Here is a 72,089-nt window from a genome sequence, read left to right on the forward strand (position 1 = left end):
CATTAAGTACAGACTTTAGTTTAATAGATGTGGGAAGGGCCCTAGATTCTTCATGTCTAACAAGCAGCCAGATGTTGCTACAGCTGCTGCTGCTGCTGATCTGCATGCCACACAGTGGGTAGCAAGGCTCTAAACAGGATGTGTACCTTATCAGGACTGTAAAGGCTCTGTGGCTAGCTGCCTGCTCTTTTCTGAGCAGTGGTGATCTCAAACTCAACCAGGATAGTAGAGACATCATGCTCCATATTGACGGGAACCACCTGAAAACTACTCAGAGAAGAGGCTGTCCAATACTGTAGGTTTTTCTGATGAGTTTGGAAAAACTCCCCATCCCAAACCAAGAATTCAAGGGACTGCTGGGACATATACCTGGAGATGCTGATCTTCAAGGTCTTTAGGAAGTACCATCTTAGTACTTGGAACATGTTTAACCAACAAGTAAACCCCCAGGAAGAGAAGAAAGAACCAGGCTATCTCCTCTATGAGAAATTCCAGTTCTGTAGCTCCTCCCTATCCTAAATGTGTTTCATAAGTGAATAACCTGAGTACAAATTATTCCACAACCTAGTAATGATTAGACAAATGATAGGAAAGACATGTTCTTTTTGTGAAAATGTAGCTTAGATTCCATAACATTTAGAAATGAGAGATCTAGCTCTATGAGTGATTATCTCAATTTCTTTCTAAAATATGTTCTAAATGGTCACTTATGATCCTCTGTCTCTACACCCTTTCTTTATTAACCATTTGAAAATTTTATTCTTGGAATATGTTTTTACTGTTTGGATTTTAAATTTATTTGAACCAGCACCCCTCATCTTTTTTCTTAGATTAGATTTTAGGACAAAAATCCTCCAATCATCAAAAATGACTGACATGCAAAGTGGAAGAGAAATGTACATTTTTAAGAAAGAAACATTTTTTTTTTCCAAAATGAAGGGAAAAAATGACTTTGTATTTTAGCCTTTCAGTTACAGGAGTTCTGATATGAATCCAAAACTCTTGACTGCTCTTGCAAAATGATATTTTACCAGTGTAAAGTGTTTTCTATGATACAGTCCCATGTATCATGTATTGGATATGTTCAATAGTAAATGCCCAATAAAAAGTGAGTGCATACAAAATTAATGATTCTAATGAACTTCGTCTTCAAATATGAATTCACTGTAAAGATTGAAGCAGCTTTTGAATAGGAAGTAGAGGTATTAGAAAAGTGAAATAAAATGATATTAAAAAGAACCTCCCCAAAGTGTGTTTTCAGAAAATTGGAGATTGTAAGTCACTTCAAATGATCCATTGATTGAAGAGACTCATCCATTAGAAACACTATTTTGTCTGCAACAACAACAAAAAGATACGTTTTAATGCATGTTTTTTCATCAGAAAAACATTTTACATATGCAATCACAACACATACACCCACAGTATCTCAATTATAAATATCATTCAGTTCATCTTATCCAAAATTGGGTCTGAGATAAATTCAATAATTCAGCATTATCCATCTCATCTCTAGTCATCTGAGAAAGTCTTTTATGAAAATAAAAACACTTCTGGTTTTCTGTTTGTTTCTGTGACTTGGTAAAAGTAAAATGAACATAGAGTCTAACTGGCAGGGTCACACTGCCTGGAACATAGTAGGCTCACAACACATGATTTTATTTTATTTTTTATATTTATATTGATTATTGTAAGATTTGTTTTACTTAGCAAAGTATAACTTGAATGCACTTAAAATTCTTGCTTTATAAAGAAAATTTAAACCATTTATTGAAAAGGCTACACAAAATAAGACAATGTTTCATTATAATGGATCAACTAAATGCCACCTTTAATGGATGTATAATGTATCTTTCAGGATACTGTAGTAGTTTTCTATTACTGCTTTAACAAATTATTACAAAATTAAGAGCATAAAATAATACCCATTTACTAACTCCCACTCCTGTGGTCTGAAGTCTGGGTACAGAGTGGCTCAGCTGAGCCTCTGCACGCTATTTTGCAGTGCAGAAATCAAGGTGTCAGCAGGGCTGTATTGCTTTCTGGAGGCTCTGTGGATGAATCTACTTCCAAGCTCATTCCTCGCTAACTGTCAGGCTGGGTACCTCTCTGTTTTAAGGTGCATAACATCAATTACATTTGCAAGGCCCCTTTTGCCACATGATATAACATATTCACAGAGCCCATGCAGTAAGGCATGGACATCTTTGGGGGGGTAATTCTGCCTATCATAGACAGGCTAATACACAAATTTTGAGAATATTGATCTCCCTTTATGAAAGACCAACAGGATGACTATCATCAAAGAAGCTCAAAGAGGAAGAAAACAGTGATGTTTTAAGATTCCTCCTCAGTTCATGAGACAGATGTTTTGTAAGTTTAAGTGTGTATACACACACACACACACACACACACACACACACATACATACATATATATATATATATATATATATATATATATATATATATATATATATATATATATATATATATATATTACCTTTCTTTTCCAACATATACATTCACTACTAAGATCTTTTAGAAATCATCTCCAATTGGACTAACTGATATTGCTCACCAAATGGTTTGACTGGAAATGGTGTTATGTCATGGTACTTCAAAATAAAGCACAAAAAAGGAATTAATTTGTTTCACTTAAATTATATTAAGTGTTTTATTTCAAAGAATCTTATAAGATAACTGATACTCAGTTATTCTTCACAGAAATCTGATTCAATTGCTAAATACATTTGTAAACAAGACTGGGAAAATAATATGTTCTTACTGCTTTTTGTAGGAAAAATCCTTTGTGGGACTAGACGGAGAATTCGAGCATATGTAGGATAGTTGGCTTTGCTAAATTTGAATGCTTAGATGATTCAATGTAAGTATTTTAAGGATGAGCTAAATACCTATTATTGAAATTCTCCTTGCAGTGAATTTTAACTGCTACTTACATGAAAATCTGTAAATCAAATGGAACTTTTTACTGTTGAAAAAAATGATTGAAAGGATCATAAATGGAAAGCTGTCTCAATATAAAGCAATAGTGTTTTTTAGCACCTGGTTTATGGTTAGCATTGCCCACATTCAACTTTGAAAATGTTTATGATTTTATAATTTAACTACAAAAATGTGAAGAAAATTAATTTCCCAAGTTAATAAGTTTCCCAATTTAATAATAGGTGGGGTGAGGAGGAAAGTTCGTAGATACAGTGTTTCAAAAAAAAATAATTTAAATTTCTTAGAATTTTTAAATTGTTATTGTTATTCTTCTTCTTTTGCCCATTTTTATTCTACCTTTAAAGTACAATATTTTTCCTTATGAATCTTTTAAGAGTTAACTTCTCTGGAGAATATTTTTTATTCATAATGAAATGGAGGATTCAGAATGTATTTGCAGTAATTTTTATATATTAGCATTAAAATGTCCTCATCATATATTTCACCAGATCTCATAACTTTGAAAATATTGTTATATAGTATTATTTGAAAGATTTACATAACAATTCCTAAAGTACATTTTACACTCCATTAAATCAAAATCTCATATTGCCAAGAAAACACCTTAAGAAAGCTTATTAACACAAATCTATGAATTTGAAATGATATAAATTATATTTGCAAAACAAAAATCAGTGTTATCTTTGAAATACAGTGGCAGGGTTACGGCACGGTACGTATGCACATATGTAAAATCAATGAATATCATAATTACATTTTAATTATTCTGAAATGTAAATATATGATCTTTCTGAAGGGGATAGCTGGTTCACAGTGCCCAGTGCATTTATTTCTTTAATTTTTTAAGTGCAAGTTGTACTTGAGAGCTACAGAGAATTCCAGTTTTCAAAATGAGAAAAGAATATATGTTATAAAAGTCTTTAAATTTGCCCATTATATCCACAGAAAGCACTTAGTCCCTATTTTGTTATTCATATTCATTGCAAAGATTATATTCCTCTAATAATTTTGATATTCCTTTTTTGAGTTTCCAGTGTGTGGTACATATCACTAGGCAGCACTTTCATCTGCCATGATGATCTCTGTCTCTCTCTGGTAGATGTAAAAGAAGTGCAGGTGAAGACTGGATGGGAGCAAGAACATATTCATTCCTTATTATGTGTCTTCTACATTAGTGTTTCCCAGACTAAGAATGACCTTTTTTGAGGATGGAAGAAAACTTACCCTTGTGCCTAGAACAATGTCTTGCTTGTAAGAGGAATAGGCTAATAGTAAATATGTTTAGTAAATAAATAGTTGATGATAATAGTTTTTATCTTTGTTGATGCTTCAGGGTTTTGTACCCAAAACTATAAGGAGAAAAACAATAATCCAAAATTCCTTTGAGGTTGTGAAGTTTGTGATTTAGAGTTCCTAACATTTAGTCATTCTGGGTTTGTCTTCATTTACTTTACTATACACAAGACTGGTCATCTTCATTTTTCAAATTAATCATATCTCTTATATCTATATTTGAACTTGCCTTTTCTATATCTAATATGTACATGAATTTTGCATAAGTAAATATTTATTCCCATATTATAAATCAAGTACATTTTTTGTGTTTTTCTGTAGGGCTCATAAAAATTTCCTTGATTACTTTCAGGTATTCTCTCATCTTCTAAAGTTTTATGTTCCCTTATTATTTTCTTACAATTATTATATTTGTCAAATACATATTATATTTTTTATACTTTTCTCTTTATGTTGTATAAATAGCTTCCTTTAAAAAATTATATTCCCAAATGCTTTCAAGGAAGATATATAATTCTTATTAATTCATTGTAATAATTAGTTTTGATTGACCTCATTTTTACATGTGATTTCATCTCAAAGAATTTTTTTTTAACATTTGGTATACTGTCTTTGTACGTTTCACCATTTTGGTTAACTTTCCAATGAAGTTACCTTCATTTAACATGTATGTTTTAAGAGAAATATTTGAAAGAAGAGTAACTCTGCTGTTTTTAAAAAGATTTTGATTACTTTTTACATTCATGATTGCTGCTTTCTTTTCTAGTCACTCAGTTGTCAAATTTTTTATTGATATTCTGTCAGTTTTTTTCAACTGTAAAATGAGGGGCTTGGACTAAATTATCTGTGAAGTTCCACAGTCTGACAAGTGAAATCATATTCCTGGCCCTCATGAGATTTCCAAATGAAAAGGGACATACAAACTTATTGTGGGGGAAAAAAATCAATGGGCCTAAGAAATGGATAATAAAGATAAATATATTAGAGTGTGTTGAGCATATAGACCTTTAACCTAAAACATTATCAATTTTATGGATTTTTTTTTGCTGTGTAATAAAAATGGCTGAATGAGTTTGATGGAAGGATGAATGAAAAAACTGCATAGATGACATCATAGCACACTGTTTAATTCCAATAGCAAGAATAATAGCTAATATTTATGGAACACTTTATTTGTTTGAAATATTTTGCATGAATTAATTTATTTGATTTTCAAAATGACACTATGAGGTAAAATATGTTAATAATTTCCATACAGATGAGCCTTAGGCGGGGCAATTTTTTGGAAGAGAGGACAAATGACTTCTTGAAGCTAGGACCGCACACAATAATGTGTTTACATCTACTAAATGTTTACTTAGCCTGGGTTTGAAATTTCCGCCAGTTGGTACTAGATACTATTAAATTTTTCATTTACAGCAAGATAAACTGGAACATAAAATACATTAACTGACTTCTTTCATCCAAAAGTGATTATAAGCCTGAAGGCCTGTCTGCTTCTGGGCCCTAACTAACCCATTTCACCTGCTCGTATCTCCTGGATCTTGTTCAGAACTGCCTGCAACAGACATATTTTTCCTCATTTTCACACAATACTTGAAATTACAGTTACAATTTACATTGTCCACTTGATATTTTATTGTCTTTTTCTTAAATTTTTATCATGACTCTTCTGCATGTAGAGATTTTTAGGGCAAGTACAAGCAAAATATTGCAAATGCCTTGGATAAAATGTTATTGATGAGGTCAGTCTCATGTTGGAATATCTACCACATGGGCACACAGTAATGTTTATTCAATTGAATAGAATTGACAGTCATAAATATGAAATAAACTGGGTAAACTGGTTTTTTTATAATTCCATCTGTGTCATAAAACCCAACATTTGGAAGGGGGTTATGACTACAGTGCTTTCATTGCTGATTTAATGTTTAATAAATAGTTTTCTATCCTTTTCAAATTTCTAAAATAGGCTTGAAAGCAAATTGTGAAAATGATGAACTTTCTAATCTATCACATGTGGATTAATTTGTACTGATATCACAGCTTTCTTTATCAGCCATAAATTATTTACATATTATATTCCACAATATAATATAGCTCTTTCATATTGCCTGGTTTAAGGCCCCATCTTTTACTTGAATTGTCACTACTCCTTCTAACCAGTCTCCAGTCTTCTTCATCACAAGCTCCACACATGGCCAAAGTGATCTTTTTAAAAACAGACGTTCCCTGGTCAAAACCCTTAAAATTCTCATCACCTTTGGGATAAAATGGTAACCTCCAAGTATGACAGCCTCCAAGCATGAGTCCCTTCACTACTTGCAGCACATGCAATGTCCAAGCTCATTGTTAAGCTTTTTCATTCCCTTCATCCCTTTGGCCAAGAAGAATGGTAACATTTGTGCTTCTTTAGTCATGACATGCTCACTTGTACATGTGTACCTTGCACATTGGCCCCTCTTCCTTAAATACCCTTCTTTCTCCTTCTGGCCACTTTCCCCTAGCTAACTTCTCCTTTTCTATACTCAGGTTAGACATAATCTTCTCTAAGAGGGCCCACGTTAGAAATTGTCTCCTTTAGGAAGCTTTCTCCAAGACTTTACAAGATTGGGTTAGGTTCTGTTCACTTGGCATCCTGGGAATAGGCATTTATCCCACAAAATGTTTTGAAATTGAAGGTTTTCTTATTGACATTCTGCACCATAATCTAAAGTCATCAAGGGACTGTACCTTGTTTCCAGTTAAATCCATGGAAATTAAGAGTACCGAAATAAATACATATGGAATGAAAGACTGAATGATTTCTTTTTTTAATCATTACAAAATTCTTCCTAAGTCTTAAATTCCTTCTTGACATTAGTGGATTAAGTCATTCAATTTTGTTTTATACCCTTGAAGGAGTACAGTCCCAGTTTAGAGTTTTATCAGAGAAAAAAAATACTGCATTTTTAAGTACAATTACATATATTGAGTGACATTAAAAATGATTATAGACTGTATGTGTGTAAGTATATATCATCTGTGGAATACACATGATCTTATCAGAAACAGAAGTAAGCAAAAAAAATATGGTGGGTCTCTTTGCTCAGGAATCACTAATTTTTTAACTGATGTTTTCTTTCTTGAGTCTATTTGTGTAACTGTCAATTCTCTTCCCTTCAGTAAATATTTGTTAACAATTCACACCATAAAGGCACATTGCTAGGCAAAGATTGCACAAGTCAGCAAAATATTATTTACTAGCAATTGACTGCTTTCTTGCAGTGAGGAAATCTACATTAAAGAAAATCCTAAGGTATCCATGTTTCTGGCCTCTGGGAGCTGAGGCTGCCTAACAAGTTGAAGGGCACCATATGTTCAGTGCTGTCTTTTCATTACATTCTTCATTGTCTGCCAAAGGTCAGGACCCCAGAGCCCTCACCTTACCGAGGAGAAATTGGAACCTGAGTCTCACTAAGCTCAGGAGAGGGTTCAATAATTCTTCTTCTTTCTGTTGTCAATTGAGATTTGTTCTAGAAGCACAAATTAGAATCCTCATGAGAGAGATTACGGCAATGGTATTAGATATCATGTCAGCTTCATACCATCCCTCATATTGCTTCAGTGATGTTATTTCACAGGAAAGATCACGCCTAGTGTTTTCCTAAAACATGTGCAAAGCACCTCTAAAAACAAAGGATCTGGATTTTATTTTTAATACACTCATACTATAAAATTGTTTTAAAAGAATCATTTCTTTTTCCTTTTCTTTTAACTACCACTGATAGAAACATAACTACCAAGAAAACAAAAATTTAAAAATAAGGTCAGGGAATCTAATGGGTCAAGTAATGTAAATTGTTTGTTTTTCCCTTGTAGCTGACATTGCTATGTTGGTTTCAAATTCCCCAATCCTAATTAACCATTTTCTCTGTAGTATAAGAATGGATTTGGCAGTGCAAAGATCAGAGCAATCTCTTCTTCATTAAATTGGGGAAAGAGGACTCGCTGGTTCTCAAACTGTTAAATGGATATTAGGGTTTTTAATGAATGGAACGTTTATTTTTGTGCCAGCTCAACTAACAACATTGACATGATTAGCATACATTTTGGCATCCATTCTAGCACAAGGTGTTAGTAAAAAAGGGGCTTTTATCTTTGAGCTTAATTTATTTTCACTTTCCTTGTTATAAATGTTTTTAATGTGAATGAGATGTTTTTGTCAAGGAAATCTTGGCACAAGAAATTATTCAGAAATGCGTCCTTTTATTAATGTTACAGACATTTTTCATGCTGGAGATGAAGTCCATACCCCCAAACACATGAACCTTCTTCAAATTTAGAAATGGTGATTAAAACACTGCATTTGTGGAGGACCATTTTTTTTTTTAATGGTGCTACTTGTTTCACATATAGTTCTTTCCTTTAAAAGAGAGAAATAAGATATAAAAATGACTGGTGGAGGATGGTTTCCTTCATTGCTCTATGTCAATTATAAATGAAAAGTTTTGGGGGCTAAATGATCTTAGTTTCTTAGCTCAGGTGCCTCTCATACAAAAGGAATTTCTGATAAAAATATATTTCATTTTTGTAACAAACACTACTGCTTCATATGCTTTTATTTATTTAAATTGTCAAGTTGATTAAAACAAGAAAAATGACTTAATACATATTCAAAAGGTCTTGGGTTTTTGTATTCAATTCTTTTTTCTCAATGTATTTTTATTTTAAAATTCATTGAAAACACTTGTAACACAGCTAACAGAGGATTTGCTATATGTAATAAAATGAGTGTTTATAATTGAGTCTAAGTTGATAATAAATTAATATGCATGCACAGATGCATGGGTATAAATTTCCATGTGAACTATCAAACACATAGGCATACCTCTTTCTATTATATATATGTCTATAACTACACACATATTTAATAGTTTACCCAATATTTAATTGAGTAATGAATTAGTTTAATATAAACTTTAGCATAACAGAATATTTACAATTTACCCACATTTACCTCTAAAAGCAAACAAATGCCATTAACAGGCACTTCAGTGAAAGAACAAGCCCATGTTCAAATATAAAATGGTAAAGATGAGAAAGAAATTATGAAAATATATACCTTTAATTTGCAGACATATAAACACTTTTGGTACAGTACAGACACATGATGCCAAAAAGTAGAATGATCCAGTTTAAGTTTTACACTTACTCTTTGTTTACAGAAATAATTTTGCTATAGTTCTCATATAAAATAAAACTGCCAGCTCACACAATTAAGTGAAGGTAATCAATCACTGATGAACTAGCTTGCTTCACTGCAAAGGGTTCCATAAAAGCTAAATTATCAAAGAAATCTGCTGCTGGGCTGACGAATAAACTCTTGGCCCTAATCCAAAGCCGAAGAAAGGAAGCCAGAAACGTAGCCAACAAACCTAAACACCAACAAAAAGATAAATATAACTTTCATGTAAAAGGTCCAGCTAAAACAACCAGTAGTGTCCACCAGCTTCTTGAATAATTTTGGTTTACTATTATTTTGTCTTTTCTTATGTAATGGATGAGTTTAAGCATATACAAATCTAATATATAACCCAAGTATAAAGTTCTATTAACAAGTTGTGAAAGCATCAAAATGTCATGAACACCTATGAAGCAACTAAGGATTGAAAAATATCTTTGCTTCTGGCTACTTTTCTTGGACACAATTTCTAATTACATTTTCTGTAAGAAAGACTATATATTTCCCCCCATAATAATAGCAAGTGCAGTGGATAAAGCAAACAGAAAGCAATTGGAGTACAGAGAAAGTGAGATGCTCTTCATCAGGTCAGATCTTTAACACAGGCAAAGATTCTATCCTCGCTAAAGAAGAATTGTGTTTCTTTGTGATGCCTTCTATTTCAAATCATACACGATGTACTTGTTAGGTGATAAACATTCTGTTTACAAATGCATTTCTTTTCTTTTTTTATCATACATTTAAGTGGGGTGAAATTCCATCTACTTTTAATTTCATCTTTGTTAAATGTTAAAAATAATATATTTAAAATATACTCTTTCATTAACTTCATGTACAATTGTCATGTACAATACCTCAAAACAGTTCCCTGCAAAGGAGCAGCTGATGCCCTCTTGTGGTTAAAGGACTTTTCAGACAAAAAAATGCGATGTACCATTTTCTTACCTTACTCCCAGGTTTTAACAGTCATCTGCTTTATGTATGAAAGCTGCAAATCATGTCCAAGCTTTTTTTTTTAATTACAGTTCGATAGCTATTAGTACTTATTTTCATTAAAAAATGCTGTACACATTTTATAACCTCTGATTTTGAATTTAAAAACCTGTAAACAGCTATTTACAGTATAGTACACATTATAAATTTGTCGTCCTTCATTGGAACTGCCACCTGTCTTGCTTGGGTGGTGAAAGTCTCCCCAAAGCCAGTTAAAAGATCTCTGTTTTAACATCCCCAGTGAAATATCAAATATTAGAAATATCCATTGGTTTCCTCTCTCTCACATTCAAGTCAATTTTTCCTTTTAATGGAATTTGTACTTCCAAATTTTCATCCTCCCTATGATGCGTCTTCCCTCTCCTTAAACAGATGTATATGCCCATCCCTGTTACAAGAGTGATAGAACCCAAGCTTATTACAGACAGAGCTACTAATGTGGGCATGCAAGACCCAGGTTCAACTTTCCTATGAGTCGGTTCGATTGAGATCTGCGGTTGTTTCTCCTCTATATTAATTTCTGATTCTTTTCTTAAAAGACTCTCAATGTAGCTCTCATTACTGACTGTGTCATTGACAAACAGGTTCACCATGACTGTGGAATGGAGAGGTTCAGGATAACCATGATCACTCACTTTTACCAGCAAGCGGTGGAGCCCATAGTCTGTTTGCATCAATGCCTCTTCCAAAGTAATGTTGCCCGTTTTAGGGTCAATCCTAAAGGACTCAGGCCTAGGACCTCTTCTCCCTATGATGCTGTAAGCTATGACGGCATTCATGCCTGTGTCTTTGTCAACTGCATAGACCTCTGTAACTGGGGAGCCAGGGAGAGTAGAGGGTAGTACCAAAAGGTAGGACATGTTAGACTGAGGAAATAAAACAAGAGGAGGGTTATCATTGATATCTAGAAGGAGAATTGTGATTTTTGCAGTGGAGGAGAGGGGAGGCTCACCCCCATCAACAGCTTCAACCCACAAAGTATAGGAGCTCTGCTGCTCTCTGTCCAAGGAGACTTTAGCTCTCAGCATGCCCTTTCCTGTGTCTATGACAAAAATATCGCTCTGGTTCACCATGGAGAGGGCGACCCATCCATTCTGCCCAGCATCGGCATCTGTTACACTAATTACTCCAATCTCACCATATCCTGGAAAGTTCTCTGGTACAAAGAAGCTGAAGTCCTTGTTGATGAACCTAGGGCTATTGTCATTTTTATCCAGCACTGTGATAGCCACGGTGGCTACCGATTCTCTGGGCGGCTTCCCAGAGTCAACAGCTCTGACGGTGTACCTGTACTTTTCCTTCTCTTCTCGGTCCAGCTGAGTAGAAACTGTCAGAATTCCTGTGACACTGTCTAAGGAAAAATATGACGGAGCATCAGGTCCCAGAAAATATGAAACTTGGCCTCTCTCTCCACTGTCAGCATCTGTAGCATCTAGCTTGGTCAAAAAGGCATTGGGTGCATTGTTTTCTTCAATGGTTAATTCTACCAAGGGTTGAAGGAAAACAGGAGCATTATCATTATCATCTAAAAGTTGCACTTTAATAATTTTTTTGACATGAAATCCCTCAGAGTTCCAGGCTACCACAGCTATCTCATAGAACTGCTGGAGCTCATAATCCAAAGGCTTTGTGGTTTCTAGCAAATATTCATTATTGTATGGTTTGTAGGGTGATAACCTGAATGGTCCTTCACCCTCCAGGTAGCAGTTCACCTTGTATTTACCTTCCGGATCTCTTATGGTGAAGAATGCAATTGGAGTGTTAACAGGTTCCAGTTCTTTCAGGTAAACGATACCATCGATCTCATTTGCTATATAACGAGGGACAATTTCAGGTGGTCTGAAAATGACTTTGATAATGGTCACCAGGGCAGTGATCACGGCAGGGATGCAACCTGGCCCATTAGCAAGGATGGTGAGCTTGTGTGTTTGCAGAACACTTCCTCCAATTTTACTGAACAGTTTAATGACTCCAGAGGTTTCATCCAGATGGAATAAATCCTTGGATGCCAGTGGAACTTTCTGGCTATAAGAGTAGGTAATCTGAGCATTGTTTCCCAAGTCTCTATCCACAGCCTGGACAGCTGCAATAGGTGTGCCCACTGTAGCATTCCCATACACAGTGACATTAATCTGTGAGTCTGTGAAGAGAGGGCAATTGTCATTAATGTCACTTATACCAATGGTGAGGGTGGCGCTGCCCAACAGTGGTGGAGACCCACCATCCTCAGCTATGATGATGCTCACATACTGGTCCTGGGTCTCCCTGTCCAACAGTCCCATGACAATTAGGTATGGGGTGCGCTCCCCATTCTCATTCTCCTCCACGTCCAGAGTGAACATACGATGATAGTCTAGTAGGCGGTAGGTCTGAACCCCGTTAGTGCCTATATCTGGGTCCATGGCAGGATGTTCTATGGCCAGCCGGGTGTTTACAGGTGCATTTTCTGGGACCCAAACCGATATTTGGGAAACAGGGAACTGCGGGGCATTGTCATTGATGTCCCGGATAGCGATTTTCACCTTCACAAACCTAAAGTATTCCTGAGGCAGGACCAGTACATCCAGAAGCAAAAGACAAGAGTCAGCGGAAGGTGAAGAGGAGATGGAAATGCTGCCACCCCAGGCAGCCCCTCCACCCCCTTCAAGACACAGCTCCTCCCGGTCAATTTCCTGGGCAGAAGTGTGCAGCTCCCCAGAGCGGTTGTCTAGGGTCACATACTGGCCACTCAGTCCCTGGGAGGCCAGGCTGAAGGAGAGAGGGGGGTTCAGCTCAGTCCCGCTGTGTTCTGTAGGCTGCGACTGCGGGTCCCGGCTCCCCGCGCGGGGCAAGAGCCGCAGGTCCTCCGCCAGGCTGCCGATGAGCACCCCGGCGGGCAGTCCTTCGTTCAGGCTGTACAGAAGCTCCGTGGCCCGGCTGTAACTCGCCAGGCAATTGAAGGGTCCCACGAAGAGGAAAAACAGAAGCAGACGCTGAACGGGTGAGGGGGGCGGGGAGGGAGGAGAGAAGGCTTGTTACACACAGGGAAACAGAGAGCTTGGAGTCAGAAACCCCGTGCGCATCCCCATTCCCCAGAGACAAACCTGGTCAGAATGCGGTGAAGAGGAAACTTGCTGCAAAGGAATGATCTATGGAGCAATACTGCCTCCAAAACTTAATTTTTCTGTTCACATTCTACACCCTCTCTACACACACACACACACACACACACACACACACACACACACACAGACGCACACCCTCCGCAGGGCTCCCCATCACCATCTCACTCAGTTACCATTCCAAATCCCAAACCATAAAACAGCCCTGTAAGTTCACACCAGAGTAGAGAGGGCTGCACAACGCGACAGGGAAACCACCAGGGTAGTTCCTGGGCAGAGCGGGAGCTGGTAGTGGAGAGGACTGAGATGTGGGTACCTTATTTCCCACTGAAATGTTTCTACCACTAAGGTCCCCAGAACGCGAAATGTGTTAACATCCTTTGCTATGAGACGGATAACAACAATATCAATAATAATAATAACAACAACAATAATAGCATGGACCCCTACCCCATTAAATAAACACGTGAGGTCAGAATAATTGTTTTACATTTTAGCACTTATCTAAAATCAAATCGAAAGGATCTGAACCTCCACCCCCTACCAAGCTCTCTGTAACACCCCTCCCTTAGGGAAAGAGAAGTAAACGCGAAAAATGATTACGCAAAAACAATTTGTCAATTGCAGGAGACAGTCATAGCCAGATGCCCGCCGCAAGAAACAATCTCCGTATCCCTTTATCTTAAAGCCAGTTGAGCACACCCCCAACCCCCTCCACCTTATCTGCCTACATTTCTGATTCAGAAAGTTCTTCTCACGACCCAAGGACTTGCCTATTCCTAGCTAAAATGAAGACACTATCCCAAACTCCCTTTCCACCCCCTCAACCTACCAGTGAAGTTTGGATTAAGGTAAAAGGTTTGAAACAATGATCAAGGAGTGGAAACTGCCCCACAGTACTGCAACTTGTCCGGACCGTGGGGCTCCTGGACGCCAACCCTTACCGGCAGGTTTCTGTAGCTGAAGCTGCTCCTGGGACGACTTAGACGCCCCATATCCAGGCGCGGGTGCCAGGTCGCCGGGCGCCAGCTCACTGCCAGGGCCGACGAGCTGCGCGCATCCCCTCGGCCGCGCATTCCCGGGGAGGCTGCAGTCGGCGCGCTCCTGACGGGAGGGCGGCAGGAGACACTCCTCTGTGCATGCAAATCACTGGGGAACTTCAGCCAATAGTCACTGGCTCGTCAATTAAGGACAGCGGCTCAAGGGGGGCAGAAAGGCGAGGGGGCACCGGGGTACGGTCATGGCTTCCTGCCCCGGACGCGGGTAAACCCAGACCCCGCCGGAGGAGGCGGAATGGGGGACTTGCATCTGACCACTGCGATGAGGCGCCACCCGGTCGGGCTCCAAGGCGCGCGCCCACCAGTCTCCCTTGTAGCCACACCAGTCACAAACCAAGTCCACAGGCTGCGAGCGTGAGAGGGAGAATTAGAATAAATAAATAAGCCTGCATTTATATCTGAAAAGAGAGGGAGAGGAAGTCGACGCTACAGAGCGATCACGGGCGCGATCCCCAAACGCCTGCTTTGCCACCAGTTTTTCCGAGAGACTTGGATCCAGCAGCGTTTGCACAGAAAAAGAAAATCCACTTTCTCTGCGGAGGGAAGGAATTTCAAACTCTTTGTAAGGCTGCCTGAACCGGAAAAGCAAATATATGAAGTCGGTGAAGGTTTCGACATCCTTTAATTTTGAAGCGTCGCTGTTGGCGGTGGCAGAGCTTCTGCCAGTTTCCTAGTTGCAGGCTCAAGTGTCTCTGGGTGACTGCCTGGTGGTCTTTAAAGGCAGCTACTTGCTAAGGTAAAGAGCTGAGGCAGAGTGGAAATGATTGCGCGGTAAAATGAGTGGTTTTGCCTGCAAGTGATTCTACCGTATTTCTCTAAGGGTTGCTTTTTTTTTTAAGGGCACTCACTGAAGCCTAGGTTTAAAAAAAAATGGTTACTTTTCAAGTTATTACGTTTTTTTTTCCCCCTTGGAATGCTTACTGGGAAAATTATTTCTTTAGAAAGGAATCCTGGAGGAGTGTGGTGCAAAATGCTAGGATATCCCCTCTGGCTCAGACGCTAAATTTGACATTTGACATGTTTCTTCCTTTATAAAAATCAGAGCTGGTGAGAGACTCCAGTGCATTAAGATTGTGAAATACTTTTTGATCTGCAGGGTGCCATGTAAGTAATGGAAAAGACCATTGGCCTTTCCCTGAGTAGACATATCTCTTCATCACTAGGTTTCCATATATCCTGTGCACTGCCCTGAACATAAAATCCTCCCGGCTGAGTAACTAGTGACTGCGCCTGGAACAGAAAAGTCCTCTTCTTGGGTCACAGAAAGATCTGACATCTCTGTGCTTTCCATTGGAACCACTTCAATTTTCTTCTTCTACTGTATGCTAACTAGAATATAAGTTGCTTAGCTGAGCTAATTGGTTTGCTTCTGACCCTTCCTATTTCCCCCCCATCCTCACTAATCCTAGAGACACAGCATGCTACCTATTGACAAAACACTGCATCAAAATAACTGGTGTGTGTAACAGCTTCTTATTGCACAAATGGGGCTATACATGGAGATCACAAGCAAAATACTCTGTATACATCTGGCTTATAAAATTAGCTCATTTAAGCTCCATAGAGTGAAATTGGAATACTAATGCAGTGGTAAACACACAGAGGGACATGTATATGTAGGTGTAAGGCCATTACACAGGAAACAAAACACAGTCAGGGAACTATGATCTGCCTCTCTTTACTGCGTCAGCTGCTTCTACTACTCTACTGCTGAACTTTTACCATAACTGGTAAATAATTACTTTGGGATCTGTAGTTGAAACATATCTGACTCCAAAAATCAGTATCAAGCTGCTTCTGAAATGTGTTTTATTTATGTCTTCCCACAATATCTACAGCGTCTGGAAGTTTGGGGCACAAGGCCAGAATTAGGCAATTCACTGATGGTCAGAATACATACAGGTTAGACCCACAATCTGAATTAATTCTACAGCAATACAGTTAGCAACAGTGGTAGACTATATATCTATCCCCTTACAGCTCTCTCCCTTTCCAACTCACCTTCTGTTTTGGTGAAAATATAGGAATTTCTTTCCTTAGTTTGTCCTTTGTTTACAAGGATACTGCACAGGAACTAGCATTTATGAAGACAATCCATTTGAAGTGACATCACCTCTTTGTAATTACTTTCTGGATTGTCCAAAATTTCCCTGGACTCTTCAGCTCCTTCTTTCTCCACTTTGCAATGGATGCACCATTTTTGGGTATCCCTATATCCCATCCCGGAAGAATCTCAACTTCTGGTCATTTCATCCAGCTGCTTTGTATGAAAAGGATTATTACTCCTCCTCCCCTTCATTAAGTTGGCAAGAAATTAAATCTATGAATTCAGCAATGATTTTTTCTAGAGTGTAAAAGCTATGCCCATATGAACTATATGTAAATTGAGACACAGAAATTAAATATCCTGGAGATAGAATTTGGACCAACAATAATAACCTTTGTTGCTTTAAGTTACTGTGATGATTGCACCCTGCATGGAGTTTTGTCTTCAAGGCCAGCACAATTTGAGGTAATGTCTTACATGTCACATTCCAAACTGTTAACTGAGCCAATCATTATTATCTTTTCTGTTTGAAGGTCTAAGCAGAGATTTCATGCAGGTGTACATTGTAATTGGGTGTTTAAAAAAAAAAAAAAAAGACCAAATACTCCTCTTTCTTCTCCTGCACCTTCTTTCTGGGCACTGTGAAATCACCCCCAAACTCCTATTCCTTATGATGCCAGCCCTGTGACCTACCATCTGGTGTCACATATTTCTTTCTAAAGACGACTTAGAGAGCTTCTAAGCTATTAGTCCCTTGATAATAATACTTATGAACTTCTCAGATATCCTAATTCCTCTGGGCCTGCTTCCCAGGTGTTTTGTAAAAATCAGTCTAGAAGAATAGCTAGATTATAAACCTCCTAAGCTTATTTTTTCTATAGACAAGGGAAACAATGTGATATAATAGACGGTACACTAAACGGCCAGGGGATTCAGATGTCCTTCTCTGGGTTGTTGCTAAGTTACTTTGTGACTTTGGACAAGTCATCAGAACTCTCTGTTTCAATTTCCTATAAAAACACCCACACTCATTACATGCACATAGATGAGGGAAATTGCTTACCTCACATCTGTTGTTAATAGACACTAATTAATGATACACAGGTTAATTTGATCATTATTTACTGCATTATATCACTGATGGTTAATAATGCTTTTTATTTACTGCAAGCCTTCTCTTGTAGTTTTAACTCTTTATGAAGCTGTGAGCACGCAAATGTCTATCAAACTTTGTACAATTAGCAAGCATACCCTAAAATTTTTAAAATTTTGAAGTACTATGCTTTCCATATAGCTTTTGTTTGTGTTTTTCAATTAATTCTGTACCATTTAAAGTATTTTAATAACAGTATGCTACTCACAAAGTTTCATGTGAGTAATATATATATACAGATATTTAAATTTATTTTGAACCATAGTCCTATAAATATTCTGGTTAATTCAAGATTGTAAATAAATACAAACTCAGAATATGACCTTATTTTGATTATTTTATATTTTGCTTGTTAATATATGAAATTAGCAGTCCCGTTAGATGACTTAAAATATGTGTGAGTATATATATAATGTATATATTACATATGTATGTATGTAAATGTAAATAGTACAATATATAGGACACAAAATATCATATGAATATAATATAATAATTATAAATATGTAATTAAATATGTTTATATATATACATTTTAAGAATATATTATTTCAAAAATATATAATTTATACATATAAACATATTATGCATTTGTAAATACGTGTGTGTGTGTGTATATATATATATATATATATATATATATATATATATATATATATATATTTTCTGATCCCATAATCAAGGTTGAGGGATGATCACATTTTTAAAACCACTAATATATTTGAGAAATAATAAAGCACTTACTGAGTGTAGTTATGTTCTGAACATACTACTGGGGCCTTTACATGTTTATTTACTTAATCCTTACAACAGTTTTATAATATAGATATTACTGTATCAATTTTACAGATATAGATTACACATTTATCAGTGTCTATTCCAACTGGAACCCAGTCTGTAGCCTCCAAAGCACATGATCTTTCTGCACTGGTACACCTGTCTCACCTGAATGGGTGGATCTAGGGCCTGTTTATATACATTTAAATGGCCTTCAAGTCATCAAATACTTATCACTCACTTACAATAAGAAAAACATTATCATAGACATGGATGTGCTGTATGAGGCCTTTTTGAAGAAAACCTCTGTTAGTCAGTTTCTGTTTCCTAAACACATACATATACATAGACACAAACTTCTCTGTTTGTCTAGCTTAGATCATCTCACAGCTTATAGACTTAAAATACACTATGAATGTATATGATACCTATGTGTATACTTGAAAGTATTGCAAGGTTCTAAGTTTTTTCATGGGTCACCTAGTTAGCCCTCATTCTATGTATTAGCTGAGAGCAAGAGAGATGACCCATAGCTAATGCAAATCCTCAAAATACTCCTATTTCTTAAAATAGTAGTAGATTTCTGCCTCAGGATTATCTCCAATATTAGAGGATAACTTAGAAAAATAGCATTTTTTAGAACTACCTATTATTTCCCAAAGCCTTTCTATTAAACATTGCCAGAAATGCCAGTTAATAACTTTATTTTATATTATCTTATTAATTCTTCAAGTTTATAAAATTTTTTTAAGAAACAACTGATTTGAGTAAATTATTGTTCAGGTATATCAGACAAACTTCAAAAAAATCCTATTGCATATTCCCTACAAAACTCAGAAATTGTGAGACTAATAGAAAATCAGCACTTTTGTTCTTTTGCTAGACAAGCTGGATAGTTAGCTAAGAAAATAAATATACATTTATATTACTTGTATGAAAAGGGTGCAAATAAGCTGATTTACAAGACTACAAACTTGTATTCTAAAACATTCATCACTGCACTGTGAAACTTACAAATGCAACTTTTCTAAGAGTTATTCTATTCTGACTGGTACTTTTCTTTTTTAGAAAACTTTTTGTAAATAGATTTCACATATCTCCTCTTTCTCCATGTATTCCAAGAGGAATGGATATAAGAGGGTTGAACTGTCCTTTTATTTTCAGAACTCAATTAGCATCACTTAAATGGGGATAAGAATAGCTGGGTGAAGTCATCCAAAAAACTCCAGGCCTAATTTTAGCTCACATTTTCAACTTTCTCTCCTTACCCTCAAAATAAATTTTAAAAGTCATGTTTGACTCATTTAAATTTCACATTCTTCCTTCTCACTTCTGGTAGAGGTGATAATGAGCAGTGAAATCATCAAAAGAAAGGTAGTAGGATTGAGGAAGAGACAAAATAAAGAGCATGGAGAATCCACAAAGCGGATCAGCAGTCGCTGAATAATGAACAGTTAACCAAATGCAGTTTATTGATGGTATCTATATGCCTTGCTCCCTGGAGTCAGTCCCTGGGAGACTTGAAAGAAGGGAGAGGCATGGGCTGTGCAGAGAATAAAGCAATTGTGAAGCCTATATATTAGCATAGAAATTAGGTCAGGGACAAAACAAATCCATCGAAGGAGAGAAATCATTTTAGATTTCATTTTAGGGCACTGATCCTGTGCCCTGTATACTTCAGAAACCTATTCTTCATTCTCAAAGACTGAAGTGTTACACCGGGAAAAGTTTAATGAAAGCTGTGCTCAGGTAATGTTTTTACACGGATTGGCCCTTCTCCTGGCTTTATGAAATTAATTTTTATCTGATTCTTTGAATTTCAGGTGGGATTGTAAAACCACATGACTGTTCTGATCTCAAGATACACTGAATTAGTATTGTAGTGTCAGTGAAAGGCTATGCCAATGATGTAAAAGTCAATGTTTCATAGTGGTATACCCATGTCACTGGCTTCTTTCCGGGTACCTATTTAGGATGAGGGTAGAGGTTGCTGACTTCAGTTCATTTACTGCTAACAACTACCAATTATTGAGCACCTAACTTTTGCCAGATGCATAGTGAATGTTCTCTCTAATCTTCACAAGGACCCTGCAAGTGAATGATGGTTTCATTTTAAAGATGAGGAATCTGAAGCTCTCAAAGAGTGATAGATTGCCTGAGGTCACACAGCTGAGAAGTGGCCAAGGTAGGATTAAATAAGGAAAATTTGAGGTAGTTTATTTTAATTTGGTGAATATTTTCTGTGTATTGGGGATAATCTAATATTCACTGAAGTAAGCACATATGTTGAATATTAAATATGTACACATTATAAATGATGCACAGAGTCTGATAGCAATAAAATCATTCAAAATTACCAAACGTGGAAAATTTGAGTAATTATGAAGTTCAATAAAAAGTCCATGCCATATTTATAAAATAACAACTTTTTTCTTTCTTTACTTAGATTGTCAAGAAAAGTAGATTTTGTAAATTCATTTTCATTAATGGTTTAGAATTACATAGCAATAACACACTGATTTGGTGAATGCAGTGTGCTTCCTGAGAAAGAGATCATAAAAGATCCTAAAGGCTTGCAAATTCTTAATCATAGATAATATTGAAATCTGGTCAAGTCAATATCACCTTTATTTAGAATGCAATAATAATAATTATAACTTTTTGTGGAGTGCTCCTCTTTATGTATAAATTTTTCATTAACTAGACTTACGTGGAACATCACTACTAATTGGCTTTTAGTGACAGTTGTATTATTAACTTTATTTTAGATATTCATATGATCTTTTAAGATTTAAAATAACTCAAACAAGTGTAGATAAGTTAAACATAACTAGACTAATATTTATTATTACCCATAATTTAGACTTTGAGCAATTTAGCACTCACATAGACAAGAGAGGAAAGAAAGCTAGAAAGAAGAGATTGAGAGATTTATGTAGAAAGCAAACTTTTTTATATTTTTTCTCGAAATAAAAAGGATTAAAAATTACTTGTATGTGTCACAAGCATGATACATATTCTCTATAGAAACAATTTTTCTTATCCTAAATGTAGATATACATGGTATGCTTTCTTGGAAAATAAAAAGCATTAAAACACAGTTCCTGCTATTTCCATGGCATCACTGCCAAAGTTTCTCTGAGGTGTCATTCCACATCCTCCTTAATACAATAACCAAAGCAGCAGTGACTTTTTTGGCAAAAAGACAGGTTTTCATTGACCACTTACCATTAATCAAAAAATATTGGAAATCTTGAATCACTTTTATGTTTTTCTCCAATAGATTTTGGCAAGCAAAGAGCATATACCTTAGAAGTCATCAGACACTGAAGAATGGCAGAAACAACATAGAAGGTGCTGGACTCTTATTTTTGTTGTTGCTGTTGCATGATTATGGTCCACTTTCTCTGACTCTGTGAAACTACACTTAAATGTGCTTGTACTTTTTATCTCTGACCTATTTTGTCTTTGCTGAATTTCCTCTTCTCACTTTTTAACCATAGGTTCCTCCAAAGTTCTCTTATTTCCTTCTAATCACCCACTGGGGAGCCCTTTCATTATAATTCTAGTCATTTATTTCTACATTTAGGTGTCCCAATGACACTCCTAAAATCCTCAAATTCTACACATTCAAAAATTATCCTGTCACTAGGAGAAGTCATATGGAGCTGAGAATGCCTTTCCCTCAGGTAATAAAATTCCTCCCCTACCAAAATTTTGCTCTTTCATAAAAATGGTCTGTTTGAAGTCAAGAAATCTAACATATGACAATGCTTCTAGCATAAGGCAGAAATGTCCATACTTATAAACATTAACTACTGAAAGGTAGTTCATAACTATTATGAAGGCAGTAATTATCATTACCTTCTGTTGGAGGAAGGCAGACTGAGGTGCATGGATTTGTTTTCACCGTATTAATACAGAGAGGACTGACTATTCCTGGAGCAGAGCAGATGTAGACGTTTGAAGAAATCATATAGCATTCAGAGTACTGTTACCTGAGCAAAGTCTACTGCCTACAAGAGGCTTCTGAGAGTTGAATTAGAATGTTGAGAAAATAACAGCTACCAATTATTAAGCATTCACTGAACTAAGATATATATATATATGCATTTATATATACATATATAGGCATGCATATACATATGTACATACATGTATCTATGTGTGTTGAATATAAATTCTCATAACAGCCCTATCAGATAGGAATTACTATTTCCAATTTGAAAATGGGGAAATTATAGCTTAAAACATTATGTACATTATCCAAGATCACACAGTCAATTTAAAACCTTTCAAGCATTACCTTAATTCAAGCACTATTTTCCTGAGTGTACTAGGCTATGTAGTCGCACTGGCTGAAAAATCTAATTTGGGGAAGGAGGGGAGACAGAGAGTGTCAGCTGAGGGGGGCTGGAGAGGGATTCGAGGTGAGCTGCCCAACTGGAAAAATGTGCAAGGAGCTGACATGGAGCAAAACAGCACTTTATTCTAGTACAACAAGATGGCACACCCCCGGCATGGCACACCTGTCCTTTTTATATATTCTGCCCGCACATGCATATTGTTAATAATGCTGACTCATGCTAGTAGCACATGCGTACATTTACCTCTTACCAGGTGCAAGCTATTGTGCACTTTGGCCTGGGCCCAACGACCTACTCACTTAAGGCTGCCGACAGAGAGTATTTTAAAAATCTCAAGTTTAACTCATATTAACTTAGCCTGACTTTATGCTTCAGTTTTCCCCAAAACAGTCTACTTTACCCTGTTGTCCCAGGGTATTGATAGTGCCCCCTTTCACTCTTTATAATACTGTGGTTTAGCTAATGAAATGTAAGACCAACTTAAAGTAGCCATATTTACAAGATTGGTGCAGAAAAGTCAATGTGCAATGAAAAGATAACTGTTACAAAGACTTTTACACTTGTGTGATGTGGTCAGTACATTCTTTTCTGAGAACAGGTCTAAGTGGGAAGAAAAAGAACTGGGAGAATCAAATTGTAAAATGAATCAAGTGCTTATTCGCATCAGGCTGAGGCTAGGACTGTCCAGCCAGCGGAAATGGAATATCCACAACCATTTGGCTTCTATGATCTCTCCAGTGCCGGTGCATCCAAGCACACTTCCTCTGGGATGCTCATTTTTTTTGTTTCCAAAGCTAGTTGGTCTCTCTGCTGGTGAACATATGCTTTCTTTATAAACATAGATATCTTTATTGGGGTATGGATAATGCTGATAATTGGGAAAAGCACTTTCTGGCTGCTGCTCTGATGTGTATCAGATCAGGGGAGAAGGCATTTTTCCTAATTGAGGAGGCATTTTATTGTAGCCTGTGGAAAAAGGAGACGCATTATGCCTATGAGACTCAGCTCTGTGGTCAGACACACCTGGCTTCAATTCCTCATTCTGCAAGTTACTAGCAGTGTTACCTTGCGCTTTATGAGAATTTTGAAGACTCAATTTTTCCATTTAATAAAAATAGCTTAAAATTTTCAGCACTGACCATTTGCCAGGTACTGTCATAAGAGCATCGCTCATATTAAGAAATTTAATCTTCGTAGCAATCATATATATGAACTAGGTACTGTTACTATTGTTATTTTGACATGAGGCATAAAGGGGCTTTGTACTTTACCTCAGGTTACAGCCAGCAGTGGAGGAACTGAAATAGAAAAGAGCCAAAGTGCCTCCAGAACTGCACTCTTGACTCCTCTGTTCTGTGCTCTGTAAAAAAGGATTAATAGCATTTACCTACTAGTAGCAAGTATTTAAATAATAGAGTGCATTTAAAACATCTATCACAATCGTGGACACAGAGTAAGGTTCAATGCACGCTAGCTGTAAAACCATAAAAATAGTAATTCCATTCTCCTCTTCCTTTCTTCTTCCCATCATTCATTTTCATTCAAGTTAAACCATAATTCTTTTTATTCCCAGCACACTGCATAATTATTGCTTCTTTGCCTGTAATACATGTTCCTTCAATTAAAAATTCCAATATGGTCTGCTACGTTTTTCAAAATATGCTTATTCTTCACAGTCCAGTGTATGTGAATTTCTTTATTTCACTTTTTTGGTGCTTTCATCTACATCAATTTTGATTCCTATGAGTTTTACTGAAGTAGAGATTTTTTCAAATAATTTCTTTATTTTTGTAATAACTTATGAATATTTTGCATGTCTTTACATTTTCTTCTGTATCATTTTTGGACAGAGTAGAATTCACTCATATAGGTGTGGCAGGTAGTATTTCAATATCTTATATGAATTTTTTTTCAGTGAAGCTTCCTTTACCTACATCTCTGTAAACATTCATGATTATTTAGTGTAAGTTGATAGATATAGAATATGTGTTTGAAATGGGAAGTAAAAACTTAAGGTTTCCTAGTTTGGAATATAATATATCCATATAAATACAAATATAATATCTCAATATATTACTGTATAATAATAGATACATATATTACATTTATAATATATCTCATAATGATGTGATATTAAAATCAATAAATATGTCTCAATATTTTTAGGAATATGCAATAATACTTGCAGTGTGTGAAGATACTAATTTTTTTACATAGATATCTTTACTAGATAATGTATTTTTATTTATTTCTCATATAATAGGCCCAAGTAGCATTTATTATTATTTTTACTGGAAGAGTAAAAATTTGGAAGATGGAAGATATTTTTCATTCTGGGGAGAGAATTGATAATTTTACAATTGCTTATTTTTGTATTTATTTATTTACTTTTGGAGAAGGTACTGTGGATTGAACCCAGGACCTTGTGCACGCTAAGCCTGCACTCTACCACTTGAGCTATACCCTCCCCACTACTTACTGCTTTTTTTTTTTCTAATCACTGTTCTCTTTATTTTTTTTTAACATTTTTTATTGATTTATAAGCATTTTACAATGTTGTGTCAAATTCCAGTGTTCAGCACAATTTTTCATTCATGGACATATACACACTCATTGTCACATTTTTTTCTCTGTGAGTTATCATAACATTTTGTGTATATTTCCCTGTGCTATACAGTGTAATCTTGTTTATCTATTCTACAATTTTGAAATCCCAGTCTATCCCTTCCCACCCTCCACCCCCCTGGCTTACTGCTTTTTAAAGTTTGTTATGCAATAAGGGTAGGAGAGCAAATTTGTCTGTCAAATGTTAGGTAAATTTCTTAATTTTTTGCTCTACGTTGACTTCTGTTTCCCCAACTAAATAACAATCTCTTTGTGGATAATGTTTAGCACAGACTGGGCAGATAGCAAATGTTCAATTAGTAATTTTTAAATGGCTAAGGCACTAATCTCTTAGATTTAATTATTTATTAAGTAGTCTAAAATGCCTTTAAGTTTCACTAGCAGCAAGATGATGAATTTCTAGATACAGGAGATTCTATCTATTTATGCTGTATTTGCCATAATTGTATTAATAAGTTATTTTCTTTTAATGGATATAATGATGTGTATTAACATAAATTTTCTTTGACTATAATAGGTATTATTTAGTTCTCTAATGTGAGAATAAACAATTTAATTAATATTTATTTAAATAGACTTAAATGGCAATGTGTCTAACTTTATTGAAGAAATATATTCTTTTTCTCCAAATTAAATATATTGAGAATGTCATATTCTCATTTTTGTCTCAGCTGGAGGACCTTTTAGCATCTAGAGACTGTTGGTCCAGCAAGATCTGCTAACCCACTTGTTTCCTTCCTTGGTCAGTAAATTCTTCACTAGACTTAAGCAAAATGACAATATAAAAATAGTTTGCTCCTCCAGGGAAAATGTTTCTTGTTTTTTTTTTGCTTTTAGTAACAGGTCTTTTCATTTTTGGCTCTAGTTTAAACCATGAGAGAGAGCAATAAATGAGCAACTGAATGGAAATGAGGCTGTTAGAGTTGCTATCCCCACAGAGAAAATGCCTTTAGTTAAGGAGTGACTCTCTTTTACTCTTCCTGTGGTCCATGGTATATTTTACTTATCTGCAAAGTACAGGAAATAATACCTTTCTCTGATGTCATGTGGATTAAGTAAAAAGTATGTCTGTAAAGAGCTTAAATTTCCGAAGCAAAAAAGAAAATCCTTACTTCAGTCCTAGGGTTGGAGATGAATTCCAAGTGGCCTTCAGTTCCAGAGCTTGATAGATGAAGCTATAATCAGAGCATTACAGAATCCTGAGGATATCTTTTGTACTTTCACTATTGTTTTTCTCTGCCCTCCCCAACTTCTCCTTCTTACATAGCTAATATTTCTTTCTGTATAATATAAAAATTTATTGTTTCTAAAAATCAATGGTATCAGTAATAAGTCAGCAACTGGAATATTTCTGTCACCATGAAAATATTCCACATGACAAAAATATTATATATCCTAGTCGAGTTAGTTTAAATTAAAGCAGAATTTGAGACCTTGTTTTGTAATTTGTGGTGATAGGCATTGCAGAAATGTGAACTCACTGCTGGTTAAACCTGGACTTTATGACCAGATGGAATGTTCTAGAATTTAAAATCTATTAAGTGAGGGGGTACATATAATACTACTGTTAATAGGAATTATAGCTGTATTGATCTCTTGCTTCAGTAAAGTCTTGTTGACAACTATAAAAATAAGTGGTTACTGTCATTATCCCTGTTACAGATGAGGAAACTGAGACACAGTGAGTATATGAGCCATATAAGGCAGGATTATACTGCAGTAATAAATAAATTCCACCCTTCAGCCACTTTGCACAACCAAGGTTTATTTCTTGCTATAATATAATTACATGTGCATTGTTGGTCTCCATGCACGCACTCAAGGAACAGGTTGATGGAGGTTCCATTGTCTGTGACTTCTCCATCCTATCTCTTAGCTTTCAGGGAGGGAGAAAACATGGAAAACTTTTACCAATCTTGGCCCAGATGTACAGACATCTTTTCTGACAATACTTCACTGGCCAAAACTCATCACATCTCTTGTCCATCTGCAAGAGATGGAGAAATTTATTCTTCCCTTTTGCTTGGGAAGGAGAGGGACATCATATTTGAACATGCAGAATAATTTCAAAAGAAAGTTTAAGTAGCTTGTCCAAGGTCCAAAAGCTGGTAAATAGGGGGAAGGATATAGCTGAAGCAATAGCGTGCATGGTCAGCAACCAAGAGGTCAGGGGTTCAATCCCACCTACCTCCTCCAAGTGGAAGTCAATCAAAAAACCTAATTACCTCCCCCTCATGAGAAAACAAATTACCCAAAAGCTGGTAAATAGTAGAACTGGAATTCAAATCTAGACAAACTGGGTCCAGAGCCAGTACTTCTAACAACCTTACATCATCAGTATCAAATAAAAAAATATTTTATGACCTCCATTTCTTCTTCCCAATTACAAACTTATTAATTAATTTTGGGATTATTTATTCCAAATACCTATTGCACTCAAAACCAATAAAGAAATGACTTAAAAAATCACAGCTTTACTCTCATCTAATACACATTCATGAGTATAGCTATAGAGCGTGTTCTCAGTAAATAGTATATATATTGTATATATATAAATATTATATATAATTAACATATAAATATATATATATATAATATGTACAACTAAGAGCAATAGCTGACTGTTCCAGTATCTGGTTTACCTGATTTTTTTTTTAAAGAAATGCATCCTAATTGTTCATTCTCTTCAGATTCTTAAATGTCACACTATATCAGTTATTTTACAAGGTTACCAGTCATAAAAGAGGACAAAGCATTCAGAACATTCTACCCATTCCCTGGAGCTATAGAATTCTTTTTTTCTTCAGTCTACATATACACACACACAAAAATTAGTGTTTTAGTCACTCTAAACATGAATCAATTCTTTGTCTAGTGTCCTAAGAAAATAGCAAATGGATTTCAGATTCTCTATATTATCATTTACTTACACTCTGCAAAAGCTAAAGATGTGTGAGTTTTATTTTCCTATCCATAACTTTAGTCAGGGAAAACAATAAACTAAAATACACATTAGATTTCAGAAGATCTTCTTGTTATTGCCTGCTCAATAACAAATAATATGAGGATCATAAAATCTTGAAGAAGATGCTGAATTTCTTGAGGGAATGGATAGAAATGCTCTCTGGTGTATTAAACTCATTCAGAAGAGTGCTTACTGGGGAAAGACAGACATTTTATTGCCAAAGAAATTTTGGATGTACATAAGGTTACAAATTTGTATAAATCTTTTAGAACAGTAAAATAAATAAACTAGGATATTGAAGGCCCTGTTTTTTTGTGTGTGTGCTTACAGATTGGTGTATTTCTTTTAAATTGAATTAAATTTTAACTCATTTTAATCAATCATTTTATTATACTGTCAGAAAAAATTGTTGAAACCATTGACAACAATGTAATGCCATATATTAAGAGTTTAATAAAACATTTTAAGAATAAAAAATACAATTAATTTGGGTAAATTCATAATTGACTGGCTTGTACAGTTTGTAAAGTTAGAATTATCTATTAGATTTATACACATTTAGCATAGTAAGATGCCTTAGGGTCCAACTTATATTATAAACCACTCATCCCAAATATGGGGAAATGAGGCTTAGAGAAATTATGGTCATATTGCTAAGTATCTAACTAATGGCTGACTAATGAACAAGTTGTCTATTTACTGTTATAATGCTACATATTTATCTTTTATTTTTCATTAAATAACAGCTCTGATAAATTTTCAAGTTTGGATATTATGATGTTTATAATTAAACATTAAGATGCCTACCACAAGTGCCTTAAATTTGACAGAATAAACAACAAAAGCTTTGAAGCAATGCAGAAGTAAACTTACAGAGGCATATAATAAATTAGGCACTGATTAATTTGACATTATGATGAATTTTGCTGTGAATTTAGAAGGCTGAGCTGGCTTTTCATCTTCTTATTCCACACATTACAAAGAAAAAGTATGTCCTTCTTGTTGGGTCTGAGATATTGACACAAACAACTGCATAACATAGTTTTTTACTGCAAAACTATATTGTAATATAAGCTTGTACTTTTTTGTAACAAAGCAATCTTTAACAGCAGATCTAGGGCTCTGTTCTGTTGGTTTTTTTTTTTAACATTTATTATAGTAACTGCCAGTTCTACATTCCTTCAGATAAATTATTATTATTGTTCCAAAGCAATGTTTTACAGTAGGAAGACTTTCTACTTTTATCTGTCAACAATGAACATATAACAATAGCTAAAATAGATTTAAAATATTGATATCATATTGAACTGTATCTTCTCACAGATTTTCTATGCTTCATTCTCTGAGTCTGTTATAAACTATTCACAGTTTAGGCTGGGACAGAATCCTTTAGGATGGCATGGGGTCTGAATAGGAACAAGATAGACTTTAATTGTGATTCTCTCTAACCATGTCTATGACCTTGATCAAATTATTTGACTTTCTTGTGTGCTGCAATTTTATAACTTATTTTAAAATGTGTTGGATTTAGTAAGCTCTAACTTTCATTACTTATCTTAAAAATTCTGAATCTGAGAGTCTATATAACACCTTTTATGATTTAAATGGACAAAAGTGAAAAATAGAATAACTGTGTTTTATAAATCTGCTCCTTTTCCTTATATTCCACTGTTAAAGCACAATTGATTCTTAAACTCCCATAGCTTCTGGAATTATTTGACCAAACTAATCTCATCATATTTTACCAAAATCCTAGTCTGTTTTTGGAAACTCACATTGGGTGGTAAGAAGCAACAGCCAGAACATATTGGTTTCTTGGTTTAATCAAAGGGAGAAAAAAATAGTAGAATACATTTTATTAGTAATCAGAAAAATTGAAATTAAAACTTTATTGAGCCATGTTTATACTTTACAAATTGCTGAAAATTAGTAAGTCTAACAAAATCAAGTGTGTGTGAACATGTGAGTCAGTAGGAATTCTCATATACTTCTGGTCTGCTGGCAGTAGTTCAGTTGATCCCCCTGATTTGGAAAATAATTTAGCATGGTTTATAGATACTTACATATGTAAAAGAGCCGTGTGTTTTAGAGAAAAAAGGTAATTACTAACATACAATTCAGACTAGCAGTTATATTTGAAAGGAAGGCAGGGGATAACATAAAGAAGGAATAAAGAGATTCAAAAATAGTGATTTTGTCTAGTTCTAGAGTGTGATTTATTTTGTTATTTTCATTCAGAATTTATTTACATGTGACATATTCTTTTCTAAAATTTTTTATTGAGTTATAGTCATTTTACAATGCTGTGTCAAATTCCAGTGTATGGCACAATTTTTCAGTTATACATGAACATATATATATAAATGTATATTTATATATATAAATTGTCATACTTTTTTTCACCGTGAGCTACCACAAGATCTTGTATATATTTCCCTGTGCTATATAGTATAATCTTGTTTATCTATTCAACTTATGACTCTCACTATCTACAAATTTTGGACTCTCAGTCTGTCCCTTCCTACCCCCCACCCACTTGGCACCACAAGTTTGTATTCTATGCCTATGAGTCTGTTTCTGTTTTGTATTTATTTCTTTATTTAAATTCGACATATGAGTGATCTCATATGTTATTTTTCTTTCTCCTTCTGGCTTACTTCACTTAGAATGACATTCTCCAGAGACATCCATGTTGCTGCAAATGGCATTATGTTGTCGTTTTTATGGCTGAATAGTATTCCATTGTATAAATATACCACTTTTTCATCCAGTCATCTGGTGATGGACATTTAGGCTGTTTACATGTCTTGCCTATTGTAAATAGTGTTGCTATGAACATTGGGGTGCAGGTGTCTTTTTGAAATAGGGTTACTTCTGGATATATGCCCAGGAGAGGGATACCTGGGTCATATGGCAAGTCTATTCCTAGTCTTTTGAGGAATCTCCATACTATTTTCCACAGTGGCTGCACCAAACTGCATTCCCACCAGCAGTGTAGGAGGGTTCCCTTTTCTCCACAGCCTCTCCAGCATTTGTCATTTGTGGACTTTCGAATGACAGCCATTCTGACTGGTGTAAGGTGATACCTCATTGTAGTTTTGACTGACATTTCTCTGATAATTAGTGATATTGAGCAGTTTTCCATGAATCTATTGATCATTTGTATTTCTTCCTTGGAAAATTGCTTTTTTAGGTCATCTGACCATTTTTGGATTGGTTTGTTTGTTTTTTTCTCAGTAAGTCATATGAGCTGCTTATATATTCTGGAGATCAAGCCTTTGTGGGTTCATCATTTGCAAATATTTTCTCCCATTTCTAGGGTGGCGTTTTGTTTTACATATAGTTTCCTTTGCTGTGCAGAAGCTTGTAAGTTTCATTAGATCCCATTTGTTTATTCTTGCTTTTATTTCTTCTAGGAGAAAATTTTTGAGATGTATATCAGATAATGTTTTGTCTATATTTTCCTCTAGGAGGTTTATTGTATCTTGTCTTATGTTTAAGTCTTTGATCCATTTTGAGTTTATTTTTGTGTATGGTGTAAGGGAGTGTTCTAGCTTCATTGTTTTGCATGCTGCTGTCCATTTTTCCCAACACCATTTGCTGAAGAGACTGTCTTTATTCCATTGCATATTCTTGCCTCCTTTGTCAAAGATTAGTTGACCAAAAGTTTGTGGGTTCATTTCTGGGCTCTCTATTCTGTTCCATTGGTCTATATGTCTGTTTTTGTACCAGTACCATGCTGTCTTGCTGACTGTAGCTCTATAGTATTGTCTGAAGCCTGGGAGAGTTATTCCTCCAGCCTCTTTCTTTCTTTTCAGTAATGCTTTGGCAATTCTAGGTCTTTGATGGCTCTATATAAATTTTATTATGATTTGTTCTAGTTCTGTGAAATATGTCCTGGGTAATTTGATAGGGATTGCATTAAATCTGTAGATTGCCTTGGGCAGTGTGACCATTTTAACAATATTGATTCCTCCAATTCAACAGCATGGGATATCTTTCCATTTTTTGAAGTCTTCTTTAGTTTCCTTCATCAATGGTTTATAGTTTTCTGTGTATAATTCTTTCATCTCCTTGATTAGGTTTATTCTTAGGTATTTTATTACTTTGGGTGCTATTTTAAAGGGGATTGTTTCTTTACTTTCTTTTTCTGTTGATTCATTGTTAGTCTAAAGAAATGCCACTGATTTTTGAACGTTAATCTTGTAACCTGCTACCTTGCTGAATTCTTCGATCAACTCTAGTAGTTTTGTGTGGAATTTTTAGGGTTTTCTATATATAGTAACATGTCGTTGGCATATAGTGACAGTTTCACTTCTTCTTTTCCAATTTGGATCCATTTTATTTCTCTCTCTTGCCTGATTGCTGTGGCTAGGACTTCCAAGGCTATGTTGACTAGGAGTGTTGATAGTGGGCATCCTTGTCTTGTCCCAGATTTTAGTGAGAACCTTTTGAGTTTTTCACCACTGAGTACTATGTTGGTTGTAGGTTTGTCATATATAGCTTTTATTATGTTGAGATATGTTCCCTCTGTACCCACTTTGGTGACAGTTTTTATCATAAATGGGTGTTGAATTTTATCAAATGCTTTTTCTGCATCGATTGAGGTGATCATGTGGTTTTTGTCCTTTCTGTTGCTGATGTTATGTATTACATTGATTGATTTGCATATGTTGAACCACCCTTGTGTCCCTGGGATGAACCTCACTTGGTCATGATGTATAATATTTTTTATGTGTAGTTGGATTCTATTTGCTAAAATTTTGGTGAGGATTTTGGCATCTATGTTCATCAGTGATATTGGCCTATAATTCTCTTTTATGGTAGTGTCTTTGCCTGGTTTTGGTATCAGGGTGATGGTGGCTTCATAGAATGAGTTTGGGAGTATTCTCTTGTTTTCAGTCTTCTGGAAGAGTTTGAGACTGACTGGTATGAGTTCTTCTTTTTATGTTTGGTAGAATTCCCCGGTAAAGCCGTCCAGTCCTGGACTTTTATTTTTAGGGAGGTTTTTTATTGCTAATTGGATTTCATTTCTAGAGATCAGTTTGTTCAAGTGGTCAGTTTCTTCTTGATTCAGTCTTGGTGGACAGTATGTTTCCAGAAACTTGTGCATCTCCTCTAGGTTATCCAGCTTGGTTCCATATAGTTTTTCATAATATTCTCGTATTGTATTCTGTATTTCTATGTTATTTGTTGTAATTTCTGCATTATCCTTTCTTATTTTGCTAATTTGTGCTCTCTCTTTTTTCTTCTTTGTGAGTTTGGCCAGAGGTTTTGTCGACTTTATTTACTCTTTCAAAAAAACAGCTTTTGGTTTGATTGATTTTTTCCTATTGTTTTTCAAATCTCTGTTTTATTTATTTCCTCCCATATCTTTATGATTTCATTCCTCCTGCTGAATTTTTGGGGGGGGCAGTTTGTTCTTCTTTTTCTAGTTCTTTTAGCTGGTGGGTTCGATTGTTTATTTGAGATTGTTCTTGTTTTTTGAGGACAGTCTATATCTCTATAAACTTCCCTTTTATCACTGCCTTTGCTGCATCCCATAAATTTTGTGTGGTTGTTTATTCATTTTCAGTTGTCTCAAGGTATTTTTAAATTTCAACTTTGAATTTGTCATTGACCCATTTTTTTTTTAATATCACGTTGTTAAATTTCCATGTTTTCCTTTGTTCTCCTTTGTTTCCCTGTAGTTGATTTCTAGTTTCATGGCATTGTGGTCAGTAAAGATGCTTGAGATAATTTCTATTTCCTCAAAATTGTTGAGACTTCTTTTGTGCCCAGGTACATGATCAATCCTAGAAAATGTTCCATGTTCACTTGAAAAGAATGCATATGCTATCTTGGGGGGCTGTAATGTTCTGAAAATATCCACCAAATCTAATTTTTCTATTGTATCATTTGATTTCTCTGTTGCTTTACTTGTTTTCTGTCTGGAAGATATCTCTACTAATGTTAATGCATTGTTAAAAATCTCTGACAATCATTGTATTCCCTTCATTTCCCCCTTTATCTCTGTTAGTAATTGTTTTACGTACTTAGGTACTCCTATATTGGGTGCATATATATTAACGCATGTAATAGGTTCATCTTGTATTACTTCTTTAATCATTATAAAATGTCCTTCTTTATCTTTCTTTATGACCTTTGTTTTAAAGTCTATTATGTCTGAAATCATATGTCATGAAGTCACTGCAACACCTGTTTTTTTTTGGCTTTTCCATTTGCATGGAATATCCTTTTCCTTCCTTTCACTCTCAATCTATATATGTCCTTCTCCCTAAAGTAGGTCTCTTGTGTGCAGCATATTGAAGGTTCTTGCTTTAAAATCCAGTATGGCACTCTATGTCTTTGATTGGAGCATTTAGTCCATTAACATTAACAGTAATTAATGATAGATGTGTGCTTATTGCCATTTTGAACTTATTTTTGCAGTTGATTTGGTATTTCCTCTTTGTTCCTTTTGTCTTCCTTTTGTGGTTTTGCAATTTTCCTTCGTATTATCTTGGATTTTATTTAGTTTTTGTGACTCCCTTGTAAGTTTTAGGCTTGTGTTTACCCTTTTTTATAAGTCTTTTAACCCATTACTATAACAGCTTGTATTTAACAGATAGTGATATAAGCTCAAATCCATCCTACTGAGAACAAAATTTAAAAAAAAAAAAAAAAACTCTGTATTTTCTTGCTTCCCTCTTCCACTTTTAATGATTTAGATGTCTTCTTTTACAATTTTGTGTTTATTCTATTTGTAATTCATCGTAGTTATCACCTTTCCAGTTATGATTTTCTCATTTCTGTAGCATCCTGCTTCTTTTCTATTTAGAGTAGAACTTTCAACATTTCTTTCAGCATGGGTTTAGTGTTGCTAAACTCTTTTTGCTTGTCTGTGAAATTCTTTATCTCTTCTTCTATTCTAATGGATAACCTTGCTGGATAAAGTATCCTAAGCTGCATCTTCTTTTCTTTCAGGAATTTGAATATATCATGCCTCTCTCTTCTGGCCTGTAGTGTTTGTGAAGAGAAGTCAGTTGAGAGCCTTATGGGGGTTCCCTTGTAACTCACTCTTTGTTTTTCTCTTGCTGCCTTTAGGGTCACTTCTTTATCCTTGACTCTGGCCATCTTGATTATGATCCATCTTGGTGTGGTTCTGTTTGGGACCCTCTGAGCTTCTTGTACTTGGACATCTGATTCCTTTAGGTTTGGGATGTTTTCAGTCATAATTTCTTCAAATACCGTTTCAATCCCCTTTGTTCTTTCTTCCCCTTCTGGGACCCCTGTTATGCATAGATTGGCATGCTTTATATTATCCCATAGGTCTCTTATATTGTTTTCATTGGTTTTTATTTGTTTTTCTCTCAGCTGTTCTGATTGGGTGGATTCTGTTGTCCTATCTTCTAGGTCACTTATTCGTTCCTCTACATTGTCTAGCCTGCTTTGTACAGACTTTAGATCAGCTGTCATCTCAGCAAATGAGTTTACCAATTCTACTTGCTCTTCTTTATCCCTTCAATTTCATTTTTGACATAGTTTATATCTCTAAACACTGTTTCTTTTAGTTCCTTCTGTACTTTGATCACTCCTTTTTAGAAATCTTGATCTAGTAGGACATCAATGCCTATTTCATTGATCATTCTTTCGGGGGATTTCTGTTGCTCTTTTAATTGGTAGTGGTTCCTGTGTTTCTTCATATTGCTCATATCTCTCTGGCACTGTGGCTTATGGAGTATCAGTTATCTATTGTGGTCCTTAAGGAGTTTATTTATTTATCTATCTAAAACCTATGCAGGAATAAAACTTAAGGAACCAAAGGGAGAGAGAATTTTAAAAGAAGAGAGGGAAAAAAGGTTTGAAAACATTGTATAATCAATAATAGAAGAGCAAGTTGAAGCAGAATAACAATTGAGTTGAGACATCTTTAAAAAAAAAGGAGAAAAGAACAAAAAACAATATTTGAAACCTGTGTATGATGAATATCAGGAGATCAAAATAAGATATAAAAATGACATGAGGTGGATTTTTAAAAATAATAATAATAAAAGTATTTTAAAAGAAAAATTTAAAAAGGGCTAAAGCTGGAGACATATACAATTATTTAAAAAGTAAAAATTGTAAAGGTAATAGAAAATAGAACAGATAAAAAAAGATTTTAAAAAGGGGGGTGAGGGATGTTCTCCTGGAGACTGTGCATTCTTAATGATTTTATTGATAGGTCTTTCTGTCTTTGCCCTGTTTTGTGAATTCAGCTTGTTACTTCCAGAGGCCCTCCATTGGCAACCATCATCTGTGCTGCTCCCAATGCTAGCCAGTAAGCAGATCACACCCAATCCCAACACTGTGGTCAGGTGCTGCATTCTCACAAAGTGGGGGCCTTGTCACTCCCCCTCCTGATGCTACTGTCAGACGCTGCGCTCCAGCGAGGTAGGCTGGCAGATTGTGCCCCCATCCAGCACCTTGGTCAGGTGCTGCGCTCCTGCCAGGAAGGAGGGTGGCCACCCACCACCTCCCAGTGCGGGTTGCTCCCCTGCTCTGTTCAGCTGCCGGCTCCACCCTGGGTCTGTGTCCATAGACAGGCTCAGGGAAGACAGCAGAATAGCCCCAACCCTGCTCCATGCCAAAACTCAGCTCCATGTTTGTCTTGGTGAGGCGAATTCTCTGAGGTACCAGGGCAGAAAGATCCTATTTGCCTCAGGCTGTAAATAAGTCTCCTTCTGGCCTTTGAGACTGCTAAGCCCTTAGGTATAGATTCAGGTTTCAACCCCACCCTCACCTGGGTGCTAAGTGCTGGAGGATATGGCGGCTGTGGCTGATCCCTGCCTCTCTTCTCCTGAAAACTTAGGCGGGTTTTCAGAGATGGAGGTATGGCACTCTTCCCCACAGGGCACATAAATAGTGTTTTTTCCCCCATATTTTATGGGAGGCCTAGGTTGTTTTGCCGTGTGTACCCACTCATCCATGGCACGCAGCACCCTGCAGTCCACCAGGGTTGCCTCAGTGCAGGCTGCCCCAATCCACTGCCTGTCTTGGGCAGCCTGTCTCAGGCAGCCTGTCTCATCCCCCACCTGCTGCTTTGCCTCTAGGGCTGGGGGTTGCAGAGACCCTCTGTGCCCATTTAACTTAATTCTTTCAATCAAGGGGTGCTCCATACAGATCTCAGCCTTGGAGGTTCCCCCTCCGTCCTGCTGACCTCTCCGTTGGAGAAGGGGAGACCCAGAAAATGAGCACTATTCCTCCTTTGCCACTCCCTCCCCGTGGGACTGGTTCCACACTGCTTTGCTTTTTCTTCTTTCTTTTTCCCTTTTCTCCTATGAGATTCATGATGTCTTTGTCTTTTTTTTTTTTTTTTTTTGGTCAAATTATATTTATTTATTTAAACATTTTTTATTGAGTTATAGTCATTTTACAAGTCTTTGTCTTTTGAAGACGGCAATGTTCTGTCAGAGTTCAGCAGGTGCTCTGGCTGGCTGGGTGGGTCTGTGGATGTAAGTTTTGGTGAATTTGTGGGAGAGGGTGAGGTACAAGCATCCTTTTACTCTGCCATCTTGGCCGTCTCCTGACATATTATTTTTTGTATCAAGCATTATATATTACAGGCATTAAAAATAATTATAGCAAATATATACTTTCATAGAGTGACTCTCAACCTTTTGCCAATTTTTTTTTTTCCTGGAAACTATGTTGTAAGAAATTTTGTATAAGTGAATTATTTTCTTACCAAATGAAAAGAAATACTATAACTTGAGTATAAATTAATATTCACTTACTTAGTATTAGAGACCTTTGAGATCTAGTTGTATACAAAAGTAAATATATATATATATATATTCAGACATCTTTTCTGAAAGCATAGGGACATCAAAATGATTACAATAACTTGTCATGTGAGAAGCACTCACAAAGTGTTAATGGAAGCACATTAAAGAAATCCATTAACTCCTGACAATTTATGGAGAAAAATAAGAGAGGGCATTTAAATGTTAAGAATATTACAAAGGAATTCACTAGACAGAAAAAGAAGTAGAGAAAACAGAATAGTTAAAGACATCCAGGAATAGTAAAGCAAAACATCTGAGGAAGGACAATTTGTGCAGTGAGGGGGATATTTTGAGGCCATAAAGTAGAGAGGTACAGATGGGTTAATAGCAGAAAAGAAAACAAAGATGTGACAAGTGTGTCTTCCATATTAACACATATGGATGGTAATTGGTAAGGAATTGTGAAAATTTACAGATGATCATGATTTCTATTTTTGATAACTGTGAGCACATTTTTATGGAGAAAAGGTGACAAGTTTCTATTGAACTTGTTGTATTTCATATTCCTTATTTGAGAAAGAATTACAAGTTTATTTAGACAGACAGGCTAATTTCTGGACAGAGATGAGAATTAAAGATGTAATTACATTTTTAAATATCAGCTTAGACGTGGCAGGTGAAACCATGGACTTGCTAATATCATTTAGGGATAATGGTTAGAGGGATGAGAAGAATCAAAGGCAGAAATCTGGACTATAATAGTCAAGAAAGAGCCATATGAGACTGAGAAAGAGAAATCAGAGAGGTTAGGCTTTAAAGCCAAAGAGAAAAGATAAGAGAAGTAAACATTTCTATAGGGAATGAAGGATATCTTTAAAAGAGTGTTTAGGTGTTAGGCATTCTACAGTCTCTTTACATATAAAATATCTCATGTCCTCTCCACAGTCTTATGTAGCATGTTATGTTCCTAATTTTACAAATGAAGTGAATGAAGCAGAAAATAATTAAATTTACTTAATACTACATATACCCAGTAAGTGTTGGAGATAAGGTTCAAACTCTGGTCTCTCTGAATGCAGCTCACTTTTAAATGCCCCTCAGTATCTGAATAGGTGGAGAATTTCAAATGCCCAAAGCCAGAAAGTAATCAAGTGACCATTAGAATTAGCATTTAGTAAGAGAAAGTTTGGTATATTGGAATGAGAAATCAATTATCTCTTAGGAAATTTATGGAAAAAAATTAATGGAACTTGAAAGTAAAAAGGTCACAAAAGAATTGTTATGGCAACGGTGATAGACAGTAACAATCTGTATAGTTAGACAATGTTGAACAATAATGGACAAGTTACTTCACATTTCAAATTCAGGTTTTCTGCTCTCTGAAATGTAAATAATTCTTAGGTTATTTTAGATGGACAAATTAAGTAATATGCATGAAATCTCCTGTCACTAGTGTGATATATATCTTCAAATCTCCTCATGTGTGATTTTGCTCTGAAACTTTGGAAGAGTGTGAAGAACGAAACCAGACTCCAATATGTTGAGGCGTAGATGAGAAATATGGTAGTGGAGACAATTAATGGAGAATAATCTCCCAAACATTTGGCAGTGAAAAGAATTGCACTGGGGATGCAGTTGAATGAGATGATGGGAATTAAAGGAGGAAACATGTTTATGAGATGTATAGAGAGATAAATTGAAGACAGAAATGTTGCAATGCCTTAAAGAACTGGTAGAATAAAGTTGAATCGTGTCCCTGAGGAAGATTGGATTTGAGTGATTCTCCTGATAATTTGTTTCTTTCTCTTTTCAACTCCTTTGAATAACAGGTTTTGGGTGATCTTGTGGTAGAAATGATATCAGACCAATTTGTACAGTATCCAAACCAAGGTCTTCTCCTGTCACCAACTAGCAGTGTGACTTTGAGGAAGTCACTCAATGTTTGATATGAACTGAATATTTGTGTCTCCCCAAAATTCATGTATTGAAACTCAGCCCCTAGTGTGATGGTATTTGGAGGTGGGCCCCCAGAAGGCAAGTATGAATACATTAGGTCTTGAGAGTGGGGCCCTCATGATGGGGTTAGTGCCCTTATAAAAATAGGAGAAGACCTAGGATCTCTCTCTGCATGCACACACCAAGGAAAGACCATGTGGGAACATAAACTGGCAAAGAGCCCTCACCAAAAACCTGACCACGCTGACACCTTGATCTAAGACTGCCAGTCTCCAGAACCATGAGACACAAATTTTTGTTGTTTAGCCAGCTAGTTGATTGTATTTCATTAGAGCACCTTGAACTGACCTAAACAATGTCTCAGGACTTAATTGTTGATTTGTATAATGAGGCAGCTGGACTAGAGAATCCTTGGAATCTTTTCCTGTTATTCTGACTTTAATTTTGATGATGTGCTGAACATCAATATGCAAAATACCTTGAATTTGGTACTTGTTTTTTATTTCTTTGTTCTTAACCCAACTCTAATTCCCAAACTTTGGTAAGTTAAAAAAAGAAAAGAAAAAAGAATAAAAGGAAAGAAAAGAAGAAAAAAAATCACCGAAGGCATGCTGAATGTGTATGAAAGCAGTTAGGAAGGGGAACTTTCAATAGTGTGCTTAGGTAAACCCAGAAGTTTATGGGCTAACTATGATATCAGGATCAGAGCTTTCATCATCTTTTTCTTCGCTTCTTCTTTCTCCCTTCCTTTTTCCTCTCTTCCTTTTTTTTCCCTTCTTTTTCTTTTTTTCTTCCTGATTTTCTGAATTCCTATCCTTCTTCCAAACAACCAAGAAAAGCTATTTCCTTCTCATTGCTCTTGTTCTTTCATTATTCACTGTTTAATTGGGAACTCGATTCAGATACCAATAAGATAAACTTTTTCAAGTAGTAAATAACAAAGTTCTGCATTGTATACAATATTGAATTAAATATATTTAATAAATGTGTATTTCAGCATATCATCTTCTTTCATGTTTTGATGATTTGCGAACCTAAGATTTCTTTTTTTTGAAGAAGAGAAGAAAGTATCTATATTATCTTAATACTCACCTTTTAAAATAAAATATTTCATCTTTTAAAATCAACTATGAACCCAAAATTATTTAATTTAGAAATCTACTAAACATATTTATGACCTATATATATATAACATGCCTAGGAATATTGGTCAAAGATTAAACTGGATTTAGGCTTCAGTTCTAGGAGACTATACCAGTCAGGCTAGTTTTCAATCATTAATTAATTCATAAAACATGTCCTGTATCTACTACAAGCAAAGTTCTAAGATTGGTACTGAAGGTAAAAGCATAAAAATAATTCCAAAATGTGCTTTCAATTTAGCTAGGATATAGACAAAGATAATGGAGAACACTAACTCCTGTAATCATGACTAAGATAGTCATTAAGTAAGTAAATGACACTTTAGTTTTAAATATGAAAGATATGTCTAAAATTTCAACTCTTTCTCCAAGTTCTGAGTAAACATAGTTTATTTTCTTCCCAGATTAAGTAAGTGCATAGAAAAAGTAACTCCTCTTATTCTATATGTTGAAATAAGATGGCTAAACCATTTTATAGAAAAACATTTTAGATAATGTTACTTATGGTTATTAAATGTTGATTTACTAATTTTTTATTTTAAAATTTGTCCATGTTTTCTAAAGAACAGAACAGGAATTCTACAATACATATATTGACATGAATATTTCTTCACAAGTCATTTGGAAAATTTGAAGGTCAATATTTTACATGACTTTATAGACCCTTTCTAGTCCTAATTCTGTGGTTGCTACCCGTTACACTTACATCCCACACAGCATTTCACACATATGCAGTTAGACACATAAAAAAGCCAAACACCAAATTACACACACCCCTATTTCTGCCAAAAGATAATAAGACTAAGGAGTAATATCAACTTTCTAACAAAACTATTGTATTATGTCCAGAATATACTATAAACCAAATGTTTTCAGATATTTTGACTTGGGAAAGGGTTTTAAAGATACACATTTAAAAAACAGTTAAGAGTTGAAATCACAGTGCATTTTAGACATCCTATCCCATTAGCTCTTTTTCCAATTATTTCTTAGGAAGAAAGTCTTAACATAATAATGATTTCTGTATTGTGCTGGGGAAAAGTAAGGTCTATGATACAGTGTTAATATGATACAGTTGAAAAGCTTAATACCATAAGTCTTTCATACCATTTCTTATCACATTAACACAGGGGCAGCATTCCTTTCCTGGCCAGCTTAGTTTCCTTATTGCCTGAACTACTGAGATTCATGAATATTTAAACATTGTAAAAATAAGCTCTTGTTGATTCTGTGCTGTAGCTCAAGAACTGGGGTAGGTTTCTTTTTTTTTTTTTTTTTTCTTCCAGAAGTTGGATTTTGTCAAGAAAATTTCTGTCACCTGCAGAGGAGCACAACACCTGAGGGGTAGGACTTGCCAGGACAAGAGTGAGGATTTTCTAGTATTTTTCAGGGTCAGTCAGTCACCACACAGGGCCAATGGGCAGCAGGCAGCAACTCTACCATGTTGGCAGCAAAAGGAGAGGTATGTATGTTCAGAGAGTTTTCTGTTTCTTCATTGCCAAGCTTCTTGCTAACCTTCTTGCAGTTATGGATGTAGCAATTTAACAGTTTACTGTTGATTTTAATAAAGCTGATGGTTTTGCCTAAGGACTTTGCATAGGCAGTAGGCCATTTTGTGTATTTGCCTATGTGATTCTGTATTATACCCGATTCCTCTTCTCTGAAAAAAAAGAAAAAGGCAGTGAATGAATCTAGATTCTACTGTGACTTCTAATTTGTAAGTTTTTCTTTTTTGCAAAATGGACAGCTAAAACATTCATTCAATGCATAGAAAATTGTGCTGATACTCATCTAAAAGCAAAAAGATAATTTCTTACAAAAATGCATTTTCTTTTTGAACAATTATTCCGGTTTTAATATGATTTAGACAAAATTATTATGTATTAGGTATTAAGTGTAGGTGAATTCAGGATAGCAATGGTCATTCAATCAATTCACACTTATTCAGTGATCACAGGCTGAATCTTTTTTATCAAGAGAACCTAAATTTAACTCAAGTAATCTCTCCATTGCCAACTCTAGGATGAATCCAAACCAACAATAAAATCTCTATTCCGAGTATGTGTCACATTATAACTGACCAAGATAACATTAATGTTTTTCTCAGTGTGACTAAATTCTAGCCACAGTATCATCAGGGCTCTAGTTTCATTCCTCTTTGATTTCCTTGTCTGCAATTGATTTTTTACACCAAAGTCTTTTTCCCCAGGCTAACATACCTCATAATTACATCAAAGCAAAATTTGCACTAGCTGTTGTTAAACAGGCAAGAAACATTTTATTTCATGCTATTGCAATAGAGGAGAGAGAGGCCAGAAGTGAGTCTGAAATCAACTAAGGTGAAATAAAGGAGGATTTTTAAGAGGTAGGATGAGGGGTATCATAGACCTTCCATGTTTGCTAGTTGGCTAATGGTTTTTACCTAAATGAAACTAAGGTTTTTTATACCTCCATGGCAGGAAGTGGTTTTACACTTGGAGTCAAGTGCCTAGAGAAATTAGGCTCCCACTTTCTACGGAAATTGAGAAAGAGTTCTATCCTTTATAATAATTACATTTCAAATAGATGGTTCATAAATTCTTGAAAAAACAGTCCTGGTTTATAAAACTGGCAAGATTCTTTTAAAAAGATTTACATTTCAAAAAGACAGAGAAAGGATTTACTATCACAAGATTTCTAAAGTAAATGTTCTAAGAAAAAGGAGATCAGGAGCCAAGTATCAGACAGAAGCCTGTCTAAAGTTTAGTCACACTGAGAAAAACATTAATGCTACCTTAGCCAGTTACAATGTGACACTCATTGGGAACAGGGATTTTATTGCTGGTTTAGATTCATCTTGGAGTTGGCAACGAGAGACTACTTGAATTAAATTTGGGTTCTGTTGAAATCAAAGAAGGGAGAAGAGAACCCTGGGCAGGTAAGAACCAATGTCACTGTATCTTATTCAAAAGATTTTCTTCATTTATATATGTATTTTACTTGGGAGAGAGCTATACATAGTTGTTGTTTATAATGGATTATAGAGTTTCAGTTTTGCAAAATGAAAAAGTACTGGAAATTGGCTATGCAACAGTGTGGATGTACTTAACACTACTTAACTACACTTACAAGTGGCCAAGATGGCAAATTTTATGTCATTTATTTTTAATATTATAAAAAAATTTAGAAGCTATTCATAAAAAATATTGAAGTATTTAGAATAACTTAAACTAGTAAGCTATTTTTTTTTCATTCTAATCATTCTGTTTGTGAAATTATGTTTTTAATTCAGGTATAGATTTTGCTTTCAAGAATATTTTAATTCTTATTTTTGTCTCATAATAATATGAATTATTGCAAATATTTGGAAATATTTATTCCATTAACCTGTTAAAAGTATTGGAATTAATTACTTTGTCTTCATTACAAAAGGTAAAAGTAGAGGTGGAGTATAGGGCACTAGGTGACATACTTTAAACCCATAAATCATTTAGAGACTGTAAACTTACTCCCTTTACATATTTAAAACTACTTTTTTTTGCATCCTCCCCTATAAAATACAAACGACTCAGAACTGGACTCTTAAGAAAGTTACTGGCTTATACTTCTGAAAACTGTGGCATGGAAAAAGCTTCTATTGTGTTAAAAATGTGATAAAAATGAGAATGGATAAAAATAAAGGTACAGTTTTGTGACATGAAAATATCTTATTGATATATAACACCTCAAGACAAGTTCCAGAGGTTAACTTCCTGTATGAAAGTTCTTTTATGACAAAGTAAAGCTTGCAACTTTCCTAATCATGAAAAATCCTTTAAAATAAATGTGAAAAATTTCTCTATTAAGATAAGCATAATTTTACCAATAACAAATTAATCCTTGACAATTTAATTGGATGGTTGATTTCAAAACATACTCGACTTTTGCCTAACCAGTATCAAAACGTTAAAAAGTGAAAGTTGAGTTATATATTATGAATTTCCCTTAGCTACCAGCCTCAGTGAATAACCATGTACTTTTAAATATCTGAAACTCAGGGGATTGCTAAGGCAGGGGGTGAAAGGGATGGGGAGAGGAGACACATAACTCAAGGCCACCTGAGTATACTTTTTTAACTCTATTTGGTAAAATAGTGAAGTTATCTTGTTTTATAGTTCTTCATATTACATTTTTTCCCCAGGGAAAACAATTATTTATTATAAGGAAAGAGTTATATACCTGTGGGTATTAACAAATTTTTACCAATATAAATTTACAATATAAAAACATTTAAGTACAATTTTCTGTTTAGTCTCAGAGTTATTAGCAGTCACATTGTGAATTTGTTTTTTTATATCGAGAACTGTATTAATAGTGACTATTTATTCAGGATCAGTTGGCTTTTCTACGTGTAAAATGATTTTTAATTGTCACCATTTCTTGTCATTAGCGTATGCTTATAATTTACTTTAGATAATACAGCAGCAATACAATTTCATCAGACACAAACTGCCAAGAGAAATGATGGAAAGAAACAAAAGTTACCTGACATCTATATTTTCCATTTCTCTTTATGTAAAAATTCTATAAGCTATATAGTCATTATTGAAAAAAAAACTTCAGAGAAACAATAGAAATGTTAATAAATACCATTATTATTTCATCTAAATTCTAGGAAAAGGCAAAGACCCAGATTTTTAAACCCAGCACTATAAGCTCCCTTTATCCTGTGAGCATGAATGAAAACCAGTAAAAAGAACAGATAAAAGATACAACAATACAAAAACATGAGATAAAATTATTATATATAAGCTATGAAATAATAAAGAGTTTTAAAGAGATGAGGAAAGTCTTGAAAATATTTACAGAGAGCAAGAAATTATAAAAAGTGAAACACCAATTTGGAAAACAACCAGATAGAAATTCTAAAAATGGAAAATACAAAAACTGAAATTAAAAACTATAAATTAGACACAACTAAGTGAGATTTATTGAGCCAAATTATTCAAGAATACAGAGAGAAATATGGAAATATAGAATGGAAAGTAAGAGACATGAAAGATAGTATGAAATGTTGTATTATATATCTATTACTATCTTCTTTAATATATTTTTACAAAAGACAATAGAATAAAAACTGATTTAAATGTGTGCGTATGTGTGTGTGTGTATATATATACATTATATATATGAACTGAAATACTATGCCTACTGAAATACATATTTAAAAATAATTTTCAAAACATTTTCAAGCAAGCATAGAGTTCATCTCTGAAACACCTACAGTAAAGGAAACTATAAAGGGTATATATCACTGTTAAGAAAAGTGATCCTAAATGGAATATTTGAGGAGTAAGAAGGAATGAAGAGGCAAAACAATGGGATAAATATATGAAAGGAAAAAGCCTACAAAGAAACATTAATCATATAAAACTACCAAACAACTAAGCAAACAAACATTTTTGATTATAGAGAATTGAAATAAATACAGAAACAGTACATAAATTGATAGGGAATAAACTATCTCAGTATTTTAAAGTACTTATTTTATCAAGTAGGAGAGCAAAGATTTTTATTCAAGCTAGATATGATAAGTAGTGAATACATGTTGAAATCCAGATGAGCTGTTACAAAAATATCCAATTTTTAAATCAAACTCACATCTCTTATCAAGCTTTTTAATTAATTTCAAGAATAGAGGTGATCAAGAGGCTCTACCAAAGCAAAGAAAGGTCTAGGCAGCTCCCTAAGTCTTCTCTTCTCTTATGGGACACCCAGTATCTGGCTCAGATTGGAAGGCTTCCCTAAGTGAGGTACATAAGTTACTACTTCACACAACTGGAAGTGTTTATTTTATGAAGTGTATCTACTTCATGCTCCCTGATTACATGATGTACTCTTAGAGAACAACACTTCATAAGTCCATGGATTCTAAAAGATTTATTACTATAAGTAATCCTTTAGCCTGAGATTTCTGTTTAAAATATTTCAAAGATAAAGACTTACCTCCTGGAAAATATCATTAGTTTATTTACCTAGAGCTGCAGTTATCATGTTGATCAGGAAATTAGACAAGGACACCTGCTTTGTTATCTTTTCTCCAGAAGCACCCTTTCAGCAATTTGTGAAGGAATGAATTAGAGGTTAGCTGTGTAACGTTTTCCTCTCCACTCTGATAACCAATAAAAAATAGGAGCAAAATGAAATGTTCATATTAGTAGAAAACACAAAATAGAATGGTAACAAAATAATTATTCAATCCTACCAAAGGCTAAAATGGACGAAAACAGAAGATAAATAGAAATTGCAAAATAAAAAGATACAATTAATGTAAACATTATAGTAATTATATTAAATATTAATGTATAGCATGTTCTTATTTTAAAAAATTGATTAAAATATAATTGTCACGTTTATGAGAAATCTGAAATAGAGAAATATAAAAAAGTTTAATGTAACATTTGCAATCAGATAAACATACAAATACTAACCAAAAGAAAGCAGTTTTGAGGGGGAAGGGGTTGAGAAAGATAAATTGAGAGTTGAAGATATGCAGATACAAACTACTATATATAAGATAAACAACAAATTTATACTGTATAGCACAAGGAACTATATTCAATATCTTATAGTAACTTATGGTTAAAAAGAATATGAAAACAAATATACATATGTTCCTATATGACTGAATTATTGTACTGTACACCAGAAATTGAAACAACATTTTAAACTGACTATACTTCAGTAAAAAAATATATAAATTAAAAAAAGAAAATAGAAAAAAGAGAATTGTTTTTTAAATCAAAGAAATTTTGCAGATAAGGCTGATGGAAAACTGAAAGAACTTCCAGAAATTGATGGGCATTCATTTAAAATTTAACATTTAGAAAAATAAAATAAAATAATAAAATAAAATAAAATTAAAAAGCAGTTTTAAGAACATTGATGACATTCAAAATGCATTTTATTGCAAAAAATTACTGAAAATTAAAATTACTTCAAAATGATAGAAAAATTCCATTAGTAAAACAAGCCCCCAAATTAATAACTGTATAGAAGTTCTAAGAAACATTTTAACAAGTTTTATCCAATGGCATGTATACACTATTTCACTCAACAACTATAAAATATTTATTATTTTAAGCACACGGAACACAATTATAAATATTAACCATGTGCTAGACCATAAATCAAGTCTCAAATGTCTTTAGTTGATTCAAATCATATGGAGTATATTATTTGACAACATTACCTTAGTCTAGACAACAATAAAAATGATAACTAAAAGTCCTCATGTATGTGTTAATTAAAGACATGTAAATCTAAATGACCCACCTAAAAGCTAAATGATAAACTTGAAAAGCATCTGTGTCTGGGTTGATAGGGTTAGATGTGGAAGGTTGAAAAAATAAAGAAAAAAGAAAATTCAGTTACATATAATGGGGAAAAAATTAGAACCAAAAGAATACAAGAACACAGATTGATTTTCAACTCAAATTTCTTTCCAGCAAAACTATGAAGTAAGTATAAAGGCCGAGTAAGACATTTACAAGCATGAAAAAATTCATAAAATATATCTCATGCATGCTTTATTATTAAGATACTGAAGAATGTACTTAACAAAAGTTGGTAAACCAGTTAAGGTACAATGCTGACATGTAAGAAACAAAGTAGCTAACGTAGAGATTAGCAACAAGAAATTCCAGGATGGGCTGTAAATCTACAGATGAGAGCAGATTGGAGGCCGAAGATGCCAGGAGTCCAGAAAAACAAATAAATGGAGTAAGTTAATAAACACATAAAATGTAATTTAGAAAATAAACTTCCTCTACCAGATTAACGGTTATCAGCCATGATTGTCTATCACATTAGCATAGTCTGGGGAGCTTGAAAATGATATCTGTGCTTGGGCACTAAAGACTTTTTGATTTAATGAGTCTGAGTGTGGTAAGTGGTGGATGGATGTGGTAGGTTTTGTCAGAGAGAGTGTACTTCAAGGGCAGAGGGCTGAATTCATCATACTCCAGGGCAAAGAGCTGAGTTTATCGTAATTCCTCATTTCATGGCCATTATTGTCACCTGTCCTTGCAAGATCCTACTCCCAATTTTTAAATTTCCTTTTATCCTTATGACTCATTTCTTCTCCCACCATAGGAAACCATTTTGATTTATTTGTTATATATTATTGTATCTGTATGTATAACTGTTTATGTATGTGTGTATCTGTATAACTGCAAAATGGATATTTCTTTGAATAGATCCATTTAATTAGTGGAAATGCCAGAGTGATATATCTCATTTTGTGTCTTCTTTTTTTCCACTGAGTACTTTGTTACAAGTTCATTTTACTTTGTTCTGTGTATCTCTACTCTATTTCTATGGGATGAGCAATTTATATGAAGCAACAATGGATTATTATTTCTTATAAGTCTAGGGCAGTTCTGCTGATTGGACATGGTCTTAATCATGTCTTTGCATTTGGAAGTAAAGTCTTTTAAGGACCAGGGCAGCTGGGATGACTTGGCTCCAGTCTCTTGTAGTCTTTCATCTGGGTCTTTTTTGCATCATATTTTCTCATGGTTCCTTGAGAGCAAAAGCAGAAACTTCAATGACTCTTTTAAGACTCACCTAGGACGTAGAACAATATCATTTCTTTCATACTCTGTTGGTCAATACAAGTCAAAGTCCAGCCTAGATTCAAGAGGCAAGGTAACAGACTCTACTTTTTAATGGAAGAAGTAGCTAAGTCACATTGCAAAGGGCATGGAAAAGAGAGGCATGCTTCATTGGGACTATCATTATATCCATAAGCCATATAAGTAAAACAAAGAATTATAAGTGAATAAAAAATGAGAAAATATCAAAAAAGAGTAACCATAGACCACTACTTGTCACTGAACAATACTTACATAGTCATCATAATACTATAAATACTACTTATCAATCTGAGTAAAGAAAGGCTGACTCCCTCTTTGAGTAGCTCTGGGAAGGCTAAATGCTCTGCTAGCATCATAATCAACAGATAATTTATAAAATCAATAAATTAAAGAAAAGTAATATAGTATATATATATATATATAAATTGGAGTGAATACTCAAAGAAATAGCTTGAAAAATTAAAAGTTATTGCTTGTGGTTGTGGTTTGTGGACTGGAAAGGTTAGGAATTTCTGGTTTTTGTTATGGAGCTTTTGTCAATTTCATAGTGTGCACAGAGTTATTATGCTTAAGCAGCTAAGGGAAATCAAAACCAAATTATAACAAATACATAAGCAATGATTAATCTGATGATCTTTTGCTTAAAATACCATTGGGTCAGCCACCTTAGAACAAATTCTTGTAACATCTAACTAGAATATCTGAGAAGACACAGAATAAGGCAAAACCTCTCTACACATCATAAACTATGATGTGAAACCAGCCTATTGCCAGATTCCTGGAGGAAGTTTTCCTAATCCCAAGGCTGAAGAGATTGCTCTTTTATAAGGGCACGTACTGGCCTTTCCACCCCAAATAAATCCCATTTATGAATCTCTGCTCTCTGGCTCAAAAATTCAAGTGCATTCAGAAATTCAACCTGAAAGTTGGGTAGATCTTCTGACACGTTGGCTATATACCATACCAGAACAACCAGAATAAGAGACCTTGAAATGACAATCCTCCTGAATCCATTCCTTAGACTGAAACAACACTTTGGAAGGAAATCTTTGTGGTTATGGGTGAAGTGCACGCTGGGGGGAATGATAATCAGTGGTACATCGCTTCTTTCAAAAGACTTCCAGTAGTCAATGAAAGTGCTTTAGATACAGCTGCTCCAAGAAAGAAGCCCTAGTGACAGTCAAATTGGTTTTGCATTTTTATATTGCATTTTGCATTTAGTTTGCGTAGAACTGTAATTTTGTTTTTTTATGAACCTCTTCTCTTTTGAATGTCAGAGAACCTATCACTCAGGAAAAGGATATCCTATTTCAGTTCAGGAAAACAGCAGTCAAAGAAAGCTTGTTTGTTACAAGAATTTGAGATGGAAGTTGTGCATATGAATATGCCTGCAAACTGTTAAATGAAAGGGTAATTTGAAAAGAAACTATTTTTGCATAGAATAAAGTTAAAATTCTTAATTGAGCATACTATTTTTATTGTATTTATGGCAAATACACATAGCAAAAAAGAGTATAAGAATATGCTGCATCACATTAAAGATGACTATTTTTTTTTATTTTCCATAGTGATTATAAACTACTTTTATGATAGAAAATATCTACATTAATTTAAAAGAAGACTTAGTAGGACAGTGAATATTCTTGTGGAAAAATATTAAATTAAGAACTGAAAAAAATTCCTAGACAATCAACTTAGCAGAAAGACTGTGTTTGATAGCAAAATGTAATGTAAAAGGTCACTAGTGGCACACAAAGAGCAACTATCAATTGGTTCTTTTTTCAGTTCCCTCTTCTTTTCGTGCTCCTGGCATTCTCAATTACCATGATTTTAATTCCACCCACATCTTTTCCTCAATTCTGTCTCTGACTTCTATAGTTGGATCTCTTCTTTTTCTAAGAAGTTTCGTGAATTTGTAATATTTTTATATGCCCTTTACATCCTGATAGCACTCTGACAGTCTAAAAGAAAACTTAAATGTTGTATGACTTGATCTCAGTAGTTAGTATGAAATTATTTTTAAGAGAGCTACCCCAATAGGTACCAACATTTAAATGTAGTATAACTCATGATAAAAATGAGTATCTAGATTGTAATATAATGTATTTGCTAAGTAATCTTCCACACTTTTCCTCCTATTAATGGTGCAGTGTATTTCCCTGCTTGTTGACTTTGGTGCTAGTCATTTGATGTATTTTGGACTATAAAATATCAGCAGATATAAAGAAAGCAGAAGCTTTAACTGTGCTTATATAGTGGGGCTTGTCCCTGTTTCAGCCATTGCTATAAAAATAATTTACCAAGGCTACCTCACTGGTCCAAGGAGGATGAGAGACATGGGAAACAGCTGCCTCAAGATGAGCCCAGCTTTGATCTGTCAACCATGCCAGGCATGCGAGAAATAATATATTGTTAATTTAAGTCACTAGGTTTGGAAATGCATTGTTATACTGAATACAGGAATTAGTACTGATAAGTGGGGTGCTGCAATTACACATATATAATATATGTGTAATTTTATACTTAATATATATACATAAATACATATATATTATTTGTTTAAGATTGAAAAGTGTTAGGGTGGTAGATGAGAAACCTGTCATAAGATATAAGGAGTTAAATGCTTAAAATTTTGCAAACCATGTTACATGTTATGTAGTAGCAGGGTGACCATCTATCCCAGTTTGCCTGGAATTGAGAGGTTTCTTAGAATGTAGGACTTTCATTACTAAAACTGGGAAAGTTCTAGGCAAATCAGAATGAAGTGATCACCCTATGAAATGTTGAAACATTTGTTGCCTGCAATATAGTAAATGCACCTTAAGAGGTTGTTCACTGAGTAAGATGATAGCCAGGTGGATACCAAAATCGTGAGCTTGGTGCCTTTAGTTGCATATAATGCTGTTCTGCAATAGAAAGAGGTCAGGGAATAACTGTCCAGTTTGTAAACAGAATAGTTGGTTCTGAAACTGAAACATTTTCTCCCCTCTAACTTCTCCTTCCAACAAATTTTAAAAACAGGATGCAGACAGTAAAATATAGCCTCATGGTGAAAATTAAGTCAAGGATTTGGCCTTAACGTCCCTTTGTTAAATTCTCTAGACTACCTCATCACTTCCTTTTCTAATTACAGGAGGAATACTTAACACATATTAATTGATTTGCTATCTAGCCAAGGGCTCCCCATGTTAGTGTTACTGAAGTATCTGGGAAATGTGGTCCATTCCTTATATGACCTATGCTAAAAAGTAAAGAGAGAATATGGAAGTAGTAAAGCATGTGTGATGTAAATAAAAATGTTTTGCTATGGTCAATAATAATAGCTTATAATCTTGATACGATATTTAGTTATGTTTTTGTAGTAGAAAGAATGCCTCAATAATAACGTTTAAAGCTCCAAATATCATTAAAAATATCAATGTCACAGATAGACTCAAAGTAATTATAAAATATGGAAAAGCTGAAGTTTACTAAGTGAAAAGCAAAATAAATACACAAAATGATCAGATTATTGAGCAAAACCATTTTGTTATGTTTTGGAAAGTCAATTATACATGTGAGTCTGCATTGATAAAACAATACTAATTATTATTTTTATTGATGTTTATAGTTTATTTTAACTACATGAAAATAAAACTTTTTTTACATTTCTGAAAATTGTATCTCTGCAGTTTTCATAGCAGAATTATTGAACTACAGTAAGAGACAAAAGTTAGTTTATATGCCAAAAAGGAATGAACGAAATTGTTTTCTCTTTAGCAAGAAAGAATTTACTATTATTTACTATTATAATACACATTGAACAGTCAGTCAAAACCATTTATTGAGCACTTACTTGGGGCAACGCATTGGGGGAATATATGCATGTTTCCTTATATCTTTAAACAGCATTTAAATAAAAGAAGCAGAAGGGAAAAGGAATGAAAAACTAAAACACTAAATATTAGAAATTCATTCTACAAACATAGATTTCATTTGCAAAACTCACTAAAACAGTTAAAAAGTAAGTAGAGTGACTAGAATTTAAGGAAGCTTCTTGAGGTTCTCAGAAAAAAAAAAACTTTGGTTTATCAAAAGTAAATGCATTGCTAATATATGTTTCTCTCTTTTCCTAGATGCCTAACATATAATCACCTCCATTCCCAGGAAGTAAATTTTAACTTCAGTCTCCAAAAGAAGAACTCTGTGCTAACTGTATAATTACATGATTCAATCCATAAATACCAACTTTCTCACCAGCTGTCTCATCAGTTCACTTCTGCATCACAATCTGAGAAACTATCACTCCTCTCATAGAGGGCAGTGCTGTCTCAGAATAGTAAGACTGTTACTCTGAGAAATGAGACTGGGCTCTATCGATCTAAAGATGTCGTCTGGGGAAACTTGCATCATTGCCACTCATGTATCTCTGTTCATTTCACAAACCTTCACTTTGGCAGTGGAGAAGGTAAAAATAGTCAAACACCCAGAGAAAACTAATACTCTTCCAACATTATGCTCCACTTGTCATCAAGTACAATGCTCTTGTCATCATCTTATTGGAAAAAAATTTAAAAAGAAAAACACTGTTTAGATTTAGCATGCCCAGTCTCCACTCTGCCTCCTCTTCTCTTCACCTCCTATTGAAAACCTCACTCTTCCTCTGATTTATGTTTTCTCAGTAAATGGCATTGTTGTTTACCCCACTGCCTAAGCAGGTGCTTCACAGTCATCTTTGCTTTGCTTTCATATATCCAGGTTTAAATAAGTTCCAAATAATCTTTCTTTGAATTTTTAACTTCCACCTCCACTGTGCACATCATATGCACTCAATATATGAGAATTGTTATAATATACTCCTTAGCAAGGCCCTTTGCTACTGTCCACTTTTCTAACATCCCCTTTAGCTGTATCTTCTCATGCTTACTGGATTGTATATTTCCCCAAAAATGCACTTTCAATTTGTTGTTTTGCACAGACTAGGGTTATATTTGGACTGTGTTCCCCCAAATTTTTCTACTGGGTGAATTAACTCCTACTCAACATCAAATTTGAGTTACATAAATTTCCCTGACTCCCACCCTTATTGAAATAACTCTCTGTGTTCCCATCAAGCTTTCTATCCATTTTTAATGTATCATTTATGTTACATTTTAGGTGCTTGTCCTTGTTTCCTATGGTGGGATCCTGAGACTAGGAGTCATGTCTTATTTTTCTTTGAATTTCCAGAGAATGGTAGAGTACTTATAATATTAAAGGCATTTGATAAGTTGTTTATATTTTCTTTTATTTCTATTCTTTTTATGAACATTATAAAAATCCTATGATTTATGAAAGTCTAAAGTGTAGTAATGGTCTCTGTGCTATAGTAAGTGTAGAAGTGATTATCATTTAATAGAACCATAGGAGACGGAAAGTTTTCATGGCCACTGAGAGTGCTATGGATACAGAAATGTCTGTGAGATTTAGCAAATAAAAATACAGGACCTCCAGTTAAATTTTAAGATCAGATAGACATGAATTATTTTTAGTATAAAAATATTACATAGGACATACTTATACTGAAAAAGTATCTGTTGTCTGACTTCCAAGTTTAACTGGGCATCCTATATATTATCTCTGAGTGCTAGAGATCAGAGGAAGTGGAAAGCACACAATGGAAGATAAGCAATAGTTAGGGTGACTGTAAGTCCTGGTTTGTTCAGAAGAGAACCGGTTTATATTTACTGTTCTCACATAACTACCAAAAATTCCCACTTTGACCCTCAAACATGATCAGTTTGAACATGAATTGTATGATCACAGCAAATATCAATAGGAACTCAAATCATTATTTAACAATTATGAGATGACAAGTGGAATATTGCAATCAATTCTGGAAATTCAGTTTTGAAGAGTTATTACAAACCAAAACTTATGTTATATAAACAAGATTATACTGTCTAGCACAGGGAAATATATACAAGATCTTGTGGTAGCTCACAGTGAAAAAAATGTGACAATGAATATATGTATGTTTACGTGTAACTGAAAAATTGTGCTCTACACTGGAATTTGACACAACATGTAAACTGACTATAACTCAATGAAAAAATGTTAAAAAAATTGTTTAAAAAACAAACAAACAAACAAAAACTTACAGCTTTGACAGCAGAGGAAGACTGTTGGAATGAAGTTTCCAGACAGTGTGAAGAATAGTAGATGGACCTGGAGATACTTGTTCAGCTGAGAAGTAAGAAATGGAGACAGTAACTACTCAAGTTTATTGTAACATAGAAACAGAGTATAAATGTACTGTGTGTCACTCCAAGAAGGAAATAGTAGCAAATGTAGAAGGTAGGATCTTTAAGGCCCTAATTGTGGCCGATATTTTCTGTCTCTCTAGTTCCCCTTGCAATTTGTTTCAATCAACTTGTCCCGCTTTCGGATCCTTGAATGTAGTTGTCTGCTTCCTTCTTCAGAACATGCAACTCCCATTCTCCTCACTCTGACCTCTCAAATGAAACCATCTTTCCTCTCTTTCCCTCCTGTGGGCATCCCCCATCCCTGACCTCCAACTTCCACTTAACTCCCTTCTCTCAGTTCATGCAACAATACTTTTTTTCAGCATGATTTTTTGTGAGAACTTGGAGGACATAAGTCTTCCCAGCTAAACATTAACAGTGACTTTTATTATTTCCTTGTCTGTATTTATCTCAGTTTATAATAATATATTTTTGTTATTTCTTCATTATTTTATGTCTTTTCTATTAGACTGTAAGCTCTGTGATTTTGATGTATTCTACATATCTGGCATTAAATAAATACTTGCAGCAAAAATGCACGAATATAAGGAAATAGTTTAACAGAAGTGAAATTTAATAAAGACTCCATCCGTCCAGATGCAAAATGGACTGTCTTTAAATTACTGAACTTGTGATCACTTGACATTTTTAACCAAAGAATGAATGACCATCTGTCAGTGATAAGGATGTTCCAGAAGTGTTTACACAAATAACGAAGAGGGAAGTTGATGGTCTCTGAGGTTTTTTCTGACCTTTATATTCTGTGACTTACAAATGAACTTTATAACACAACTTGCTTGTAAATTAGAACTGCCAATATTTCACAAATAATTATTCTGAAATACTATAAGACCCATTGAGTATTGCACATTAAATTAGTGATCAATTGTTGAGTAAAATAGTGAAATTAAGAGATGATTTTCTTTATTTTTCTTCCATTTCAAGATAAGAATTTGATGACACATTAATTCAATGAGGTGTCAAACTGAAGTATAGTCTAGATTAAGATTTAGAATGCAAGATTCAACAAGCTTCCTTTGCATGTTGCATAGTGAAATCTTCAATTCCTTAAAATATAAGAAAAATAAGTATATTGTTTGGAATACTGAATGATTAGAACTAAATAATATAAAATCTTATTCAATGTTCTAGTGAATTTACAACTACTACTAATTTCATAAAATTCTGCAATTTCCATTTACTTTGGCTTCAATGTCAAAAAATATATTATACATGATGTCAAATATTATATAGTATTTTCTGCCCACAAAATTAGTTCTTCACTTTAAAGAACTAAATCTACTTGTTTCTAAAAACTTATCATCTTACAAGGAAAATATGCTTATAAATTTAGACACTTATAATAAATTAGATGCCATAAGAAAAATAGTATTTCAATTACTCATAACATGGAAATGTTGACACTAGTAACTGTTATTTTTTAATTTAAATAATATGTTATTATGAAATGCATTAACCATTATGCATGTACATGATATTTATGCTCTTTTGTTTATTTAATACTTTCTTAGTGCTTATGTAATGGTAGGCAGTATTCTTTTTTTAACTATTTTAAAATATTAATTCTTAATATTAACTGCTTTTTAAATATTAACTGGTTAAGTCCTGAAAAAAATCCTACAATAGAGGTACTATTAATTTGCTATTTCACAGAAGAAGAAACTAAGACAAAGATGTTTAGTCAATTGACAAAACTCACAGGTTGTAATAGTGAAACCACCTTTGAATCAAGGCTGGTTTTAGAACAAGGCCCTGGGATAAAAAATGAAGAATATGGTACTGGCACAAAAACAGACACATAGATCAATGGAACAGGATAGAAAGTCCAGAAATAAACCCAAACACTTATGGTCAATTAATCTATGACAAAAGAGGCAAGAATATACAGTGGAGAAAAGACAATCTCTTCAATAAGTTGTTCTGGGAAAACTGGATAGCTACCTGTAAAAGACTGAAACTAGAACATTCTCTAACACCATATACAAAAATGAATTCAAAGTGGATCAAAGACTTAAATGTAAGACCAAATACTATAAAACTCCTAGAGGGAAATATAGGCAGACTACTCTTGGGCATAAATCACAGCAATATATATTTTAAACTGGCTCTTGGAGTAAGGTAAATAAAAGTAAAAATAAACAAATGGGACCAAATTAAACTTGAAAGCTTTTGCAGAGCTAAGGATACCATCAACAAAGGGAAAAGACAGCCTACAGACTGGGAGAAAATATTTGCAAATGATGAGACTGACAAGGGACTAATTTCCAAACTATACAAATAGCTCATATACCTTAATATCAAAAACAAACAAACAAACAAAAAGCAAGCAACCCAATCCAAAAATTGGCAGAAGAGCTAAATAAGCAATTATCCAATGAAGACATGCAAATGGCCAACGGGCACATGAAAAAATGCTCATCATTACTAATTGTCAGAGAAATGCAGATAAAAACTACCATGAGATATCACCTCACACCAATCAGAATGGTCATCAATGAAAAGTCTACAAATTATAGATGCTAGAGAGGGTGTGGAGAAAAGGGAACCCTCTACATTGCTGGTTCGAAGTGTAGACTGGTCCAGCCACTATGGAGGACAGTATGGAGGTTCATTAAAAAACTAAAAATGGACTTACTATGTGATCTAGCAATCCCCACCCCTGGGCATAAACCCAGAGAAAAATATAATTCAGAAACACATGTGAACCTCAGTGTTCACAGAAGCACTATTTACGGTGGCCAAGGCATGGAAGCAGCCCAAATATATATACACATCTTGACCCAGTCATCTAGTGGTGGACATTTGGGATATACATACACACACATACACACACACATACATACATATATATATAGTATTATATATACAATATAATACTATATATATATATATACACATACACACACACACAATATAATACTACTCAGCCATAAATAAGAAGAAAATAATGACATTTGCAGCAACATGGATGGACCTGGAGATTGTCATTCTAAGTGAAGTGGGCCAGAAAGAGAAAGAAAAATGCCATATGATATCATTTACATGTGGAATCTAAAAAAAAAAGGACGCAAATGAACTTGTTACTTAGATGATTGATTCCTTGAATATGTGTGAGCACATTTGACTGTCCTTTATGATTGGATTACTGCATTCTGTTGATTCTTATTTTGTGGCTTTAATCTTTTGATTACTATGTAAGTTTAAAAAGCTAAAGCTCTAAACTGTTCTTGGAAACAATGAGCAGTACATATATGTAAACTGAAAAAACTATATGCAGTATATGGTATATATGTATTTACATGCAACATATTGTATATGTGCAGTCAAACTGTAACAATTCTACATAATAAAACTGAAAAATTGAAAAAAAAAGAGTAAAAGTCTCCTGTCCCATTCCTTCCTCATGTTTTAACACTTCTTAGAGGTAAGCATATTTTGCCTTTAGTGCTCATACTATTTCTGGCAGACATCACTATAACTTTAAATAGAGAATATATACTGCTGCTTACTAATTTTTTTAAAACATAAGGAAATTTAAGCACACTACTTCTAATTATCTTTCAACCTCCATTTCCATCCTTTTGTTAGTTGTGTTTTGGTTTTTAGTTCTTACCTTTAATCCTTTAAGAAATGTGCTTAAATATCTAATTTTCATCCATTGACTTCAGCTGTTTTTCATGTAGACAACTCTTCTCTTACCTTTTATCCTCATCTTATTTGAGCCAGGGCAAGTATATTATCAAAACTTGTATGATTTGCATTTTTAGAGAAGTATGATTGATTTAAAAGTTAAAAACAAGCAAAAAATCATTGACATATTATGCTTACATAATTATGATTTAACTCAGAACCATGTGCTATGAAGGGCATAATGCAATGCCATTAAAATTTGAGATCTTTACCTTTTTTTTTCTTATAATTATTCAGAATCATGCTATAGTTTTCTTTGCTTGAATGATGACCATGCTTTTATCAAATACAACTTTAGATTTCCACAGATTTTCTGTATTTTTATGTACTTTATTGAAGAGGTGTAGAATGGTCTTCTGATCCATTGATCATATATGTCAAATATCAGATTCAATTTTATACATAATCATTTCACAGAGTTTGCCTTATGGGTAATTCCTATAACAATATTTGCATATATGTGCATAAGTATATATGACTGAGTAGATTTTCACACTTAAAAGATGTTTAAATAGGTACAATTGTATAACAGGAAAAACTGTATAGTGTTATTACATATGGAATAAGTTTATGAAATATTTCAATTTGCAGTTTGTCAGTATAATGTAGGATATATTTTTAGTTCCTTAGTTAATAAAACCATTATGTGCCTATAATAATCCATTAGCCCCCAAGGAATATAAAATAATTATACCAAGTAACCTATTGCAAAAATATTTAATACTGAGTTACCTTGCTTTCACTAGGTCAATTGTTTATATATTTGAATATTTTTTCCTCTCAATAAAATCAGTAATCCTGAGACTTTGAAACAAATCCACTTTACTTTGTCCAGTACCTTGTAAGAGCATAATTGCTCACAGTGGTTGCCATTTACGTTTTCAGGGAGACTTTTTAGTGTATTCTCATCATTAGATGTAATTTCTTTATCTGCATTTTATGATAACATTGAACAAGGTGCTAAATATTGTGATACATCTAGTTACTAAGATGACTTTGTTCCATGAACATAAACATTCCTTGTTTGCAAGATCACCCTTTTCCTATGCCATTTAAGGGGAGGATTCAGGAGAAAAGGAGAGGGGGAGAGACATTTAATTAGTGGTATGACAATAATCTAAGAAAAGCAATGGGCAAAGATGTCTGCTGCACTAACTTAAACCTATTACCATTGTGTATATTTTATTCATATGGAGAGTTATATTTACTCTGGGCATTTTCCTATTGTGGTTACTCAATGTCTATTTTTTTTTAACATTATTGCTTTTATCTCATTTTAAATGTTAAGATTTGGTCAATTATACCATAATAATCTAGAATACATGTAGTATTAGTATTAACATTTTCAGTCTTAGAGTAACCAATAGATTCTTCTGAAAAACTTAGTTCAAATAATTTAAAAGTGACTAACAAACACTGTAAAAAATATAGGATTATATAATGGAATGGATCATTCTATCACATGTTTTAAAATAATATAATGGGAAGTAAAACTTACCTCAGATTTTACCATGAAGATAATCTTATATTATGCTGTGAAAATAATCATGCTCACATATCATTAATGAATGTCCATAAATGGAAAAATATCATCAACACTTTTGCATTAAAATATTTTGGGGAAAATAACCTAAATAAGCATCTACATTGCATACAGATACACTCACAAAATATAGAATATTTTATTAATCAATATACCAATCACTACTAAGCTGCTGTTGCTTGCAGACACAAATTACTTACAAGTTTATGCCAAGATAATGAATTTTTCATTAAAGCCTGGATCAATGTTTCTAGAAAAAAGATATGTTAAGGTAGTATCATCATATTCACAATTCAGATCACCTATACAGCTAAAACTTCATCACAAACTGATGCTGTTCTTCATGGTGGACATTTTTGAGTTTCACTAAAAGTTAAAAAGTCAATATATGGGTGGAAATTTCATTTAAAAAGTGGGATTTTTAACCATTGATTAAACCCTAAATAAATTCCTCAAGTTTCAGGGGACAATACAGTTGATTTCAGGATGTTCTGGAAGAAGGCAAGTATAGGCAATTAATGATGTGAGGATAAATGAGAACACCTAAGTTTTATGTATGCTTACTTTGTTAAAAAATAAGAGAAAGTTTTATATGTATTCTCAGTCTAGAAGAAAGTGATTATGATAATTTTGGCACTGAAAATAATATTTTTCAATGATTTTAACTTGTCATCCTTAAAAAAAAAATTCTCTTGTTTGACAACAACTATCAAACATTTATTGCTGGAGTGATAATAGCATGAGGGTAAAGTATCCCTGCATATAATTCTGGTTAGATAACATTAAAGCTCTCATAGAAAGAGAAACAGTATAAAACCTCTTTTATATAACACTTCATTTACTTTGAGTTGAATTTTATCTTAAAATAACTACAGTGTTTAAAAACAAGAGAAGGTGAAAAGGTATAATTCATAAAGGAAATAAACACAGCTAAATGTAATCAGTTTGAAAAGACGACAAAGCATTCATTTAAGTAGGAATGAAATGTAAATAGCTTCATTTATCAGAGTAAGACGGGAATCTTGATTTCCCTAATATGGAGAAAATATTTGTTGAGTTGGAGACAATTGTGAAGAAGTAGTTTCAGACAAAGAGTAAAGAAAATAATTTTGGAAAGCTTATTTTAAGTAGAGGGCCGAATAATCAAACAAATCAATGCTGTATTATTTCCTTACTTTGCTCTTGGTCTTTTTCTACTAGCATCTTTTGTCATGGGAAAGTTGATATGTTATTTATGTTTGATAATATTATTCTCCTATTAAAAGGCTTCAGTGGTTCCTTGCTGCTTGCAAAATAAGTCTGAAACTACACAGCAAGGCAATTTCAATTGTCGCTTCAGTTTTTGTTTCATGTTTTTTGTATCACCAATAGGTCCAATATTCAGGACTATTATATGGTTGCATATCCAACTCAATTTTCTTTTTAAAGAAATGACTGTGAAATTTTGTAATATAAGGTTATTTAAGATATCAGAGACATAAAAGAGTTGGTGTCATAATTTTTCACTTTTTTATTTATTCCAATATATTTATTGGCTATGGTAAATGGTAAGGATCTTCTTTGTCTAATTACATGTTGCTCATTCTATGTGAGCAACTACTACATTGATTGAAATGATGTTAAATAACATCTTAAAATTAAAAAGAATAATACCTTTAAATTCTTGTACAAATATACATTTTGAATTAAAATGCAAGAAGGGTTTATTTTACTGTAAATTCAATATATTCTGTAATTATGATAACATGATTTTTTGAAATAGGAATATTTATTTCCAATTGAGTCTATCTTTCAAAAAGTTGATACTATTTTACAAATATGAGATGAAAATTTTTACAAGCTTCCATAATTTAATGGGGGCAAATCAGGAAACTTCCTATGCACACACATGGGTACACAAAAATTTTATTTTTAGGTCATTGGCATATAAACAACCCCAAAATACCAATAATGAATTAGATCTAAAAGATTTTAAAGATGACTACTTGAAAATGCATAGTTATAGAAGTAATTCATATAGTTTATAATTTGGATTCTAGAAACTTTATTTTCTCTTCTTTTTTTTTCTTTTTTTATAATATATGAGTGATAATCATGTCCCTATAAATTGTATATATATTATTAATCAGCACCCAAATACCTATGATAAGTATGTTAGATTTTTGAAGAAAGAAAATTATATTTTCAGTATCAGGTAACATTTTATGAAAAGAGCTTTTACATCAATGAATTTACTTAAAACCACATATAGTATATTGCTCATGCCATATTCTTTAAACAATAATTTTGGAGCAACCCCTATGTGTTATCTGATCTGTATATACCTGATGAAGTCTGTGACTAGGGTTACAGTGATATATTTCATTTAAGCTTAAAACAATGTAGTTTTTAAAGAGTTGTTGGTAAGGATAAAGCTCAGTGCAATTACTTATTCAAAAGAAAAACTTTCTTCTCCTCCATCTGTTTAAGTTTTATTTTTTTGTGTGGGGGAGTCCTACTATTTTTTAGTATCTTTTCTTTTTACACATTCTTTTCCATGTGAACCTACCAAGTGTCCACATGCTGCCACATTTTATTATGATTTATTTTTCTTAAAACACAAACCAAACTATGTCACTGTACAGTCTAGAATCATTCAGTTGTTTCTCAGAGCCTATAGAATACCAATTCTGTTTCTTTGCAAGAGATAAAAGGCTGGTCCATCCCGTCTTTCTAGCTCTCTCTCTCTCTCTCAACATTTGTTCCTCATATTCTTTGCAATTCAGTTTTATTGGGCTACCAATGGGTCCTCATGAAGCTGTGAAATTTCACATGTCAATGCCTTGAAACTTGTAATTTTAGGAAACTCATAATCTTCAGGATTTAACTAAAAATGCTATTTGTTTCTTTCTCTTTTTTCTAGATATTTGTATGTGTAGTCAAGCTGACATCAATGTACCTTTATTTTATTAATGGTGTATATATCTGATCCATACTTAGCTGGGAATGCCTCAAAAACTTTGCATCTCCTGGGCCTTAGAACAATACTGCACTCAATATAAAAAGATAGAATAACTGACATTGGGATAAAAGAACTATGTAAAAATTTATGTCTTAACACAATTTCTACTGGTGTGAGTTTAGACTTTGATTTAGAATAGGGATTAATTCTAAAATTTGTATACAAACACAAAAGACCTCTATAACCAAAACAATTTTGAGAAAGAAAAACAGAACTGGAGGAATCACTCTCCTTGACTTCAGACTATACTACAAAGCTACAGTAATTAAAAGAGGATTGTAGTGACCCAAAAACAGACACATAGATGAACAGAATAGAGAACATAGAAATAAACCTACACACTTAAGGTCAATTAATCTAGGACAAAGGAGGCAAGAATACACAGTGGAGGAAAGATGGTCTCGTCAATAAATGTTGCTGGGAAAACTGGGCAGCTACAAGTGAAATAATGAAATTAGAACATTCTCCAATACTGTATATAAAAATAAACTCAAAACAGAGTAAAGACCTAAATGTAAGACCTGACATTATAAAACTCTTAAGAAAACATAGATGAAAGACTCTGACATAAATAGTAGCATTTTTTTGATCTTTCTCTTAAAGCAAAAAAAATAAAAGCAAAAAGTAAACAAATGGAACCTAATTAAACTTAAAAGCATTTGCATAGCAGAGGAAACCATCAACAAAGCAAAAGGACAACTTACTGAATGAGATAAAATATTCACAAATGATATGACTGATAAGAGGTAAAAGGTTAATATCCAAAATATACAAACAACTTGTAAAGCTCAGCATCAAAAAAAAAAACACACAAAAAAACCTAAATAACTTGATTATAAAATAGGCAGAAGACCAGAATAGACATTTTTCAAAAGAAGACATACAGATGACCACAGGCACATGGAAAATGCTCAACATTATCAACCATCAGAGAAATGCAATCTGTAATGAGACATCACCTCACACCTATCAGAATGGCTATAATCAAAAAGAATATAACTAACAAATCTTGATGAGAATGTGTAGAAAAGGAAATCCTCATATACTCTTGATGAGAATGTAAATTGTTGCAGCTACTGTGGAAAACATTATAGAGGTTTCACCAAAAACTAAAAATAGAACTACTATATGACCCAGCAATTCCACTCCTTGACATTTATCTGAAAAAAATAAAAAACAACTCACTAATTCAAGAAGATAAATGCACCCCAATGTTCATAGCAGTGTCATTTACAATTGCCAAGATATGGAAGCAAACTAAGTGTCCATCAACAGATGAATAGATAAAGAAGATGTGGTGTGTATGTGTGTGTGTATATACATTAATATTTATATTATTTATATTTATATTTATATTTATATTTATATATACACACAATGGAATACTACCCAGCCAGAAAACAGAATGAAATTTTGCCATTTGAAGCAACATGGAAATATAATGCTGTATATTAACTATATCTTAATAAAAATTTAAAACTAAAGAATACAGAATGTTTGTTTACACTTCTTTTAAATTTCTTACCTGTAAGAAGACTTTCTAGATTGACCCTAGATTTTCATATTTATGTTTGCAAGCTTATATATTTTCAAATATGTAAATATTTCTCATGATTTTCTAACAATTGTGTATTCAAGTTCAAGTTCACTAAGTCAGGAGCAATAGGTTGAGATAATTATATATTAAACAAATATATATTATGCATACATAGCACATACACATATCACTACATATTATATATATTTATACATCACATTGCATAAAATATGTGTATATTGTCTATGTATATATATTTACATATATTTGTGTTTTCAGTAAATTTATGGGAAGTAGCTACATTCAAATTAATAAGCTATAGAAAAATAATTTTCAGGATATAATAATAGAGAGATTATAAATGTGGAAACTGACAAACTAATTGAACCATAACAGAGGCCATGCTTAATAGATTGCAAAGATAGAAACAAACTAATACATATACAGAAACTGTCATAAATATAGATTTGTGAAATCTTTTTTCACAATTTTCACACATTAAAATACATTGTATTGTTAAAATGTTAAAGATGTAAGGTGATACCTTAAAGATACTTAACTACAGTCTGTAACTACTGTCATGTATGAAATTGTCTATTATTTTAATCCAAATATTCCTCTTCAATATCTAGATATTTCTCTTAGCCTCACAGTTTGGAAATCAATCTATAGATCTTCTGTCTTAACCAATAGCATAAATTGCCTTTAAGCTAATTATACAAACATTTTCAATTTTATTTAAACCAGTGGTTTCCAAACGGAGGTGGCTTTACCCTCAGGTGGACATTTGACAGTGTTTATTTGGATGTCAGAGCCTGGGGAGGAGATGATACTGACATCTAGTGGATAGAGGCCAAGGTTGCTCCTAAACATCCTGCAGTGCACAGGACAACCTCCAATAAAGATTACTTGATCCAAAATATTAATATTGCCATGGTTGACAAACCTCACTTTAAGCAAGTTTTGTTCAGTCCCACGAGAATAATGCAAGATCTGTTAAAAAAAGTGAATTATCCCCAGTTTCCATGTGACCTAAGCAACATTATGTAGAATCAACACTAGTTTGTATTTCAAAATTATTATAAACAAACAAACAAAAACTTTCAAAGCCTCTACTGAGTTGATGGTATTTTCTATTGCTATTTTTTAATGGGAGTATAGTCAGTTACAATGTATCAATTTCTGGTGTACAGCACAATGTTCCAGTCAGGCATATACATACTTATTTTCATTTTCATATTCCTTTTCATTTAAGTTTATTACAAGATATTGAATACCTGTGCTGAACAGAAGGAATTTGTTTAATATATTTTTATATATAGCAACTAACATTTACAAATCTCAAACTTCCATATTTACCCCTTCCCACCCCCTTTCCCCTGGTAATCATAAGATTGTTTATTATATCTGTGAGTCTGTTTCTGTTTCATAGGTGAGTTCATTGGTGTCCTCCATTTTCTTTGTTTAGATTCCACATATGAGTGATATCATATGGTATTTTTCTTTCTCTTCCTGGCTTACTATACTTAGAATGATAATCTCTAGGTCTATCCATGTTGCTGCAAATGGTATTATTTTATTACTTCTTTATCACTGAGTAGTATTCCATTGTATAAATATACCACACATCTTTATCCAGTCACCTGTTGATGGACATTTAGGTTGTTTCCATGTCTTGGCTACTGTATGCAGTGCTGCTATGAACATCGGGGTGCATGTTTCTTTTTGAATTGGAGTTCCTTCTCAATATATGCCTAGGCGTGGGATTGCTGGATCACATGGTAAGTCAATTTTTAGCTTTTTGAGGAATCTCCATACTGTTTTCCATAATGGCTGCACTAAATTACATTCCCAACAGCAGTGTAGGATTCCCTTTTCTACACACCTTCTCCAGCACTTATCATTCATTAACTTTTTAATGGTGGCCATTTGGACAGATGTGAGGTAATATTTCATTATAATTTTGATTAATTAGGTCCCATTTGTTTATTTTTGCTTTGATTTCTATTGCCTGGTTAGACTGCCCTAGGAGAACACTGCTAAGATTTATGTCATATAATGTTTTGTCTATGTTTTTTTCTAGGTGATTTATCATGTCTTGTCTTAAATTTAAGTCTTTAAGCCATTTTGTGTTTATTTTTGTGTAGGGTGTGAGAGAGGGTTCTAACTTCATTGATTTACATGCAGCTGTCCAGTTTTCCTAACACCACTTGTGAAGAGACTATCTCTTCTCCATTTGTATATTCTTGCCTACTTTGTTGAGGATTAATTCACCATAGGTCTGGGGGTTTATTTCTGGGCTCTCTATTCTGTTCCATTGACCCATATGTCTGTTTTTATGCCAATACCACACTGTTTTGATTACTGTTGCTCTGTAGTATTTTCTGAAGTCTGAGAGTATTACTCCTCCAGCTTCATTCTTTTTCTTCAGTATTGCTTCTATTGTTTTCTTTTCTTTAATTTTTGGTATCTACTGATAGTTTAATAATTAAACTAGGATCAAGCACTTTTGGTCGGGACCATGATAGATGCATAATACAATAAATCAGGCATGCCTGCACTCAGCAGGGCAGATTTCCACAGAGACCCAGAGACTGCAGCAATCTATTCTTTCCTGAAAGCCACCCTGTAAAGAGGTAGAATAGAACTTGGGGAGATAGCCTAGCTCTTCTGACCTCTCTAGGCAACATTCCAACTAAATTATACCATGTTGACAAAAAATTAAGATATCCTTAGAAAAAACATTCCCAAACTTCTTCAGGATCCTGTTCAACTCAGTTGAAATGATTGAGGGAATGCTTAAGTGTGAAGTAAAGTAGGATTAGTGACATCCTTAAGTTGTTTGCAAAAAAGATGTAGGATGATAGGTATTAAATTATAAGATTTCTTAATATGACATAAATATTCTGAGCAAACTCAGAAAAATTTGCCCTACTGAAGTCCATTGAATGTTATGTTCTATTTGTATTTTAAAAATATGTTCTTAGCCTTAATCTCAGTATTTATGATTAACTTTTTAATAAATTTATTAAATGTGACATCAGTCATATTTTAAATTCCTTTTGAGATCTTTTTTTCATGGAGAATTTCACAGTCTCTGACTTATATATGTAAATGTGTGTATGTGTATATAACAGACTATACATATATATGGTACATATATGTCTAATATATGTGATATGTATGTATATTTACTTAAAATGGCTATAAATGTTTATTAAGTTCAATTTACATAAAAATGTACACAATAACTGATACTCTGCACTTCTGTTACAGGTATTTATTTCTTAATAAGAAATCATAATCTGAATTAGTAGAGAGGTAAGCTTTGTGCCACATATTGAGTTACATTTTTGTTTGTTGGTTCATACATTTTAACTAAAAAAATAGAAGTTATTTTTATATACCATTATTATAGGATTCTATTACAAAAACTCTAATCTTTATTAAATGAGGGGTGGTTGTATTTCAGTGAAAACAGATATGTTTAATCACATTATGTGCCTTCAAGTAAGATAATTTTTTGCAAAATGTTATCAACAAAACTATTTTACTCGGAGAAAGAATAAAGTATGTCATAATAAAGTTAGAAGTAAAATACAATAAGAAGATAGAGTTTTTATATCCTATTGGGGTTTAAAACAGTCATCATTGAGAAGATGGCTTTTGAGTTAGGTTTTGAAGAATTAGGAAGATTTCTATCAGTAAAGGATAGAGTTATCAGGATGCAATTTCAGGCAACATATTCTTTCTTACAGTCATTGAATTTAACTTCTGATAATGCATTTTGTTTTCCATAACTTCCAATAAAATACAAGATCATAGTTTATCAAAATCTGATTTTTATATAAAGGTAAATTCAGATAAATTGCCATAATCCTTACAATTTAAGTTTTAGTATATATGCCATTTCTTTAGCCATTTTTTAGCCATCAGCTTATAGAAAAAAATAATAATATAATGATTTCTAGTAGATACTTTTGATTTAATTTTCCATAACATAAGCATATATTTTACACTGTAGTAATATTATTAAATTAATTTATTAATTTATTCTCTTTGCTTCTTCATTGTCTCTAAGCACACATAAAAGAGTTTATACTGTATCTTTTTGGTTTATTTATGTATGTGACAGTGCAAAATAAGAGTGTAGTGGCAAATAGAGGTCAGATCATGTAAAGTTGTATAATTTAGTTAAAAAATCTAAAGCTAATGCTGAGAGTGAATAGGATGTATATCAGAGTACACATAGGAAGTATAATGAATATAAGGTATGAGTATAGAGAAGTAGGAAAGGAAACATGGATGACTCCTGGTTGTGAGTTTTAGAAACTGAATTGAAATTGGTGCCCTTCCAAAGATAATGAAATGAACAGGAAAAAGGCAGGAAATACTGAATTCTATTTTTGATATGCTGAGGGTGAGCTGCTTCTGGAGAGTCAGTAAAATAGAAATATTCAAGTTCAGAGGAAAAAAATCTGGTTTTTAAATATCATAAATTATAAATTATAAGCATAAACATTTGAAGTGGCAAATAGAGGTGAATATGTAGGAAAAATAGTTGGTAGGAAAAGAGAGCCTGGTTGGGATTTTAAAAACTATAAACAATTAAGAGGTTTCCTCCCCAATCTCTCTTTATGTCACTTGTTATTTTTCCCTGGGAACATCTTCTCCTCAGGAAGCTCAGGTTCAACATAATATTGCTTTATCAACACTAAGTGACTCATCTCCTATCTTCCACTATTTTTTTAAATTGAAGTGTAGTCAATTTACAATGTGTCCATTTATGGTGTACAGCATAATGTTTCAGTCATATATACACATACATATATTCATCTTCATATTCTTTTTAATCATACATTACTACAAAATATTGAATACAGTTCCCTGTGCTATGCAAAATAAACTTGTTGTTTACCTATTTTATATACAGTAGTTAGTATTTACATATCTTGAACTCCCAATTTAACTCTTACCACCCTTTTCCCTCTGGTAACCATAAGTTTGTTTACTATATCTGTGAGTCTGTTTTTGTTTTGCAGATAAGTTCATTAATGTCTTCTTTTTTTTTTCTTTTTTAAGATTCCACATATAAGGGAAATTACATGGTATTTTTCTTTCTCTTGCTGGCTTACTTCACTTAGAATGATAATCTCTAGGTTCATCCATGTTACTGCAAAGGACATTATTTTATAATTTTTTATGGCTGAGTAGTACTCTATTGTATAAATATACCACAAATTCTTTATCCATCAATCTGTTGATAGACATTTAAGTTGTTTCCATGTCTTGGCTATTGTAAATGGTGCTGCTATGAACATTGAGGTGTATATATCTTTTTGAATTAAGGTTCCCTTTGGATATATGCCCAGGAGTGCAATTGTTGGATCATATGGTGAATATGTTTTTAGTCTTTTGAAGAATCTCCATATTATTTTCCATAATAGTTGCACCAAACAACATTCCCACCAGGAGCGTATGAGTGTTCCCTTTTCTCCACACCTTATCCAGCATTTATCGTTTGTGGAATTTTTAATGATAGCCATTCTGATTGCTGTGAGGCGATACCTCACTGTAATTTTGATTTGCATTTCTCTCTTAATTAGTGATATTGAGCATTTATTCATGTGCCTATTGGCCATTTGTAAGTCTTCACTGGAGAATTGCTTGTTTAGGTCTTCTGCCCATTTTTGGATTGGGCTGCTTGTTTTTTTGTTATTAAGTTGTATGAGCTATTTGTATATTATAGAAATTAAGCTTTTGACAGTCACATCATTTGCAAATATTTTCTCACAATCTGTAGGTTGCTATTTCATTTTGCTTATGGTTTTCTTTGCTGTGTAAAAGCTTATAGGTTTAATTAAATCCAATTTGTTTATTTCAGTTTTTATTTCTATTGACTGGGTAGACTGTTCTAGGAGAACATTTCTAAAATTCTTTCAGAGAATGCTTTCCCTATGATTTCTTCTAGGAGGTTTATAGCGTCTTGTGTTATATTTAGGT

The 72,089-nt window shown here is 33.8% G+C and overlaps 1 protein-coding gene and 1 long non-coding RNA gene across 2 annotated transcripts; one reads left to right on the forward strand and one right to left on the reverse strand.

The window, feature by feature from the left end:
* Window positions 1–9,347: 9,347 nt before the first annotated feature.
* Window positions 9,348–15,256, reverse strand: PCDH20 (protocadherin 20). Its single transcript, XM_010949410.3, has 2 exons — window positions 14,522–15,256; window positions 9,348–13,448 (listed from the first exon to the last, which is right to left on the reverse strand). The coding sequence occupies exons 1-2, from the start codon at window positions 14,651–14,653 to the stop codon at window positions 10,725–10,727; spliced, it is 2,856 nt and encodes a 951-aa protein (XP_010947712.2). The 5' UTR covers window positions 14,654–15,256; the 3' UTR covers window positions 9,348–10,724.
* On the forward strand, window positions 15,233–57,638 carry LOC141579764 (uncharacterized). The gene is made up of 3 exons (XR_012511725.1): window positions 15,233–15,371; window positions 21,896–21,966; window positions 54,147–57,638. It is a non-coding gene; the product is annotated as an uncharacterized LOC141579764 (long non-coding RNA).
* The last annotated feature ends 14,451 nt before the right edge of the window (window positions 57,639–72,089 follow it).

Source organism: Camelus bactrianus, chromosome 14 (assembly GCF_048773025.1).
Source record: "Camelus bactrianus isolate YW-2024 breed Bactrian camel chromosome 14, ASM4877302v1, whole genome shotgun sequence".
Lineage (NCBI taxonomy): Eukaryota > Metazoa > Chordata > Mammalia > Artiodactyla > Camelidae > Camelus > Camelus bactrianus.

Coding starts and splice junctions, on each gene's coding strand:
- PCDH20 (XM_010949410.3), bottom strand. CDS start 14,653: ATGCGCGGCCGAGGGGATGCGCGCAGCTCGTCGGCCCTGGCAGTGAGC. Junction 13,449..14,521: donor TCAGCTACAGAAACCTGCCG/GTAAGGGTTGGC, acceptor TCACCCGTTCAG/CGTCTGCTTCTGTTTTTCCT.